The 72,089-nt window shown below is 46.0% G+C and overlaps 1 protein-coding gene across 1 annotated transcript; it reads left to right on the forward strand.

Moving 5' to 3' along the window:
- The first annotated feature begins 13,446 nt into the window (after nucleotides 1-13,446).
- Nucleotides 13,447-49,808, forward strand: LOC138782970 (cyclin-I-like). The gene is made up of 7 exons (XM_069957017.1): nucleotides 13,447-13,772; nucleotides 19,083-19,239; nucleotides 31,548-31,682; nucleotides 40,196-40,270; nucleotides 42,560-42,700; nucleotides 43,231-43,461; nucleotides 48,149-49,808. Exons 2-7 carry the CDS (start codon nucleotides 19,126-19,128, stop codon nucleotides 48,602-48,604), a joined length of 1,152 nt encoding a protein of 383 aa, XP_069813118.1. The 5' UTR covers nucleotides 13,447-13,772; nucleotides 19,083-19,125; the 3' UTR covers nucleotides 48,605-49,808.
- Nucleotides 49,809-72,089: the final 22,281 nt, after the last annotated feature.

The raw sequence follows: 72,089 nt of genomic DNA on the forward strand, positions 1-72,089 counted from the left end.
TCTCCACCCATCGATGGTCCGTTCTTCAGCATCATATTGGAGCATCACAGCATTCCCTTTCTTTAAAACCGTTGAGTACCACGAGATGGGAGAGCCGTATAGACGCGGTGAAGGCTGTCCGCAACTAAATTGTAAAAATCAGCGATGCACTTACTGAAATTACAGAAGACGGCACTCTACAAGGAACTGCTCTTGCTAAAACAACTGCAGAAGTTAAGGGCATCCAGAAGAATATTTGTAACTTTTCTTTTTTGTGTGGACTAGTTATGTGGTTTGACATTTTATTTGAAATGAACATTTCAAGTAAAAAACTTCAAGAAATTGAGTTAGATGTTTCTGGGGCAGTGGAACAATTGGAAAAAACAAAATTATACTTGCAGAGTTACCGCTCAGAAGAACCGTTTGAAAATGTTCTGAAAAGTGCACAGAGCTTAGCGCAAGACCTGGAAATTGAAGCAGACTTTCCACCTGTGCAGGCACATAGAATGCGTCGCAAAAAGACCCGTTTATCTGCCAAAGCAAAATGTGCACCATCTTTCCAAACACTTACATTGCTAACAGAATTCTCCTTTCACTGCCAGTGACTGTTGCTAGTGGTGAGCGCAGTTTCTCTAAGTTGAAGCTTATCAAAACATACCTACGCTCAACCATGACACAACAGCGACTTGTTGGGTTAGCAACAACTTTAATTGAACATGAACTTGCCTATAAATTGGATCTCAAAAGGTTTGCAAAGCACCCATCATGTAAATTACTTTGTTACCATAGTTATGTTTTTGGTTGGGTTCCATTTCAGTTTTGAATATTTATCAAGTTCCAAGGGAAACATTGATCTGCAGTTTAACGAGTTGTGGAGAAGATTTTCTACTACACCAGTAAGTTTGAAACTGTTTTTATACAGTGTTACACTGCTTAAATGTATACTATACTGAATAATATCTAGTATTTCCTTAAAAGTAGGGTCTTCATACACATTAGAAAGTTAGAAGAGTTCACAAATTTTGGCAGGACTCTAAAACTTTTTTAATGTGTATGGAGAACCATTTCTTGACAGAAGATGGTGAGGGAAAGATGGATCACGTATACCGAATACCTCATTATCTTGTTTCCACTAGAATTTACCTTAAAGGTGTTAGTCTTTCTACACGCCCCTATCTTGTGTCTTATTACAACTCTGCTCCGTTTATTTAATTGAATATGAGTCACAATACTGAATAGCACAGTTTGTGAAAGAAAACTATGGTTTTCTAACCCTGGGTAACACTGATTGTTAGCCATTTTGTCTTTGAGGTACCTGTTTACCACACATAAGTATTGGGATTTGGCCTATGCAGACGTTAAAAGGGACTGGCATTGTGTAATGAATTACTTTATTTATGGATTCTAGTGAATTTTGCTACTTTTTTTTTTCTTTTACAGAGTGTTTTAGGAGCTTGGTTGGAGACCTTGATGTAATTTGACATCAAGAAGGTGTTGAATTCTTTTCATTGCTGTTCTGTTGATCTGTCATCTGAAGAGAGTACAAGCTGATTGCTGGAGGTACAAGCAGGAGGGCCATTTGTAATATGCTTAGGCCCCGTTCCCACTGAGCAAAGGTAACGGAATTCCGCGACGGAATTGTCCGCCGCGGAATGCCATTAGCGTCCCGCTCATAATGGGAGTCTATGAACATGTTCATTCTTCAGCGCGTACAGAGCAGGAGCGCGCGCCTCCCATAGACTCCCATTATGAGCGGGAGGCTAACGGCATTCCGCGGTGGACAATTCCGTCGCGGAATTCCGCTACCTTTGCTCAGTGGGAACGGGGCCTGACTGTCCAGACAAGAGAATTCATTTTAATTAGAAGTTAGAACCTCTAAGGCTGCATGCACCCATCGGTTTTTTCTATCCGTTTAAACGGATAAGTATAGGTTTTAACCTAGATTTTATTGTTGTGGCCTTGTTGATCTTCCATTCTAAGAGAGGACAGTAAGTAGTATTCTTGATACCTTGTAATTTGCTACAGTGGTGGTTATACCAGTTTTGTGTTTTATGACATATTGTCAACAGTAAAGAACAGCTACAAACAGTCTCTCCATCTTTGGAGGGTCTGTGGTGCATTACACAGAGCATTCACGAATAGACGCTAAGTAGTACCTAACTTTCCCTATGGTTGCTGCTGCAGACAAATAGAACACATGCTCCCAGGCTTCCCCAAAAGCTACAGCCGATTGTTGGGGATGCAAGAAGAAGGGCACTTTGTAATATGCTTACAATGATAAAACCTCCTGAAAAGGATAAGAGAATCCCTTTGGAATTGGAAGTTAGTGCCTTAAAGAATCTGCAGTTAGTGCCTTAAAGAAAAGCTGAATAAAACCACCAATATGTGAAAAAGTATGCAAAACCTACCACCACGCACAATCAGACAAAAAATGCACACACACACACACACACTATGAAAGCAAGTAAGAAAAAGTGCAAAAGAAAGAAAGTGAAAGAGAAAGAGATGTGTGGTGCAAAAATAAGTATATCATGATGAGACAAATAAATTAATACACTAATTGTGTGATATATGAGGGCTGGCATGCATAATAGTACTGCCCACTGGTGAAAAAAGAGGGGATATGTGCTATGAATAAGTGTATTGTGATAAGGTAGGTGAATTGACTAAGTCCATAATACCTGAGAATAACCTAAATAATACTATCAACTCACATTTGTGTACAAAAGTGTACTAATAGAGAAAAAAAAAAAAAGACCATCAATAAAAGCGATAATAGATCTACCATGTTCTCTCCATCCACAATCCTATGACCCAGATTCTAGTCTACTCACCTAGAAATCCAGTGAATTGAAGTTCCTCATTTAATCCATTCGGGGTAACTGTACTGAGGTTGTACACTCACCGGCCACTTTATTAGGTACACCTGTCCAACTGCACGTTACCACTTAATTTCTAATCAGCCAATCACATGGCGGCAACTCAGTGCATTTAGGCATGTAGACATGGTCAAGACAATCTCCTGCAGTTCAAACCGAGCATCAGTATGGGGAAGAAAGGTGATTTGAGGGCCTTTGAACGTGGCATGGTTGTTGGTGCCAGAAGGGCTGGTCTGAGTATTTCAGAAACTGCTGATCTACTGGGATTTTCACGCACAACCATCTCTAGGGTTTACAGAGAATGGTCCGAAAAAGAAAAAACATCCAGTGAGCGGCAGGGGGCGGAAATGCCTAGTTGATGCCAGAGGTCAGAGGAGAATGGGCAGACTGGTTCCAGCTGATAGAAAGGCAACAGTGACTCAAATAGCCAACCATTACAACCAAGGTAGGCAGAAGAGCATCTCTGAACGCACAGTACGGCCAACTTTGAGGCAGATGGGCTACAGCAGCAGAAGACCACACCGGGTGCCACTCCGCTCAGCTAAGAACAGGAAACTGAGGCTACAATATGCACAAGCTCATCGAAATTGGACAGTAGAAGATTGGAAAAACGTTGCCTGGTCTGATGAGTCTCGATTTCTGCTGCGACATTCGGATGGTAGGGTCAGAATTTGACGTCAACAACATGAAAGCATGGATCCATCCTGCCTTGTATCAACGGTTCAGGCTGGTGGTGGTGTCATGGTGTGGGGAATATTTTCTTGGCACTCTTTGGGCCCCTTGGTACCAATTGAGCATCGTTGCAACGCCACAGCCTACCTGAGTATTGTTGCTGACCATGTCCATCCCTTTATGACCACAATGGACCAAACATCTGATGGCTACTTTCAGCAGGATAATGCGCCATGTCATAAAGCTAGAATCATCTCAGACTGGTTTCTTGAACATGACAATGAGGTCACTGTACTCCAATGGCCTCCACAGTCACCAGATCTCAATCCAATAGAGCATCTTTGGGATGTGGTGGAACGGGAGATTGGCATCATGGATGTGCAGCCGACAAATCTGCGGCAACTGTGTGATGTCATCATGTCACTATGGACCAAAATCTCTGAGGAAGCTTCCGGCACCTTGTTGTATCTATGCCACCAAGAATTGAGGCAGTTCTGAAGGCAAAAGGGGGTCCAACCCGTTACTAGCATGGTGTACCTAATAAAGTGGCCGGTGAGTGTATATGCCACATCAAATCCACAGCAGATTATAGTTATAGGATTATTTTTAGGTGCTGATGGTGGGTTCACATGTTTAGAGGAGTAGTGGGGACACGGCTAAATGAAGCAGAATTTGCTACAGCGCGTATTTTACACGGCTATCCATGATATATAGGAAAGGATATGGTATGTGGGCTGCTGGGGTTTGATTGCCAGGGCTGATTTTAAGTCCCAGTTTGGCCCTGGCGTATTCATCTTATTAAGATGATGTCATTTGCTAAATTATTATATCCCTTACAAATGATCCCCTTACTACTAAAACATAAGGATATTTCCCGACTCAGATCAGCCTTTACCAAATTTATTTGGAGGTCAAAATGACCAGGAATAGCATATGATACTCTCAGCCTCCCCAGACATAAAGGTGGTGCCCAATTACCTAATATCAGATTCTATCATTTGGCCTCCATTTTCAGACACATCAGAGACTGGATTAACGGTACTTCTTTCTTTTCTAATTATTCCTTGGAGTCTGCTCTTTCTTCTCCTTGGCCTTTGGCTTCGCTTCTTCACTTCTCTATTTCAGAACTACCCTCACATTTAAAACACAATGTTATTATCGCTGATACCGTGGCCACATGGAAAGCTTTAAGAAAATTGTATAAACTCCCATTTAGTTATTCTAAGTTTTTCCCATTATGGGACAATCCCCTTTTTCTACATGGTAACATCAATCCTGACTATATGGTATGGAAACAAAAACAAATCACTCACTTAAGTAACTTACTGGACTCAGATAAGGGAGAGTTGTTATCTTGGGAAAAATTTAGAGACATGTATGATATCCCTCCCCATCACCAGGTTTTATTTGAACAACTGTGTTCTTTTGCAATTAATAGAGTTAAATCTTGTGCGAAGGCAGAAAAAACGAATGATTTTGATTTTCTATGCTCCAATTCTTCTCCCACCTTATCTCTTTCACAAATATACCGTAGGATATGTGTTGATTCCTTACACAAATCTCCTCCCCTTTTCTCCGGAAATGGGCTGCAGAAATACAAACAGATCATTTGGAACACAAATTGCTAAATAGCATCCGATATGTTACTGCAGCCGCTCCCAGTGTAAGATGGAGGGAAATCCTTTACGCCAAGCCCTCCTCTCCCTGCTCTAACCCTCACCTCCTTTGAAGTACACTCTATCCGTATCTATTCCCCCTCTAACCTCCAAGTGGCCGTCATCTACCGACCACCAGGCTCCGCAACCACCTTCCTTGACCAGTTCAACACTTGGCTGTTGCATTTCCTTTCAACAGATATTCCCACCATCATCATGGGCGACTTCAACATCCCCATCGACACAACCAAATCACCCGCCTCTAAACTCCTATCACTAGCCTCCTCCTTTGGCCTTACACAGTGGTCCTCCATGGCAACTCACAAAAAGGGCCACACACTGGACCTCATCTTCTCCCGCCTCTGTCCCATATTTGATCTCACCAGCACATCTCTCCACATCTCTGACCACAACCTCCTAACTTTCTCGTTTCTCCTCTCTTCATCTGCCCCCCCAGGCCAGAAACTTGCCCACCCTCGCAGGAACCTCAGAAACCTCAACACTCAAACACTCTGACTCCCTTCTGCCTCTCTCCACCATACACTCTCTGAACGACACTGACACAGCCGCAACCTTCTACAATTCCACAATAACCTCAGCCCTCGACTCTGTTGCCCCTCTCACGAAAAAGAGAACACGAAGCACGAACAGACAGCCCTGGCACACCGACCTAACCAAACAACTAAGGCGAGTGTCCAGAGCTGCTGAACGGCGCTGGAAGAAGACTGACTCTGAGGAACACTTCCAAACATACAGGAGAGCACTCCTTGAGTTCAAATCTGCCCTCACCTCTGCTAAACAGGACTACTTTTCTTCCCTCATATCTTCCTTATCTCATAACCCTAGGCAACTGTTTAACACCTTCAACTCTCTTCTCCGCCCCCCACTGCCACCCCCCACATCTCTCATCTCTGCTGAGGACTTCGCCACATTCTTCAAGCAGAAAATCGATGACATCAGAGGAAGCTTCAACTCACAGTCCCCTCAGCCCCCCCTAATGCCTGTCTACTGCCCGTCCCCACTTACTCACCTCTCCACCATCACAGAAGAACATCTCTCCAAACTACTCTCCACATCGCACCTCACCACCTGCGCACTTGACCCTATTCCATCCCACCTTATCCCCAACCTCTCCTCAGCACTTGTCCCAGCACTTACCCATCTCTTCAATCTATCACTAACTTCTGGCATCTTCCCATCTCCATATAAACATGCAACCATCACACCCATCCTCAAAAAGCCATCCCTTGACCCTACCTCCTTATCCAGCTACCGCCCCATCTCGCTTCTCCCCTTTGCCTCAAAACTCCTGGAACAACATGTCTACCATGAACTTTCCTCACATTTTTCATCCAACTCGTTTTTTGACTCCCTGCAATCCGGTTTCCGCTCCCACCACTCCACAGAAACTGCCCTCACCAAAGTGGCTAATGACCTGCTGACTGCCAAAACCTCGCGCCACTACTCTGTGCTCCTTCTCCTTGACCTATCTTCTGCCTTCGACACAGTTGACCATTTTCTCCTCTTACAAATCCTCTCATCCCTTGGTGTCACTAGCCTAGCTCTCTCCTGGATCTCCTCTTACCTCTCCAACCGCACTTTTAGTGTCTCCCACTCCCACACCACCTCCTCTCCTCGTCCCCTTACTGTTGGTGTTCCCCAAGGCTCTGTACTCGGGCCTCTTCTCTTCTCCATCTACACCTCTGGCCTGGGACATATCATAGAATCCCACGGCTTCAGGTACCATCTTTATGCCGATGACACTCAGATCTACCTCTCTGGTCCGGATGTCACCTCTTTGCTATCCAGGATTCCAGAGTGTCTATCGGCCATATCCTCCTTCTTCTCCTCCCGCTTTCTAAAACTCAACATGGACAAAACAGAACTTATCATCTTTCCCCCATCTCGCTCCACCCCGCCTTCTAATCTGTAAATCACTATCAATGGCTGTACTCTGTCCCCTGTCCCCCAAGTCCGCTGCCTTGGCGTCACCTTTGACTCTGCCCTGTCCTTTAAACGACATATTCAGGCCCTGACCACCTCCTGCCGCCTTCACCTCAAAAACATTTCCAGAATCCGCTCTTTCCTCACCCCTGACTCCACCAAACTGCTGGTCCATGCTCTCATTATCTCCCGCTTGGACTACTGTAACATCCTCCTCTCTGGCCTTCCAGCTAACTCCCTTGATCCCCTCCAGTCTATCCTTAACTCTGCTGCCCAACTAATCCACCTTTCCCCTCGCTTTGCCTCAGCCTCTCCCCTCTGCCAATCCCTCCACTGGCTCCCCATTGCCCAACGTATTGACTTTAAATTGTTGACCATGACATACAAGGCCATCCACAACCTGTCCCCTCCGTACATCTCTGACCTGATATCCCGCTACCGTCCCTCACGCAACCTTCGATCCTCCAGTGACCTCCGTCTCCGCTCCCCCCTTGTTCGTACCTCGCACAACCGCCTCCAAGACTTTGCCCGAGCCTCCCCCATACTCTGGAACTTGCTACCCCGACACATCCGTCTCTCATCCACCATCAAGTCCTTCAAAAGTAACCTGAAAACCCATCTCTTCAAACAAGGCTACAACCCACAATAACTCTGCATCACACTTGAATGGCTGCACTTTACCTCCTGTTTCTCTCCCTATACCCCATAGATTGTGAGCCCTCGCGGGCAGGGTCCTCTTCCCCCATGTACCAGTCTGTCTTTTGCCTTCATGTAATGTTTTCTGATCTTGTATTGTTCCTGCCTGTTGCCTATCTATTGTATAGCGCTCTGGAACTAAGGGCGCTTTATAAATAAATAATAATAATAATAATAATAATCCACTTCCGGCTACTCCATAAGGCAATTTACGCTTTTCACTTTTCTTACTCCACCATGCCAGATGATTTCTTGACATATTGTCCAAAATGTAAAGAACCTAGCGCAGATTTATTACACTGTGTTTGGTCTTGTTCTCAAATTCAGACCTACTGGCAATTAGTACAAACCTTTATTCAGAATACATGGAATGAATCCATACCTGTAACTCTACTCAGTTATGTTTTTCATGTTGTGGTGGTCGGGGATGGAGATCCCTCTGAAAAACCTATAGCCTCACAATGTATTCATCTTACTCTGTTATTGGCCTTAAAGGCTTACTAAACCACTGGATCTCTGACACTTCCCACTATTCCTGAGCTAACAACCTCGCTTATAGAAACTCTTCATTGGGAAATGCTGGATGCAATCCGCAACAAAGATGTTTCCACAAAAAATTTCATTAAAAAATGGAAATTTTTTCTCATAAAGGTTATGTGGCAGGAGGAGAGGGAAGCTGTTATGAAACACTTTTGTAATACTGTTTGGTATCAGACGGCGGAGGCGAGGGTCACCCTAGGAGTACTCAGAGTTCCTTAATTATATTAGAGATAGAGATTCTTTATCTACATTTCTTTCGATCCTGTAGAGCATTCATTTTTGTTCTTTTAGATTCTATTGTTCTTTATAGCAAAATTGTTTTCAAACTAACTATATTGCATCCTATTTATGTCTTCCTTTGATATGTAACTGTATTGTTATAGATAAAATTTGAAAAATCTAATAAAAATATTTGGAAAGAGTGCATTTGGATTACAAGCACGGTCCCGGAACAAATTATGCTTCTAATCCAAGGCACCACTGTGTATATAGAGGTGATCATACTGCAGGTTACTATGTACACAACACTGCGTGTCTTATTTATGTCACTAAATCCCCCCATTACATGGTAATGCTCCGGTAACCAAAGGGTTAACAGCCTCCCCTTTGTGTGCAGTGTAGCTGTTGTTGGAGCAGGTGATTTATCAACCATGGTGTAAAGTAAAACTGGCTCAGTCGCCCCTGGCAACCAATCAGATTCCCCCTTTCATTCCTCACAGACTTTTTGGAAAATGAAAGGTGGAATCTGATTGGTTGCTAGGGGCGACTGAGCCAGTTTTACTTTACATCATGTTTGATAAATCTCCCTATATACGCATATACACAGTGTTGTGATGCTGGTAGCAGTAGTGGGCGTCGCCCTGCACATGGCCTCCTGCTATTGGCTGGACAGACACACCTCCACCCCAGCTGACAGTACAATAGGCTCCTATGAGCTCAGTGTCTCTCTGCTGTGAGGGGTGTGTCTGCAGAAGCGGTGACAGATCACACATCACACCAGTCTGATCCCTCCGCCAGGGACTGAAAAATAGTCCTATTCCTGTATGAGGGACAAAACACTGTATATACACAGATTTACATTAGCTTTTTGTTTTACTCTAACATGTATGACGGAATCCCAAATATATTATTTATGAAGATATAAATAGGTGAAATCGTAAAAAAGAATGCAATATGGTAACGTTTGGGGGGTTCCTGTGTCTACGTTATGCACTATATGGTAACAGCGACATGATACTATTATTCTATAGGTCAGTCCGAACACAACCATATGCAGGTTACACAGATTCTCTAATGTTATAGATTTTTAATTAAATCCTTTTTTTTTGCAATTAATTATTAATAAAATGGGCTGTATGGGGTGTCATTTTTTCCGCCATGATCTCTAGTTTTTATTAATACCATATTTGTGGCACGCGGACGTTGTGATCACTTTTTATTATTATTTTTTTATATATACTGTAACAAAAAAATCGGTAATCCGCGCACTTTTTTCCCTCCTTTCGTTTACGCTGTTCGCTGTTAGGGATGATGATTGGTATATTTTAATAGATCGGTCAATTACGGACGCTACGGTATATTATATGTGTATTAATTTTTATATGTTTTATTTATATAATGGGAAAGGGGGTGATTTGAACTTTTATAGGGGGAGGGGCTGTGGGGTACTTATAAAGACATAGGCATAGCATTGATCAGTGTTATCGGCGCTCTGCTCATTAAGTTGTCCACAGGCAGGCTCAATCACCAGAGCGCCGATCGGACCGCACGGAGTCAGGTGAGAGACCTCCAGCGGTCTGTTACAACCATTGGGACCCCCACAGTCACACTGCGGGGGTCCCGATCGGTAAGTGACAAGCGACTCCCCCTGTCACACTTAAACGGTGCGGTCGCGCCGCAATCACGGTGTTTAAGGGGTTAATGACCCGCTGTAGAGCGATCGCTGCAGCCTGTCATCAACAGTGCTCACTGCAGTCGGCCCCCACCTCCTATGAAGTGCGCTCTGCTCCGGAGCCCAGTACGTACCAGTACGCCAAGGATGGTCTGGGGACAGTGACCCATGGCGTACCGGTACATCCTAGGTCGCCTAAAGGTTAAAGTTTGTGACAAATTTTGAGCAATCTGTTCTGTAAGGCGGGGGTGGGCTGCACCTCAGGGGGATTTATCAAACATGGTGTAAAGTCAAACTGGCTCAGTTGCCCCCGGCAACCAATCAGATTCCACCTTTCATTCCTCACAGACTCTTTGGAAAAATGAAAGGTGGAATCTGATTGGTTGCCGGGGGCGACTGAGACAATTCTGCTTCACACCAGCTTGATAAATCTCCCCCTATGTGTACATGTTATAGCGGAGCAGGGAATGAGGGGGAAGTAAGCGCTGAGATGACAGGTTGACGCTCACTTCCCTAGCGCATCGGGCCAAGTAATTCGGCTGTAGGCGGTCTGAAGAAATATAACTATAGCCATAGACTGTATCCAGGTTTTCCCAGACTCCCTACTTTTCAGCCATGGGTAATCAAATGCCGAACGGTAGGACTCCAGTTGATGGAGTTGTGTCATGTCTAGACGCCAGCCCACTTTGATGGTACAAGCAGTGGCGGATTAAGTGTACCCTGGGCCCCGGGCTGTCCACCCAACCTGCCCCCCCCCAGCTCAATCCGCCCACATTATAATCCACTAGTGACCCCCCCCCCCCCCAGTGCTGTTCCCAATTAACACTGCCTGCCTCCCCTCCATGCTGGCCCAAATAAACATAGTGTTTGGTCCCTTGCTGCACAGAGGATTTCAGGAGAGGAGGGGGCTGATCTTATAGGGGAGGTCACAGCATCCCAGCAGCACAGAGGATGTCAGGAGAGGGGGGGGCTGATCTTATAGGAGAGGTCACAGCAGCACAGAGAATGTCAGGTGAGAAGAGTGCTAATCCTATAGGAGAGGTCCCAGCAGCACAGAGGATGTCAGGAGATGAGGGTGCTTATCTATAGGGAAGGTCACAGCAGCACAGAGGATGTCAGGAGAGGAGGGTGCTGATCTTATAGGAGAGGTCACAGCAGCACAGGGGATGTCAGGAGAGGAGGGGGCTGATCTTATAGGAGAGGACACAGCAGCACAGAGGATGTCAGGAGAGGAGAGTGCTAATCCTATAGGAGAGGTCCCAGCAGCACAGAGGATGTCAGGAGAGGAGGGGGCTGATCTATAGTAGAGGTCCGAGCAGCACAGAGGAGGGTGCTAATTTTGTGGCAGAGCAGCACATCCTCATACATGCTGAGGCTGTATACACACTGCAGAGCAGCACATCCTTATACATGCTGAGGCTATATACACACTGCAGAGCAGCACATCCTTATACATGCTGAGGCTGTATACACACTGCAGAGCAGCACATCCTTATACATGCTGAGGCTATATACACACTGCAGAGCAGAATAGCCTTATACATGCTGAGGCTATATACACACTGCAGAGCAGCTCATCCTTATACATGCTGAGGCTATTTACACACTGCAGAGCAGCACATCCTTATACATGCTGAGGCTATATACACACTGCAGAGCAGAATAGCCTTATACATGCTGAGGCTATATACACACTGCAGAGCAGCACATCCTTATACATGCTGAGGCTGTATACACTGCAGAGCAGCACATCCTTATACATGCTGAGGCTATATACACACTGCAGAGCAGCACATCCTTATACATGCTGAGGCTATATACACACTGCAGAGCAGCACATCCTTATACATGCTGAGGCTATATACACACTGCAGAGCAGCTCATCCTTATACATGCTGAGGCTATATACACACTGCAGAGCAGCACATCCTTATACATGCTGAGGCTATATACACACTGCAGAGCAGAATAGCCTTATACATGCTGAGGCTATATACACACTGCAGAGCAGCTCATCCTTATACATGCTGAGGCTATATACACACTGCAGAGCAGCACATCCTTATACATGCTGAGGCTATATACACACTGCAGAGCAGCTCATCCTTATACATGCTGAGGCTATATACACACTGCAGAGCAGCTCATCCTTATACATGCTGAGGCTATATACACACTGCAGAGCAGCACATCAGATTACGTTCTCTCCGTAACCCCTCTCTATGTTGTATCAGTCTCCGCACATTACGTTCTCTCCGTAACCCCTCTATGTTGTATCAGTCTCCGCACATCACATTACGTTCTCTCCGTAACTCCCTCTCTATGTTGTATCAGTCTCCGCACATTACGTTCTCTCCGTAACCCCTCTATGTTGTATCAGTCACCGCACATCACATTACGTTCTCTCCGTAACTCCCTCTCTATGTTGTATCAGTCTCCGCACATTACGTTCTCTCCGTAACCCCTCTCTATGTTGTATCAGTCTCCGCACATTACGTTCTCTCCGTAACCCCTCTATGTTGTATCAGTCTCCGCACATCACATTACGTTCTCTCCGTAACTCCCTCTCTATGTTGTATCAGTCTCCGCACATTACGTTCTCTCCGTAACCCCTCTATGTTGTATCAGTCTCCGCACATCACATTACGTTCTCTCCGTAACTCCCTCTCTATGTTGTATCAGTCTCCGCACATTACGTTCTCTCCGTAACCCCTCTATGTTGTATCAGTCTCCGCACATTACGTTCTCTCCGTATTCCCCTCTCTATGTAGTATCAGTCTCCGCACATCACATTACGTTCTCTCCGTAACTCCCTCTCTATGTTGTATCAGTCTCCGCACATTACGTTCTCTCCGTAACCCCTCTCTATGTTGTATCAGTCTCCGCACATTACGTTCTCTCCGTATTCCCCTCTCTATGTTGTATCAGTCTCCGCACATTACGTTCTCTCCGTATCCCCCTCTCTATGTTGTATCAGTCACCGCACATCACATTACGTTCTCTCCGTAACCCCTCTATGTTGTATCAGTCACCGCACATTACGTTCTCTCCGTAACCCTCTCTCTATGTTGTATCAGTCACCGCACTGCCGTGTCCCTCTGCATTCCCGTATGTAGCTCCCTCCGCCTGTCATGTTTATAAGAGCAGGCCCCGCCCCCTTGTCGGCTCTCTCACACTAGCCATATTCTTCCTCCTCCGTCCGGTCCTTCTTTCCCTCCCCACCCCCTTAGGAAGTAAAGTAGTCCTCCCTTCCTCTTTCTTCCTTTTCCCCCTCATTCTTCTGCTTTTCTCCCCATCCACCTCCTCTCCCCCCTGTAAGAAGAAGGATCAGCGGGTGACTGGGAGAGGCAGGAACCATGAGCCCCCGCAGCTCCCAGCAGCCAGGAGGACACCCCCTCATCTAGATACATGGAGGGCAGGATTTTATAAACAAATACATTGTTTTTTTATTTGTATTTTTTAATGGACCGGATGATCTCCAAATGCAACAGTGAAAGCTACAGCTTTGCAGGGGAGGTGAGTCCGTGTGAACAGAGAGCTGTCAGTCGATGCGTTTTCTATTGTTCTTTGCGTTTTCTATTGCAGGATTGAGTTGCACCCTGCGTTATTATGTCATTTCTGCCTCTTATGTATGGAGCAGATTGTAAGCTCCTGGGGTTCAGTCAGTGACGTCATCCTGATGTCATACAATCCATGGAGCCCCCTCCCCTCCCCCTATAATTGCTCCATACAAATACATGATCTTTTGGTGCGTTTACAAGTACGATTATCGTTCGAATTCGATCGTTATCGCGCAAATTCGCAGGATAATCGTTACGTGTAAACGCAGCATTACTATATTCTACTTTATTATTTATAACCAATAGTTTCTAGCTCTAGGAAAGCTGGGTGATTACCGCCATAGCCGCCATTACAGCGTCATCTCTTCTTCTGCACAGCTGGATGTTTTGGACTTATGGTGCGTTTACACGTAACGATTATCGTACGAATTTGCGCGATAATGATCGAATTCGAACGATAATCGTACGTGTAAACGCAGCGAACGATCATACGACCAACGATACATCGCGCATTTTGATCTTTCAACATGTTATCAAATCGCCGTTCATCGTTCGCAAAAAAATTCGCAAATCGTTCCGTGTGAACAGTCGTTCGCCGATTTAACCAATGCGTGAGATAGGCTTAAGCGTTCGCAAAACGATCGCACAACAAATTTTCCGTATAATATATCGTACCGTCTAAACGCTGCTCGTTATGAAAAAAAAAACGTTACTCCGACATCGTTAATCGTACGATTGGGCCAATTATCGTTACGTGTAAACGCAGCATTAGGGCCCTATTACACGGGCGGTTACGATGCGAAAAATCTTTATACCGTTTGAAATTAAACGATAATCGTTCTGTGTAATTGCAGGAATCGACCAGAAAATCGTTCCTGTGTTGTTGATCGTTGATTTAGATCTGAACCTAAAATCATCGTTAATCGTTCGCTGTAATTCCACATCCGTTCGCTCAAGTTCTGCGTTTTTTCTCTAATTGTTCAGTGTAATTGCGCATTGTTCAATGTTTTTCTGGGATCAGAAGGAATAAACGATCATAGTAACAATAGTAACTAACGATTATCGTTCTGTGACTCCCGGCTGGCGATGAGTAGATCTGTGGGGTCTGTTCGGCAACGTTATCTGCACCCAAACCCTCGCCATCTGATTCCCCACAGCGGCAGAAGTTGGATGCCGCCCTAGGGAGTCCTGGAAAATATGTATACCGCCATAAGCTGTAGCCATGTTTTCCTGACGAGTGTTTGGGTTCAGATAGCGTTGCCATTTTGACCGATCGGCTCATCACTAGTAGCGGTGGCTGTAGGAGCTGGATGAAGCCCTAAGGCCGTTGGCTGTAGCCATGTTTTTCTGGCAGTCCTAGGGCGGCATCAGGAACAGTTTGGCAGCAGTATATGTCAGCACTTTGCGGTATATGTCAGCATACTATTTTGGCAGGTTGCTGCTGTATACTGGCCATCTGTGGGCGAATCTTAATGTGAACATGCCCTTCTGAGAGGAACTTGATGGGGCTTGAGAACATACAGTATATACAAATGGCACAACCAATTTCATATAACTTCCAGCTCATTTTTCAATATAGATTGGGTCTGCGTGCGTCACTATATCGGGAGCCTTATAGTGGAGGTACTAGGAGAGGTTTATGATGCACAGGAAATTTATATCTCATTAGTTCCTATAGAGAAGTCCACCTTAAAGGGGTACTCCACTGAATTTTTTTTTAGGGAATCAGGTTCAGGGTGCGTTCACACGTAACGGATCTGCAGCAGATTTCTGCCCTGTATTACTATGGCAGACAAACTCACATCTGAATGCACATCCCACTGCGAGTTTGTCAGCAGCCCGCCCAGTTAACCCCCCCACTACCAGAGCGTATACTTCACCTTTTCCCCACTCCGGCTTGCTTCAGGGTTCCAGGCGTCCTCACATCCCACTCAGCCAATCAGTGCGCTGCGGTGGGGCAGCGCACTGATTGGTCGAGCGGGATGTGTCGGGAACCCCCGAAGCAAGCTGGAGCCGGGAGCAGGTGAAGTATACGCTCTGGCAGTGGGGGGGTTAACTGACAAACTCCATCCCGCTGCAAGTGTGTCTGCCATTATAGTACAGAGCAAGGATCCGCAGTGGATTTCTTGCTGCAAATTTGCAGCGAGAAATCCGCTGCAGATCCGTTATGTGTGAACGCACCCTCAAAAGGGAAACTCCAGAAAAGAAAATTCTTTCAAATCAACTGGTGCCAAAAAGTTATATAGATTTGTAATTAACTTCTATTAAAAACTCTCCAGTCTTCCAGTACTTATCAGCTGCTGTATGTCCTGCAGGAAGTGGTGTATTCTCTCCAGTCTGACACAGTGCTCTCTGCTGCCACCTCTGTCCATGTCAGGAACTGTCCAGAGCAGGAGAGGTTTTCTATGGGGATTTGCTGCTGCTCTGGACAGTTCCTGACATGGACAGAGGTGGCAGCAGAGAGCACTGTCAGACTGGAGAGAATACACCACTTCCTGCAGGACATACAGCAGCTGATAAGTACTGGAAGACTGGAGATTTTTAAATAGAAGTAAATTACAAATCTATATAACTTTCTAGGACCAGTTGATTTGATTTGAGTACCCCTTTAAGAAATTAAAACACTCCCCTAACTTGCAATACTTGAATTAGTGTATTTAAAAAAGTAATTTACTCTGTTTGTAGATTTCGATATGTACTGTGTAGATGTATACCAAACATTTGGATTTGTCTGTCTATTAAAGTGGTACTCCCAACATCAGAAGTTTTTTGGCCAAAAACCTTTCCATTTATGTCCGTGTCTTCTGTATGGTTTTAGTTACCTGAATGGGGATAAACAGCAACAGAGCATAGAGAGGTGCCATTATATACCCAGTACTGGCATAGTCTGTGGCTGAACAGGTATTTACAATCTGTGCCCACCCTTAAAGGGGCAAAAAAAATACCCAAATACACAGCCTACAGCAAGGGCAAAGGAGTAAAAAAATGCCCTGAAAAAACGCTAAACCAAAAGACGGGTATTGCATCTTGTATTCCTCCACTGACTTTCAGCCAATATCTGGCCACACAGTTTTGAGCCAAAAAAGTCATGTACCAATCTTGCTGTTTTTTTTTTAATGCCTAGTTTGAGTCCATCCTTAAAATTCTTGCATTTGCCACCATCAACCTGTTCTGCCAAGGCCGTTCCTCACTTCACCCTGAAAGACCATGTGACCATGAGGAGGCATATAGGAAATTCTTGGTGTACCTGTTTATGAAGGCGGTTATACACCTTAGAAATTCCCCATAGATTTGGGCCATGTACAACGATTGCCACAGTATTTCATAAGACGAGCTGGTGTAACCTCTGACTGATACCTGTTACTTGACTATGTAACCTCAGGGCCCTATTACACGGGACGATTATCGTGCAAAAAATCATAACATTTTTGATATTTAAACGATAATCGTTCTGTGTAATAGCGGGCAACAATCAAAAAATCGTTCACATGTCGTTGATCGTTGATTTAGATCTGAACCTAAAATTATTGCTAATCGTCCGCTGTAATTCCACGTTCGTTCGCATTTTTTCACTAGTCGTTCAGTGTAATTGCACATTGTCCATTGATTTGCTGCGATCAGATGGAGGAACCGATCATAGTAACGATTGCAATAACAATTGTATCTTAACGAATATCGCTCTGTGTAATATGGTTTCAGGTTAACGATAAACAATCTTGTTTGCAATTGTTTATCGTTAGTCATTAATCGTTAAAAATCACTCCGTGTAATAGGACCCTTAGGGTCCCACACCACGGGCCGATGGGGGCCCGATCAATAATGTAAACAAGTGCCGATCTGCTAGATGGGCGCTCGTTTAGTGGGCCTATTCCATGGCTCAATAAGTGTTTAGCAAGGGCTGCAGGGACATCGTTACCGATGTCCTTGCAGCCCTTGTTAAACACCATACATTACCTACACATGTTGCAGGGCTTCTCCTGCGCTCCTCTTCCTCCCTATCCCGCGCACAGCAGCAGCAGCTTGGGTGCAGCCTGTCTGAGCTGACAGACCGCTCAGCCAATCACTGGCTGCGGCGGTCCCAGCCATCGATTGGCTGAATGGTCTGTCAGCCAACAGGCCGCGCCAAAGCTGCTGCTGCGCACAGGATCGGGAGGAAGAGGAGCGCAGGAGAAGCCCTGCAACATGTGTAGGTAATGTATGGTGCTGCTGAAATGGTCAATCGCCGCCGTGTATCGCTATTCCACGCAGCGATGCGCGGTGGGTGCCCGATGATTTTAGGTTACACCCTAAATAAACGATCAGCCAATTACATGACCATCAACTGATCGTTGTCTTTATTCCACAGAGCGATAATCGGACAAATCGGGCTCATTTGGCTGATTATCGCTCTGTGGAATCGGCCCCTTAGGCTACTGTACATTCACATGTTCCATAGCAATTACGGACAAATTTAGGGCCCATTGATTTCACTTGGGCTGTTCAGTAATCCGTAATACACATTACGGATGCAATACAGACTATTTTTGTGGATTGCGGACGATTGCAGACATCACATACAGTCCTGAAAAACTACTGAGCATGTGAATGGCCTGAAGGCTGAAGCCGTCACTGGCGGGTGGCGATAGGGGTCAGCTGTGATGTGAGAGCGCTGTCGCTACGGCTTACCCCTCCCTTCCCTATAGACATCACAGGATGGCTTGACTTTGCCGAATGCTCCTGTGTGTGGGCAGGACAGATGGCGGGCCGGAGATCATTCTGCCGTCAGTGTACGGCCATGGTTAGACTAAAATACAGGCTAATTATCAGCCAGATCAATAGTAGAATGTGTATGGGATTGTCCTGTGAACCACCAATAAACTAACATTTATATGATAAAAATGTATGGCATTTAAAGGAGTACTCCGGGCTGGGGGGGAGGTGGATGAGGGCAACGACATCCCCTTACCACTGACTGGCTGAGCGGACTTAAAACGTCACGTCTCAAGCCTGCGTCAGAAACCAGGAAGTGGCCGGGCAGCACGGACTGGAGCGGCGCAATCTGGGACCTGGCGCTGGAACCGGGGAGGTAAAGGGACGTTGTTGCTCCCTGGCCATAGGAGATAAAGCCCCCCAGCCCGGAGTACCCCAATAATAAGATGTGGTGATTCCCTTTCTATCACATTAGTGAATGTATATCTTGCTATAATTACAGACACCTGGTTTGTGCAATCTGCTTTTTGTGATGTTTGTACATTGCTAAACCAATCCTCTGTCTTCTCTTTTGCAGGTAGCTGTATCTGGTTGGGTGGCAGGCGTATCCACGGGGTACCATGAAGTACTCTGGGCCCCTGGAGAGCCAGAGACTGTCCTTTCTGTTAGAGAGGGCAGTCTCTAGAGAAGCCCAGATGTGGAAGGTGTACGTGTGTAAGACTCCAGCCAATCAGGTAGATATTGGATATGTCACTTACGTATGTTATTTATAATTAATTGTCTGATTTATAATTAATTGTCTGTAGATAAATAAAAAAAAAACAAAAACCTTTAACTCACCTGGGGCCCGTTCCTGGCCTCCGCGCACCTCCTGTACCGTTCGCGGCACAGGCAGTGTGACATACACTACCTGTACCGGGGCCGGAGATCTCCGAACCTCTCCCGGGTAGCCGAGCGTCTCATCTGAGAGGCTCGGAGAAGCTTGGTTGCCGGGAGAGCTTCGGGAGAATGAGAGAGACTTACGGCGCCTCTCTCATTTTCCCAAAGCTCTCCCGGCAGCCGAGCGTCTCCGAGCCTCTCCGATGAGACGCTCTACTGCCCGGGAGAGGTTCGACGATCTCCGTCCCTGGCGCAGGTAGTGTACGTCGCACTGCCTGGGCCGCAAACGGTACGGGAGGTGCGCGGAGGCCAGGAATGGGGCCCCAGGTGAGTTAAAGGTGTTTTTTTGTTTTGTTTTTTATAGTTGTCGCCCCATACGGTGGGGATGGGGCCATTTTTGAGCCCCCAACCGTATGGGGCGACTATGCCCCGGTGTATAAGACGACCCCCGACTTTAACCCAGATTTTTTTGGGGTTAAAAAGTAGTCTTATACACCGGAAAATACGGTACTTTCTGACTATATAGTTTGTTTGTTTTTTTCTTTAATTTATTTATTTATTTATTTTTTTGTACATTGTAATGGGGCTGCCATCTTGCCTGAGCTGTTTTGCAGAATTTAGTGACATGTATAACTCATGGACATAGACGACAATAGACAGAGTCTGTCTTGGGGTGACAGTGAAACCTTAATAAGCGTGATCTGGGACCTGTGAAGAGGTCATTCCACAGGGAGATGCTATTGTCTCCTCTATCTACTGGGGTTACATGTTGCTTCAATGCTGTACAGCTTAGTTTTGGCCCTAGTCGTAGCAATGAAAACTGCAAGATTTCAGAATAATTGACAATTAAAAACAATCACCCAGCGTCCACCTGTTGTCCTGCGGACGTTTCGGAGGATAAGCTCCTCCTTCCTCATGCACAAGGACGTAACGGGTGGGACGGTCAATTAGAAACAATGTCACAACTCCTTTAAAGGGGTACTCCGGCCCTGTAGTATAATCTGTGTACGGCTGGGGAGGGGTTTGAAATAGAAGCCGGCAGTGACTTACCTCCCCAGCCATTCAGGCTGAGGCGGGACTCCGCTACGACCGCTGAATGGTAGAGCTGCCTTGAGATGTCACGTCTCAAGCCGCAGCTCTAACCAGGAAGTGGCCGTGGGACGGGGGTACGGGGTGGCGCAATCCGGGAGCCGCCGCTGGACCCAGGGAGGTAAGTCACCGCCGGCTTTTATTCAACCCCCTCCCCGGCCGTACACAGATTATACTGCAGGGCCGGAGTACCTCCTTTAAATCCTCCTTCTGCTTGTTCTATGTTCATAAAAAGGAAAGGCTAAAATGCTGTGACAGGACTGAGCTTCCACCTGCCAGAACAGAAGACATCCGCTTGTTTGTTTTCTTCTTCTTCTTCGTCACAGCTTCAGAACCCCTCGCACTCACGTACTTCCAGTGACCACATTTTTTGATCTAGCGCCATTTCTCAAGAAGTGGTCGAGTGCTGCTACTGCGGCCCGCACCGAGGACAGTGTGTACGGTTGTGTCTGTAGAATGCCTTGTTCTATTATTTTTATGTCCCTAGGCATTCTTTGTAGTAATAATCTATATTATGTTCTTATGGGAAGCTTTCACTCGCTTGGGCACAATTATGGCGTAGATTGTCTTAATCCCAGTCATTAAATAAATGGCGTGTCTACAGAGGTTTTATTGTTGTATATACAGGTAGCACAGGACAGAAGTATTTGGAGGGCAGGTCGGTGCCTGTGCGCTCCTCAGCCTGGCTTCCATCTATGGAATTAGGAGCTTGACTATAGAAAAGATTTTTTTTTGGTTCTGTTCATACTGAATGTTCTGTTTGATCGGGTTCTCCTTGCCCCTGGCGGGCAGTGCGGCATAAGCAGGCACCCTATCCTGCCTGTTAGAGAAAAGAGGGTAAGAGCATCGCTACTAAGTCATACAACATCCATCATTTCGACAGATATTCTGCTCCTCCACAGTAAGAAGCGATCTGTACAGATCGCCCCTTAGGGTCCTATTCCATGGGCCGATGGGGGCCCGATCAATAATGTAAACGAGCGCCGATCTGCTAGATGGGCGCTTGTTTACTGGGCCTATTACATGGCCGATAATCATTTAGCGAGGGCTGCAGGGACACTGTTACCGATGTCCGATAGCGTTATTATTATTATTATTCACTAAATAACACACATTACAAAGTCATACAGCTTTGTAATGTATGTTATGTTAGTGAATGGCCCCCTTCCCTGTGTTTCCCCCCCCCCCACGCTAGACCTGGAAGTGTGATGCACTATACTCACCTGATTCGTATCGACCCCCGTCTGCCATCTTGGGACAATGATGTCATCTTCGGGAACCGAACCGCTCCATCCGTCCCTCATGCCGGCCGCCCTCTGCCGCGTCATCAGCAGCTCAGCCGCGATTGGCTGAGCACAGTTATGCTCAGCCAATCGCGGCTGAGCAGCTAATGACGGCATGAGGGACGGATGGAGCGGTTCGGACGGCCTCCCGAAGATGACATCATTGTCCCAAAATGGCGTTGTGTCGCAGCTGTGTCAGTAAACTAGTGCGAAGATTTAAACTAGGGATAAGCAAATTCACGGTACGAGCAAAGCACTTCACTAGAGTCGGCTTGACAGCTGCCCTTGAACTCTGCGACGCTCCATGTTGTTTCCCAGTACTGGATCCAGGCACCCGGAGCGGCACAGCATGGGGTTCAAAGGCAGCCGACTGACAAGCCGAGCGAAGGGCTTCACTAGTACCGTAAATCTGCTCATCCCTACCTTAGACAGTTTTGGAGCTCCAGGCTTCATTATGAATGATGATTCTGGGAGTTCTGAATTCTGGTCCGTAGCACATCATCCGTGTGAATGCCCCCCAACATCTGGCAACAGCAGGAATATGCCATTTGTGTTTATCGTTATTCCTTTTCCCGGTATCTCATGCTGGCCTCAGGATCGCTCAGGCTGGATTCTTCATTACAGTTAACCTCTAAGCTTCTAGTAGGGCTGAGCCCTGGATTTATTTGGATCCCTTCCTGACAGGTATATGATATATTAACTACAGATAGAGAATGCATGAGCCAGTAATTTCACTGCAGCTTGGCCATCTCTTCTGTACTGGTACTGCAGCCGTCTCACTGAAATGATACCGCAATACTGTGTGAACATTGTCTAATAATAATATAAGGGGGGGGGGGTAATTCTGATCAGCTGCACTTGAAGAATATTCTTTTAACTTTAACCCCTCAGGTGATGTTTTGAGGATTTCCTTAAGGCCCTTTTATTGGGTAGGAGCATTGCTAGAAACCTTCCTTCAGCCAATAATCAGCCCGTGTAAAAGTGATAGTGATCAGTCGAGGAGCGGGAAAACGCCCAATCTAAATTTATAGTTATTAGCCGCACATCTTCCTGTGAACATTGGGGATGTGTGGCCCACTTTTTCTATCCTTTAGTAACATTGTACATCAAACCTTCTATAGAATTTAATAGAAGGTAATTCTAAGCTTACAGCATTGATTTTGTGTCGTGCACATTGGTCACGTCTGGACTGGCTGGAAGCTGCTCTGCCTTTCGTTTTGCAGTTTGTAGGTCATTCATACTCCTTTAGCGTTTAAACGGGAGCCAGACACCTGATTTTTCCCACGTTGATCACTGGATCATGTGAGGTTTTAAAGTTGAATCACGGGTCAGTATTTTCAGCCCATGTTTGAAGTAGACTTAAAGGTCGCAGGGTCAGCGTGCTAAGTATACACGACTGCTTTGCCTAGTATGTGATTCTCTGCGTCTAAAACGACACAACATTTGTGGTATACATTGGTAGGATGGAATGCCAGTGTATACCACAGCGTAACATAATAGTCACTCTATTCCGTCTGTAAGTGTATACAGTTTTTTCTGCGAGACTCAAAAGTGCAGCCGCCTGCACAACAAAAATAGACTGATCATAGTCACTGTTAGGTTGAACGAAAATGTATTTACAAAAAAAAAGTTAAAAACTTTATTACAAAAATACAAAAAAAAAATCATTAACAAACCAAAAACTGCAGAATGAAAAACCAGTACATTTCAAATGTTGATGATGTGAACTTAACCAATTTAAATAAATGGGCCATTCCATCCAAACTGAACCTTTCATAACACCTAGTTAAACCTAGTAAATCTGCAATTTAAAAACTAGAGTTATAAATATACATTGAGTCTTAATGTAGATGTATAAATTTTGTGGTTAAATTGAATTTTTTTAAAATTAGCTGTTAAAAAAAAAAAAAATGTTTAACTAGGTGTTACGAAAGGTTCAGTTTGGATGGAATGACCCAAATAGCTGAAATCTGCAGCATGAAATACAGATTAAGGGCTTATTCCCACATTGCAAACCCCGTATATACGGACGATGTGCAGCAGAACAGATTATCGGAACTCCTGGCATGATCTGTTCTGCTACACACTGTCTGTATATACGGCGTTTGCACAGAATGTGGGAATAAGGCCTAAGTATGTGTAAACGCAGCCTAAGGCTGGGTTCACACTATGTATATTTCAGGCTGTATTTGGTCCTCATTTCAGGTCCTCATAGCAACCAAAACCAGGAGTGGATTGAAAGGCTCTGTTCACATAATGTTGAAATTGAGTGGATGGCCGCCATATAACAGTAAATAACGGCCATTATTTCAATATAACAGCCGTTGTTTTAAAATAACAGCAAATATTTGACATTAAATGATGGCCATCCACTCAATTACAACATTATGTGAACATAGCCTTTCTGTGTTTTCAATCCACTCCTTGTTTTGGTTGCTATACAGCCTCAAATATACAGCCTCAAATATACGTAGTGTGAACCCAGCCTTAAAGTGTAACTGTGGTTATAACTTTTAAAATCTAAATCAACAGTAGATTTGCAATATACATTCATTATTTTTTTTTGTTATCTTGTAATACAAAGCTGAACTTTCCAGAAATGAAGGTCCAGTCTCCTGAAGGCGGCTATATAACAGCTATACTTACTGTATACAGGTCCAGTCTCCTGACGGCAGCTATATACCAGCTATACTTACTGTATCCAGGTCCAGTCTCCTGAAGGCTGCTATATAATAGCTATACTTACTGTATCCAGGTCCAGTCTCCTGAAGGCAGCTATATACCAGCTATACTTACTGTATCCAGGTCCAGTCTCCTGAAGGCAGCTATATACCAGCTATACTTACTGTATCCAGGTCCAGTCTCCTGAAGGCAGCTATAACAGCTATACTTACTGTATCCAGGTCCAGTCTCCTAAAGGCAGCTATAACAGCTATACTTACTGTATCCAGGTCCAGTCTCCTGAAGGCTGCTATATAACAGCTATACTTACCGTATCCAGGTCCAGTCTCCTGAAGGCAGCTATATAACAGCTATACTTACCGTATTCAGGTCCAGTCTCCTGAAGGCTGCTATATAACAGCTATACTTACTGTATCCAGGTCCAGTCTCCTGAAGGCTGCCATACAGTATAACAGCTATACTTACTGTATTCAGGTCCAGTCTCCAGAAGGCAGCTATATAACAGCTATACTTACTGTATCCAGGTCCAGTCTCCTAAAGGCAGCTATAACAGCTATACTTACTGTATCCAGGTCCAGTCTCCTGAAGGCAGCTATATAACAGCTATACTTACTGTATCTAGGTCCAGTCTCCTGAAGGCAGCTATATAACAGCTATACTTACTGTATCCAGGTCCAGTCTCCTGAAGGCAGCTATATAACAGTTATACTTACTGTATCCAGGTCCAGTCTCCTGAAGGCTGCTATATAACAGCTATACTTACTGTATCCAGGTCCAGTCTCCTGAAGGCTGCTATATACCAGCTATACCTACTGTATCCAGGTCCAGTCTCCTGAAGGCAGATTTTCTGACTAGCTGGTTGAAAAAGCAGACTAAACATAGGAATTCCAGCCAGTACAGAGAGTCACGGCTCCATATGTCCATCAGTCACATGACTGCCTTCTCTCTGTGAGCGCTCAGCCTGGAATACACTGGACTTCCTGTTTTCTGACTCTGAGAAAAAAGTGTCAGAAAACAGGAAGCTCTGTGTTTTCCATGATAACAACAAAAACAAAAAATTGTATATTGCAAACTTGCTTTATATCACATCTACTGTTGATTTACATTTTGAAAGTTATAATGACAGGGACACTTTAAGGCTGTATTAGTCGGCCTGACATGTAAGTGAACGCACATATCTGCCTATTACATGGCTCAATAATGGTGTGAGCAGGGCTGCACGGGCATTGTTGCTTTTAAGTGGTAAAATAATAAAGCTATTTTATACTTTCCTCTCCACGCTCCCTCTGGTGTCCTCCTAGCTAGGGAACCAGCAGTGACGCATCATCTGAAATCTGCCTTTGGCTGTATCCATGTTTTCCAGGACTTTCTAGGGCGGCATCAAACTTCTGCAGCCGTGGGGAATCAGATGCTGAGCGTTTAGGTTCAGAGAATGTTGCTGAACCTGAACAGTCTGACAGGTCCGCTCAACACTAGTCCTAGCCAACAAGAGAATATAGTATAACTACAGTGCAATACAGAGATTCTCTCTAAGGGTAGCTTCACACGTACCGACTCGCAGCATTAATAACACTCCGAGTCGGCTAGGTCCTGGCAGATCACTTTCACTACATACACACAGCGGTCTGAACGACCGCTGCGTGTATGTAATTCTGCTGGCCGCTTAACCCTTTCAGGTCCTGCTCCGCTCTGTATACATTACCTGTCCTCGCTGCACGGGGTCCTGGCGTACTGCTCTCCCGCCTGGTCAATTAGTGGCTGTGGCAGGGCAACACACTGATTGGCTGGGCGGGAGAGCAGTACGCCGGGACCCTGTGCAGCAAGGACAGGTAATGTATACAGAGCGGGAGCCGGGCGGCAGCTGAAGGGGTTAAGCGGGTTAAGCCAGGACCAATCACGTTAAAAATGGCTATTCAGCTCAGGAAGGGTGCTGATAAATCACTCAGTACACTTCCCATACATAACCTTATATCCTCCATCCCTGCAAATCAAAACTTATAACCTTAGTTTTATAGATTGGCGCGCCGTATGGTAGTCATATGGGCGGTGGGAATGTAGTCACGGTCCTCTGGGCGTGATTCAGACTCCAGTGAAGCTGAGGCGTCCTCTAGTGTCCGGCAGTGCGCAGACATTCTCATGATGAGAACGTCGGCGCGCTTCCGGAGGACGTCACAGCTTCACTGGAGTTTGAATCACGCCCAGAGGGACGTGATTACATCGCCGGACCCCCCAGGGGACCGTGACTACCTTCCCACAGCCCACCACCCAGATGACTACTTAGGGCGGATTACCATACAGTGCGCCAATCTATAGAAGTAAAGCCCCTATTCCACGTGGTGACATAGAGGAGCAAACAAGCGAATACGCCGATAATCGTTCCGTCGAGTAGGGCCTTAAGATTATAAGTTTTTATTTGCGGGGATGGGGGATATAAGGACGTGTATGGGGAGTGTACTGAGTGATTTATCACTTCCTGAGCTGAATTGCCATTTTTAACGTGATTGGTTCCCTTTAATAACTAGATCATAGCGTTTGCAGCAGTAACTTTACTGCCGTTATAAAGAAGGTGTTTTCCTTTATTTGTTGTGGTTTTGTACCTTGTACAGTATAATGGAATACCAAGGCTTGCTGACCTTTGCCTGGAGACAGGAGACATGAGTATACAACTACTGTATGCGGACAACATAAACTGTGCTGTAGTCCTTATAGATAAGCAGCATGAATGATAAGGCTAATGCATGACGTCTCGCCTCCATTCACACTGCTGAGAGTTCACCAAACAGTCCCACCCTGAGGGTATTGTTAGTGGGTCATGAAATGCAAACAGAGGCCATCAATTCTGATTTTATATGAAATACTCCATGTGTCCCAGTAGGTCTTGAGAAGTTGGGCCTTGTTAAAGGGGAACTCAGATTTTTATTTTTTTTTTCAAATCAGCAGTTACCAGAAAGTTATATAGATTTGGAAATTGTCTGTTTTAAAATCTACAGCCTTCCAGTACTTATCAGCTGCTGTATGTCCTACAGGAAGTGGTGTATTCTCTCCAGTATGAGACAGTGCTCTCTGCTGCCACCTCTGTCCATGCCAGGAACTGTCCAGAGCCGCAGCAAATCCTCATAGAAAACCTCTCCTGCTCTGGACAGTTCCTGACATGGACAGAAGTGGCAGCAGAGAGCACTGTGTCAGTCTGGAAAGAATACACATTTTCCTGCAGGACATACAGCAGCTGATAAGTACTGTAAGACTGGAGATTTTTAAATCTGTATAACTTTCTGGTACCAGTTGATTTGAAAAGAATTATTTTTCACTGGAGTGCCCCTTTCATTTATTATCTTCTTGTCCAGTTGGCCAATTTTGGTGTGCACCAGGAAGTAAAAACATTGGCAGCACAGGATATAGATATATACAGTAGATGGACTAATACAAATGCTTCTAATACAGCCCGTCAGAAATGGAAAGCAATACATGTTGGCTCACTCTGACCAATTGTGAGGGATATCACTGTATATGTCATATATAGATAAAAAGAAAAAAATCTATATTTTATAGTAAGGTGTATATATATATACATTGGTCAGCAAGCTAACATGTTATGGGGTCACTCGGCTATATTAGGGCCCTGAGAGGAATAGAACTTTCTCTACAGTGCCACCTGCTGGAGGTAGGACTGTAAGACTTATTGAGCTACAGTATGTTGCATGTGACTTTCCCATGAAACACAGTCCCTGGCTGCAGCTTATCTCTCCTAGAACATTGAACGGGGAGAATATCCTTTTGTTTGACCTCAGATAAAGGGAAAGGGAATGTAAACATTAGCTTATCTAGTCAAAACCGCACACAGACGCCATGTGACCCACAAACATTCAGAGTTGTTGCATAGTCAAAGCTTCATGGATGGCAACAGAAGATTAGAGGCACAAGATACAAGCTTGGCGTTGTGTGGCCGCTCAGTGGAGCTCTGTGGGCAACGGTGAACTAACATTACTGATGCCATCCAGCCCATAGTCTGCCCCCTTGTTGGCCGTGATATATTATAATGGGGCACGTATAGAAAGCTGTTCACACTTAGGCCCCTCTGTGGCCTGCAAATGTGGACATAACAATGGTCTATTCATTTCTATGGCCTAATACACACACCCATGAGTGTTATGGATCCATGATGCAAAATAAAAAAAAAAAATATGGCCAACCCATTATAAGAGTCATAAATGAGTGGGATATTGAATAAAAGGGCCTCTTAATATGGTGGTTTTGGTCTCCTTACAGCAGCCACCCCTTGGCTAGGTCCTTTTCCAAAGGGATATCTGACTTGTCCTGTGTGGCTCCCGGCTCCCTGACGTCCTGCTCGGCCAATCAGTGGTTGGGACAGTGGGGTCAGTGAGCTGGGAGCAGGTGTAGATTCAGTATGTCGGGCGCAGGTTCGGCCACCTGGCCGGCAGGATTCACTAAGAGGCGTGCGTCTCTTAGTGAATCCTGCCGGGGAAAAGGGGGTGGGGCCTAATATAAGACTGGCATACATGTACGCTGGTCTTCATAAATCCCCCCACTGGTACGTTTGACGCTACTGTTAGCAGAGAATCCCGGCATGGAGGTAGGTACAGCTGGGTTGGGTAACCCACCTCCTATGGGAAGGACTGATGTCACATTCCCAAGTGTAGAACATGGTATTGTCCTGTCACCATGGAAACCTCCGGAACATCCGAGGCCGCCATCTCTTCCTGTACAGTCTGGGCACACCGCTATGTGTGTCTCCCTCACTCTCATACTATGTCATATGCCGCCATGATTTTATTCTCTTAGGTTAGTAAATCCTGTTGTGGCCGCTCAGTCCCGGGACATGGCTGCTATTGTGCACATGGAAATGCTTCCTCAGTCCCTGCTGCAGGTGTATTACCAGGACAAGCACATAGGGGGCTGTCAGAATGTTGTTCATTGCGGGGGAAGATTTATCAACAATGGTGTAAAGTAAAACTGGCTCAGTCGCCCCTAGCAACCAATCAGATTCCACCTCTCATTCCTCACAGACTCTTTGGAAAATGAAAGGTGGAATCTGATTGGTTGCTAGGGGCGACTGAGCCAGTTTTACTTTATACCATGTTTAATAGATCTCCTGCATAGAATTAATAGAGACCTGGGCATGACTAAGTACAATGTACACAACCTATGGACAGTCTCACAAGTGAGCAGTGTGGTAGAAGCACCATGAACCCATAATATGAATGGACAATGCTTTACCTAGTACAATAAAGTTCCAGTTGTTTAACCCCTTAAAGGGGTAGTGCGGCGGTAAGCAATTATTCACTAAATAACACACATTACAAAGTTATATAACTTTGTAATGTACAGTATGTTATGTTAGTGAATGGCCCCTTTCCCCATGTTTCCCCCCACCCACGCTAGAGCCGGAAGTGTAGTCCTCTATACTCACCTGATTCGTGTCGACGCCCGTCCGCCATCTTGTGACAATGATGTAATCTTCGGGCGGCCGGCCAAACCGCTCCGACCGTCCCTCGTGCCGGCCGCCCTCTGCCACGTCATCAGCTACTCAGCCGCGATTGGCTGAGCACAGTTATGTTTACTTTTTTTCTTACTGTATCTAAAAGTTCCCCTGGGGGACTTGTATATACACAGCACTGATCTCTCATAGATATCAATGCTGTGTATATACACAGCAAAGATCCATTAGATCGGTCATACATGTATTGCCGAGCCGGGATCAGCGTTATTGCGACGCTGAGTCCTGGCCCGGCCAGAAGCACGGATCTCCCCTCTGCGATCGCATCACGGGGGGAGATCCGTCCCACTAGACACCAGGAGCCTCTAAATGCAGCGGTCAGCTGTGTGACAGCTGCATTTAGATGCTTAAAGGGGTTGTCCGGCGATAAAAAATTATTCACAGAATAACACACATTACAAAGTTATACAACTTTGTAATGTATGTTATGTCTGTGAATGGCCCCCTTCCCCGTGTTTCCCCCCACCCACGCTAGACCCGGAAGTGTGGTGCATTATACTCACCGCATCTCGTGTCGTCCACGGTCTCCGATCGTCAGCAGTGACGTCTTCTTCGGGAGGCCGGCGGATCTTCCTGAGTGCCGGCCGCCCTCTGCAGCGTCATCCGAAGCTCAGCCGCGATTGGCTGAGCATAACTGTGCTCAGCCAATCGCGGCTGATGACGCGGCAGAGGGCGGCCGGCACTCGGGAAGATCCGCTGGCCTCCCGAAGAAGACGTCACTGCTGAGGATCGGAGACCGTGGTCGGCACGTGACAGGTAATGTATAGCGCACCACACTTCCGGGTACACGGGTGGGGGTGGTGGGACACGGGGAAGGGGGCCATTCACAGACATAACATACATTACAAAGTTGTATAACTTTGTAATGTGTGTTATTCTGTGAATAATTTTTTATCGCCGGACAACCCCTTTAATTAGCCGGCACGGCAACGGGCTAGTAGAGGCGCTCCCCGAAGAGTTAAAGAGGCGTTCCTGGGCTCCTAAAGTTCAACAAGCTGGGACACCTCCTCCCTCCCTTTCCCATCCCTGACCCTGCTTCCAGGTGTCAGTCAAGCAGGGAGGGAGGAGACATTCCAGCCTGTAACTATTCAGGAGCTTGGAAAAGCCTCTGACTCCTTGTACCTGAAAATAAAAACATTTCTCTACATCCTGGAAGCACAGACAGATATATGAAAGGTACCATGTGTCTCTTTGTCCTTACAGCGTCACATATTTGCTGATTGTACAGTTTTATACACATGAAATGACTGCCGTTTAGCGTTTTCTCCCGAGTCTATGTCTAATTCAATGAGTAGAGAAGAATAGGTTAGTCTCAAGGTTCCTCTATGGCCCCCAACGTCCCTGGCAGCTCCTGCAAGCATAAGATTGGCAAAATGAAATGTAACGTCGCCCACCCCACCCGCCTCTAGCTGACAATCAGAAGGTCTCCTGAACACATAGATGAGGTGTATTTCTTATTGCCACCATTTTGGGGTACATATATTTTTACAGATTATATGTGCTGCTACTGGAACCTGTATGATAAATAAGCCAATGTATAAGTCGGCTGTTTCTGCATTCATTCATTCATTCTACTTTATATTATTTATTATAGGATGCAGCTATTTCTCCCCAACAGCGGGAAGAGGTGATCCACTGGTTGGCCGAACTGAAGCACCAGTTTCATGTTTACCCAGAATCCCTTGCTCTGGCTATAAGTATTTTGGATCGCTTTCTGGCCTCTGTAAAGGTGAGACTGGTTTTTACCTGACGTTATTAATAATCTTTAGTTGGATGTACACCATCAATACCAATTGTTTGGACGTTTATCGATCTCGCTTTCACCCTGAGGAATAGGCGAGGAATTAAATGGGAAAGTTTTCTGCGTAAAATTCGAATTTGAGCAAAATCCACCCACAGGCCCCGTTCACACAGAGCAATGCAGCGGAGCTCTCCACCACAGAATCCCGCCGTGCTCAGTGTCCTGCTGTGAGTGAATGAGAGGGCGCACGCGCGTCCGCTTCCTCCCTTCTCCGCCCAAAGAAATGACATGTCACCCCTTCGAGCGGAGAGCGGCGGCAGCAGAGAAGCATGCACCATCGCATTCGCTTAGTGTGAATGGGGCCAAAGAATTGACATGTCAATTCTTCAGGCAGAAAATTCTGCTTGGAAATCTTGCAGTGTGAACGACAGAGCGGAAATTCCACTGAACACAATGGGAAATTGCTTTGTTCATATTTTATGGGAGGAATTTCAAGAGGAAATTAAGAGCGAATTTCTCTTCAATTCCTCGCCTATTCTGCAGTGTGCACACACCCATACACACTAACGCTTGGCATAGTGGATTATTCCTATGGGGACGGGTAAGCTGCTGACAGACTGCTCTGATTCTCCCTGGATAAAGGGGCAGTGATTTTCCATCACGTCTGACCTCTATCTCCATCGACATCATCTGTTGGTGGTTGTTCGGGAGAGCCCCATACACCTTTGATAGCCGAACCCGCTGTGAGTGGTGGCTATGGCTGACTAAAGGCTTAGTTATATGCGGACCTTTAGTGTAGTGTCTCATGAGAAGACCAAAGATAGATGTCATCCACTACTTCTTCAGTGTTTTCTCCTGTTGCTTTATTGTTTTCCGAATAATTATGTAAACTTTATGCTGAGCTTTTTTTACTCACATATATTATATGATCATACATAGACTGTCATGTCATTTACATTTTTGTCCACATTTTTCTTACCTGACCTTAGGTCTTGACAAAATGTATTTAATTGACATTTGGCCATACTGCCCTATTCTTTGTATATTAAGCTGAGTAAGTGAGCATCTAGTAAAGGTAAGCTAGCAAAACAGTGGGGAGGTCTAAGAAAACTAGGGTCAAATAAATAAATATCCTTGGACTGAGCTTCACAGAATATATAACGTGAATAAGCTGTGGTTTATATGAATGTGAGTTGGCATATACACTCGCTATACTTGGTCACACCCAGGATAGAACATAGAGACACTCTCTCACAAAACTAGAGAAGCTCTGTCTCTCACTGATCTGCCTGAACTTAAACGGGTACTTAAGCTATTTTTTTTCTCCAAAACTGCTGTGAGAAAGTAAATCAGTAAATCATTTCCAAATCACTTCCAGTACTTAGCAGCTGCTGTATGTCCTGCAGAAAGTGGTGTATTCTTTCCAGTCTGACACAGTGCTCTCTGCTGCCACCTCAGTCCATGTCAGGAACTGTCTAGAGCAGCAGCAAATGCCCATAGAAATCCTCTCCTGCTCTGGACAGTTCCTGACATGGACAGAGGTGGCAGCAGAGAGCATTGTGTCAGACTGGAGAGAATACACCACTTCATGCAGGACATACAGCATCTGATAAGTACTGGGAGACTGGAGATTTTTAAATAGAAGTAATGTACAAATCTATATACATTTTTGACACCAGTTGGTTAAAAAGTTTTTTTTTTTTAGCTGGAGTAAAGGTTTATTATAATTCCAACTAAGCCACAGATATTGGAGAAGAACTTGATCAAAATGACTGAGCCTTTGTTGCAGTAACCTAATGTTCTGTCCCCACATGCGGCGAGTGAAGGTTTCTCTGACTAGTGGGCCTGACTGGAGAATTCCTACCTTGTATTCCAGCATATGAGGCAGACAGGAACCAGAATAAGCGTCGGGTAGAGTAGGAAATTGAGCAGAACGTAGTTTAATAACTTCACATACAGCTTAGTCACAGATGCAGTATAGTTATTATATTGTGCTGTTGCTGCTTTCCTAGAAGATACCTTGCTGACACTTGTAATTTCTGGTCAGAAGATTATGACTCTGATAAGCCCAAGCAAGCACTACTTCTCCAGTCAGAAGCAGGATGAAGAATGCCTGCTACAGGAAGTGACGTGGAGACTGGGCTATAAGACACACCCACTAAGGGACAAACCAAAAAATGTGAAAATGGAGGGGAGTCTAAACTCTTGGCCAGCAGATGGCAGCACAACAAGAATACATGTAATGAATACAACAAGGAATGAATGTAAACAATGCAGTTATAAAACATCTGAATAACATACAGATAAGTGAGGAGAACAGCACACTCCCCGTCTGAAATTCCCTTAGGGGGATTTCACTATAAACTAATTTCTATGAAATATAGTGCAAAACCTGAAACAAAACATGTTAATATGCAATATAAACAGTGAGATAATCCTGTTTCATAACTGAGGAATAAAGTTCTTTAAAAGAAAGTTCAGTCCTGTTCATCCGCCAGGAACATCCTCAACAGGCAATATCAGGATCAGTTCGTTGATAGGCCTTGCAAACGTTTTGGTCTCACCCTTCCTGGAGATCTTCAACTCCACCTTCCGGATCTTGCCATCCTTGCTGGGAAGAACTTTTGTAACTAGTCCCATAGGCCAGTCCATCCTTTCGGTTTGTTGTTCCTTCATCAATACGAGGTCTCCTTTTTTCAAGTTTGGTTTTTGGTGTTGCCATTTTCTTCTTCCTTGAAGAATCACAAGATACTCCTTTCGCCATCTGTTCCAGAAGTAATCCGCTAAGTTTTGTTCACGTTTCCACTGTTTTTGGTAGATGTTTCCATGAGTGTACTCTCTACTTGGCGTCAGTTGATTCCCAGTTTTCTGGGTGAGAAGAGTAGCTGGAGTCAGTATAGCTGGTGCTTCAGGATCCATTGATACTGGAACAAGGGGTCTTGAGTTGATGATGGCGGAAACCTCAGCGAGAAGAGTAACCAGAGTCTCATGTGTGAGTCTTGAAGAATTCACATCCATAAGCATAGAGTTCAAGATGCTGCGGGAGATCCCGATCATCCTTTCCCAGGCGCCTCCCATGTGGGAACTATGAGGAGGATTGAAAATCCAGGTGCAACCCTTCTCTGCCAGCTGATCTTGGATGGGCTTGGTGCCAATATTCAGTTCTTTCCCCTTGCTGGCAGTAAGTGAGGCTTTGACATAGCATCTTGGGATGTGGATCTGAACCAAAGCATACAAAGATTGCTTCCAGGCTTCCCACTTTTGCTCCTTATCAGAAGGAAGGGGGGCATCCCAATCCTTAATGGTTTCAGAAAGCTGTCTCAGTAGGGATTTACCTTGTATGGTGATGGGCGCTACAAATCCCAGTGGATCGTATAGGCTGTTCACAACTGACAGGACACCACGTTTTGTAAAGGGTTTGTCTGCACGACTTACTTGAAAGCCAAAGGAGTCGGCGGCCAGATCCCACCTCAGGCCTAAGCTTCTTTGCACTGGTGGATCGTCTTGTCCCAGGTTTATGTCCTTGAATCCAGGAGCATGATCATCCGACTCGAAGGCTCTCATGAAAGCCAGGCTGTTTGAAGCGATTTTGTGTAGCCGTAGTTTGGCTTGGTACAGCATGTTTTGAGTCCTTTTAAGTAAATCAATTGCCTCTTCTTCAGTAGGTAATGATTTGAGTCCATCATCTACGTAGAAGTCCTTTTCTACAAAGTCTCTGGCATCCTTTCCATACTGGGACTCTCCCTCTTTGGCGGTTCTGCGAAGGCCATAAGTCGCTACAGCAGGTGAAGGGCTGTTCCCAAATACATGTACCCTCATGCGGTACTCCATCATCTCCTTGGTGGTGTCATTGTCCTTGTACCACAGAAATCTGAGGAAGTTCCTGTGGTCCTCTCTGACTATGAAGCAGTGGAACATCTGTTCAATGTCAGCGGTGATGGCAATAGGCTCTTTTCTGAACCTCATCAAGACTCCGACAAGGTTATTTGTCAGATTGGGACCTGCGAGAAGGACGTCATTAAGAGACACACCTTGATGTTTGGCGCTTGAGTCAAATACAACCCTAATTTGATTAGGTTTTCTGGGATGGTATACTCCGAATGAAGGTAAGTACCAGCACTCCTCGTTCTTCTTCAAAGATGGAGCTGGTTCTGCATGGTTGTTCCGGAATATTCTTTCCATAAACGTGACAACGTGTTCTCTCATTTCAGGCTTGCTGTTTAGGGAACGCTGAAGAGAGTTAAATCTTTGCAAAGCTTGTTCCCGGTTGTTTGGGAGTCTTACCCTGGAAGCTCTGAACGGTAGTGGAGAAACCCAGTGATTGGTTTCCTCCTTAGAGAATTCACTGTCCATTATCTTGACAAAGTCTCTGTCCTCTACTGACAAGGCTACTTTATCGTCATCCTTCGTTGTGAGGAACACTGATCTCCCCAAGTTGTCAGCATAGGGGGAGGGAATGACGTCAGGCAGCTGTATGAGGTCTGGCGGTTTCTCTTTGACTTTATAGTGATGAGGGCACGGCTTGATGCAAGATGTGCGTCCGTCCCTGTGCACGTAAGTCTTAAAGGAGTCAATTCCTGATTGATCCAAGCATACATTTCCAATGATTACCCATCCCAAGTCCAGTCTCTGGGCGTATGGGGCATAGTCAGGACCGTTACACTGCTGACGCACTTTGTGTACCCTTAGATTGTCTCTGCCAAGCAGGAGTAGAATTTCAGGGTCCATATCCAAGGGTGGGATAACACTGGTCAGGTGCCTTAGGTGTGGTTGGTGAAATGCAGCTTCTGGGGTAGGAATCTCATCCCTGTGATCAGGTATTTGGTCACATTCAATCAGTGTAGGTAAGGGTATCTCTGTGTCTCCATTGATGGGAGAAGCGATGAATCCCTGTGCTCTTCTGCCACAAGTCTCTATGCTGCCTGAGCAGGTGTTTAAGGTATAGGGTTTTGTGGGTCCCTCGATCCCAAAGGCTTCAAAGAATTTAGGTCCGGCTAGGGACCGGTTGCTCTGGTCATCAATGATTGCATACATTTTTAGAGCCTTTTTTGGTTGTCCTTCTGGGTAAACCTTGATCAGACATATTCTGGCACAACATTTGTCCCTTTGGCTCTCCCCACATACCTCCGAGCATGAACAGGAAACATCAGTAGTAGAGTTAGCACTATTCTGAGGCTCCCCGCCATGGCTTGTAGTGGGAATACTGGTAACTGCAGCCGATGAATCGCTGGTGAGTGGGGTTAGGTGCATAACCGTGACATGTCTGTCGCTGTGACACTCCTCACACTTAATGGCAGATTTACAGTCCTTAGCCATATGCTCCAATGAGGCGCAGCATCTGAAACATACTCCTAGCTCAGTGAGGATTTTCTTGCGTTCCTGTATGGGTTTGGACCTGAAGCCTCTGCATTTGTTTAGTGAGTGAGGTTTTTTATGAATGGGACATTCACGATTAAAGGACTTGTCTCTTGATGAGTTAGTTTGGTGTTTACCCGTGGATGCTGCAGGTGGTGGCAGGTTAGTCTTTCTAACACTCGCACAGTTCATAAAGTCTCTGTGTTTCTGTGTGACACCTTCATACCTTGATGATGATGCAGCTGGAATGTTGAGCTCCAGGAAGTCAAGACTGGGGTCATTCCTCATCTGGGCTTGTTCGTCGATGAACCTGCAGAAGTGGATGAATGGTGGAAAGGTGACATCATGTGCTCTCTTATATCTTGAGACTGATGTTGCCCACTTCTCCTGCAAACTGTATGGCAGCTTTGTGACGATTGGGTTTACCCCATGGGCGGTATCCAGATAGCATAGTCCAGATAGACGAGGATCTCTTTTAGCAAGTTCCAGTTCCATGAGCAGATCACTCAAGTCCTGAAGCTTGTGGACTTCCTTCAGATTAATCTTTGGGATGTTCTGCAGTCTCTTGAATAGGGCTTTCTCTATTGCTTCGGCACTGCCAAAGGTACGTTCAAGTCTCTGCCAGGCAGCGGCAAGACCTGCTTCAGCTTGTCCCACATAGACAGTCCTTAAGCTCTTGATACGATTTGTAGAGCCAGGGCCCAGCCATTTGACCATGAGATCAAGCTCCTGCTCTGCGGTAAGGTTGAGGTTGGCGATGGCAGCTTTGAAGGTTGCTTTCCAGGCTCTGTAGCTCTCTGCGCGGTCGTCAAATTTGGAGAGACTGGTGTTGATCAGCTCCCTGCTAACCATGTACCTTGCGAACTCAGATATATCTGTTTTCTCACTTCTTGTTGCCGTGTCGACTCGTTGTACCCCTTGGGCGTATGGGTTGGTTGGCGTGAAAGGGTGAGATGTTCCAGGGTAGAATGATGTTGCTGCAGGGTTGAGCTGTGGTTTAGCCTCTATAAGTTCTGACGACCGCTGCTTGTGCTGTGCGACTACGCCAGAAAACACTCGGTAACCATCTTCCTGTGATAGTTGTCCTTGAGAAGGCACATCTGGGTGACGATCATCAGTTTGTGCGGGTGCTATAGGTGGCACCGTAGCTGCAGGTAGAGCTGACTTGGAGATTTCAGTGTTGTCAGCTTGAATGGTGCTAGAAATAGGGGGGGCTGCAGGTAACTGATTCAGCACATAGTCATTGGTGCGATCGACAGGATTGTCTGTTTCTTGTGGCAAGCAAACTGGATCGAGACCTTGGCTCATTGCTTGCTCAAGTACTTTTACTTTGGCCAATGCAATTTCCTCTTCCATCTCTGTTTGAAGGATCTTTATCTGAGCCTCTGCTTCTGCACTCTCTTTTTTAGCCTTAGCTTCGGCCATTACTTCCTTTTCTCTGAAGGCACGCCTTATTTTGGATTGCTCTGCATCTATGCGGGCCTCTAGTATCCTGTCGCTCAGGACTGAGCTTCTTGAGCACGAGGATCTGTATGACCGTGATGAACGTTTAGATGAATTTGATCTGTGCGATCTAGTCTCTTGTAGATGAGAGATACGGAGCTCCGCTTTATCTTTAGCATTCTGCACCATGGCGTCTCTTTCTATTTCTGATGATTCTGCCTTGATCAGCTCTGTTAAGGCTTCATCAATATTAGAGGCTTTTAAGAAGGTGATATACTTTGCAAACAGTCTCTTATATCTTTCATGCTCTGTATTCAGCCGTGCGACAGCATCTTGTAGACTCTCGGCGTCACCCTTGAAGGATTGAAAACTTGCCATGAGGGAGGTAACTCGTTTCCATCTCTCTTCCAGGTCATCACAGAGCTCATTTTTTGCAGTATGATAATTCTCAATTACTTTTAGTGTCGGTTTGAGAGAGCGTCTTGGTCGGACAACTTGGTCTGTTGGAAGTGTGAGTTCTGCTTCCTGCTGTTCCAAATCATCACTATCAGCTTGTCTTTGCTGTGTTTTATCACTGGGGAGTTGCTCGGGATGCTTTTCGGCCATTTTGATTTAAAGTGTACTGTCTCTTTAAGAAAATTATCTTTGGAATTGGGGTCTGAAAATCGCAGCACAGCTTCTTTAGGACACCCCGATATGATTCCCAGCGTTATTTGAGTGATTTGTGGGGTTTTCAAGTCTGGGTGGCCAGACCAACGGGAGGTAGTATGCAGCAAGTCTCTTAGGAGGGGTATGGTCTGAGGGAGCTTCACACACAAACTGTTCTTCTACTGAGTGATGAAAGGTTCATGTAAGATATGAGAAACAGCTTGGGATGCTTTGTGGAAGACTTCTATGCAGGTGTAGAATACAGCAGACACACACTGTGCTTGTCCTGAGGCCTGTCTAGACGTGCTGTCTCAGATTAGCTGACCATGTGCTTGTTGCTATGGAGACCTCTGACTGGTCTGAGTTACAGGCAATTTCTAGCTGTGATTTTGGGCTTTTTAAGTGAATCTTCTGACTGTTCTGTCCCCACATGCGGCGAGTGAAGGTTTATCTGACTAGTGGGCCTGACTGGAGATTCCTACCTTGTATTCCAGCATATGAGGCAGACAGGAACCAGAATAAGCGTCAGGTAGAGTAGGAAATTGAGCAGAACGTAGTTTAATAACTTCACATACAGCTTAGTCACAGATGCAGTATAGTTATTATATTGTGCTGTTGCTGCTTTCCTAGAAGATACCTTGCTGACACTTGTAATTTCTGGTCAGAAGATTATGACTCTGATAAGCCCAAGCAAGCACTACTTCTCCAGTCAGAAGCAGGATGAAGAATGCCTGCTACAGGAAGTGACGTGGAGACTGGGCTATAAGACACACCCACTAAGGGACGAACCAAAAAATGCGAAAATGGAGGGGAGTCTAAACTCTTAGCCAGCAGATGGCAGCACAGCAAGAATACATGTAATGAATACAACAAGGAATGAATGTAAACGATGCAGTTATAAAAACATCTGAATAACATACAGATAAGTGAGGAGAACAGCACACCTAACTCCTAGAAAGGTTATGGTTTATGGGGGCTCAACCAAAATTCAACTTAAAAAAGTTAGAACGACTGATCTAGGAGAATAACTTTTTATTATTATTATTCATTGGCAGGCCCATCCAAAATACCTGAGGTGCATTGCAATCAGCTGCTTCTACCTTGCTACCAAAACCATTGAGGAGGATGAAGTAAGTAGTTGCGCTTCTTTTCTAATTTCATCTGCATTTTGAGTAAGCTGTAGCTGTCATGTAATAGGAAATATAGTGTATTTACTACTTTCTTTTAAGTTTTAAGATTTGGTCTGTTTGCCGAGGACAACAGGATTTAGGTGCAGTGATCTCTGACAGCCTTGGGCCCATTCACACTAAGCAAAACAGGCTCAAATTCTAAGCAGAACCCGCCTCATAGACTCCGCTCAGGATTTCTGCCTGTTTTACTCAGTGTGAACAGGCCCTCCAAAATGAATCACCAGGCGGTAAGGAAAGTAAATCCTATATATATATATAATGGTATGCTGGGCCGTATATATATAATGATATGCTGGTCCGTATATATACATATATATTATGGTATGCTGGGCTGTATATATATAATGGTATGCTGGGCCGTATATATATAATGGTATGCTGGGCTGTATATATATATAATGGTATGCTGGGCCGTATATATATATATATATATATATATATATATATATATATATATATATATATATACATATACATATATATTATGGTATGCTGGGCTGTATATATATATAATGGTATGCTGGGCCGTATATGTATGTATATATATATATATATATATATATATATATATATATATATTATGGTATGCTGGGCCGTATATATATTATGGTATGCTGGGCCGTATATATATAATGGTATGCTGGGCTGTATATATATATTATGGTATGCTGGGCTGTATATATATATTATGGTATGCTGGGCCGTATATATATAATGGTATGCTGGGCCGTATATATATAATGGTATGCTGGGCCGTATATATATATATACATAAATATTATGGTATGCTGGGCCGTATATATATAATGGTATGCTGGGCTGTATATATATATATATATACATATATATTATGGTATGCTGGGCCGTATATATATATATATACATATATATTATGGTATGCTGGGCCGTATATATATATATATACATATATATTATGGTATGCTGGGCCGTATATATATAATGGTATGCTGGGCTGTATATATATAATGGTATGCTGGGCTGTATAGCTAGAGGTATAACCAGTAGGAAGAGGGAGACTGTAATCCCGCTGTATAGAGCTCTAGTGAGACTACATCTGGTATACGGCGCCGACACTGAGATCCCGGTGGCACTGTCCATTTTTCAAATAGCCGCCCAGTTCCCACCATCTGCACCAGTTTCTTCATACAAATAGAGCCGCTCTATGCAGTGGAGGCGGGCCCGGCACCCCCAGTACACAGATATCCCCTCCCCCCTGTGACAGAAGAAGGTGCATCACCAGGAGGAGGGGATGAGGGTACACCAGGCCCACCTCCTGTGCATAGAGCCGCCCTATTTGCCTGTAAAGAAACCAGCGCAGATGGCAGGAACTGGGTAGCCATTTTAAAAATGGACCGCACCACCAGGATCTCCGCACCAGTGCCAACCAAACCAAAAATGTAATTGATGTAAGTGGTACATTCGCTTTAAGGATCTAAATCTGTCTAGTCAGTAGGAAAGGGGGGACATGATCGAAACCTTTAAATATGTTAAATGACTAAATAAAGTTCAGGAGGGAAGTGTTTTTAATAAAAAAAAAAACTGAACACAAAAACAAGAGGACACAGTGAGAGGTTATCTGGGGGAAAGATCAGAAGCAACATGAGAAAATAATACTTTACCGAAAGAGTGGTAGATGCTTGGAACAAACTTCCAGCAGATGTGGTAGGTACATTTACAATAACGGAATGTAACCTGCCTGGTATATACATATATATATCCTAAGATAATAAAAAGAGAAATACTTAAAGAGCCGACTAGATGGACCCAGTGGTCTTCTTCTGCCAACAAGCTTCTATGTTTCTATGTTAGATACTAGTATGTGTCAGTTGTCGCTTAGTTTACACCTAATGCCTTCTGGAGCACAATAGAATTATTATAAGATTATCAGCATGTTGCTGATCTCTGTGACACATTCAACTAAATGCCCTTGAAGGACAGATCAACCAGAAACGACATGGCCCATGGGAATGGGGGAACATGGGTAACCTTTGCTCCGTCAGTGGACACCCCTTTCCCAGTCCTTTGTCAGTATCGACCAGCGATTGAATGTGTATGGGGTGTCCTGAAGCCAGATGTCTCTTCCCGCTGATAGATCGCCAGTCAGAAGAGACTGCTTGTTCAGCTGACAATTTTTTAATCTGTGTTTCCTGTTGATTTATTTCTCTAGAATTGTGTATTCAGTTTGTGACTTTTTTTTTCCTCCTGTAGCGGATTCCCGCCCTCAAGGTCTTGACTCAAGGAAGTTCCTGCGGCTGCTCTCCAGCTGAGGTTCTCAGGATGGAGAGGATTATTCTGGACAAACTGAACTGGGACCTTCATACGGCTACCCCTTTGGATTTCCTTCACATTGTAAATATAATCTGTTTTAGGTCAAGTTTTGGAAAGCCCTTACTATAAGGCTCCGTTCACACAGAGCAAACCTGGCTAAATTCTCCGCCGCGGACTCCGTACAGCTTCTTTGTCATAATGAGAGTCTATGGGAGGCTCGTACCTCCTCTCTCCATGCTGAAGAATGGACATGCAGAGAGAGAGGAGGCATGCGAGCCTCCCATAGACTGTCATTATCACAGGGAGGCTTCTCTGCCGCGGAATTCCGCCAGGTTTGCTCCAATGCACCCTAAGCAGACCCTAAGAGGGATTTTCCAGGTTTCATTGTTAAAAGACTGGATCAGAGGGGATCAGCAGAATTTATGGGCTTGTACTTTTCTGCACGTAGCTGAGCACTCCTACAGCAAGACTGGGAGAGAAATGCTTTACTGTGTACTTCTCCTTGTTCCTAGTGATTGGTGACCCTGACCATTGAAAACTTTTTACATGTCAAAAGTTTTAGATTAACAAGACCCTGTAAAGTTCCCATCTCTTCTTTTCTCTATCACCAGTTCCATGCCATGCTGCTGACTGCCAGCCCACAACTGCTAGACAATGTGCCTGAGGTGAACCCATCCCAGCACGTAGCTCTGCTGACTCGCCAGCTCCTGCAGTGCATAGCCTGTCACCAGCTTCTGCAGTTCAAGGGTTCCATGCTGGCACTGGCTATTCTCAGCTTAGACATTGAAAAGCTGCTTCCTGATTGGCTTGCTCTTACTATTAAACTGCTTCAATCTGCACAGGTGAGCAGTGTTTTCTGAGGTTTACACCTTGATTTTACACCAATATTTCTGAACTGTGCTGATTAATTTCTTAATATATTTTTTAATAATATGAAATTATATAATACATAAGGCCTTACTCAGTAAAAGCCTGTGGCCACCACACTTGATGAGTGAGCACTGAGAGGAGAAAAGGCAACCCTGCACGACACATCATCCTGCAATCTTCCCAGAGTAGCACTGAGCTTTCTGACCTCTGAATTCAGTGTTTTATGTGCCCAGACAGTCTCCAAACTGCATGTGCTATTTGTCTCCTCTTCTTGCTCACTCATCCCCCTCGGTCCCTCCCATCCATAGATTATAATGGATTCAGCAAATCTGTCTTTACTTTGCTCTTCTGTAAAGGCTCTATTCTACGGAACGATTATCGTCTGTATTCGGCCGATATCGGCGGTTATGGGCGGTAATCGTCCCGTGGAATAGAATGATCAGCTGACATTGTTCATGTCGGCTGATCGTTGAAGTCGTTTGTCTTTCAACATGGTGAAAGACAAACGACTTATATAGCAATGATCTCGTGCCTTCGCTCAGTGGAATAGGAGCGGCAGCAGCAGACCACCGCTATATGCTATGGGCTGCCTGGACGATCAGCGATCACCTGGGCAGCCCCCCCTGCAGCTCCCCTGAGCCCTCCTCGGACTCAAGTGCTCGCTGTAGCTGCGTGGAATAGCGGCGGCAGTGAGTGGGGAACGAGGAGCAAATGCTCACAGCGCTCGTTTGCTCCTCATTGTTGGCCCGTGGAATAGGGCTTTTTATGTAGAGGACTCTCTGATAATGAGCAGATAAGAAGTGAAGGGGGAGGCTGGAATACTGTTTTATGAGTACAGAAAGAGGCTTTTTTTTGCCTTATAAAACCTATTAGGGTGCCTTCACACGTACCGGATCCACAGCAGATTTCACACTACGAGTTGGCAGCGAAATCCACTGCGGATCCTGGTATAGTGAAGTTCTATGGGGTGACATACCTGCAGCGGAATTTTCATTCCACTGCGGGTATGTGACCCGGCCCGGAGCATACATTAGCTTCTCAGCTCCCCATCAGCCAATCGGTGCTGCCGTAGACTGATTGGCTGATGAGCAGCGAGGGGAGCCGGGAGCTTCACACAGCCGCGGCGCTGAGCAGCTAATGTATGCTCCGGGCAGGACCTGCGGGGGTTTAATGGGGCCTGGTCACATATCCGAAATGAAAATTTGCTACAAATTTGCATTGTGAAATCCGCTGCGGATCTGGTACGTGTGAAGCTACCCTTACAGAGTTTCTTAAAATCACTTGTACTATTGATTTTTGCAAAAATATTATAAATGACAGCTTCACCTTTAAAGAGACCCTGTAAACGGGTTTGGGCACCCTACCCTGCTGATAGTTTCCTTTTAAGTAGCAATTATTGGGGAATCTTGAGTGCTTGTATCTCTCGTACCCTGTCAGGTCATAAGAACTGTAACTGGTAAACTACTCAAAATCTTACAGTATTTATTAGTAGTTTTGTATTTATATAAACACTTACCAACAACTCCACCAGGGCTGTACGGGTACGACAATGGACTGTCAACTCCTATATACTGTATTATATATCATCAGTCCATAGAATCTAAAATATAATGCACTATACCCAATGAGCAAACATCCAAAGTGAACAAACCACATATATATGAATATTAACCCCTTAGTGACCTCCGTAATGGCTTTTTATGGCAGTCACTACTGGGCTTTTTTCTGTCCCTGTCGGCTTTTTATGGCAGGGACAGATTAAATGGTACCGGCGCAGCATGACAGCTGATTTCCTGCTGCAACTACCCGGAGCAGTAATTTACCGCTCTGGGTAGTTTTAACCCATTATATGCCGCTATCAAGTCATGACAGCGGCATGTAATGGGTTTCGGTCAGGTGCGGTACTATACTCACCTGATCGCAAGTCCCGCTGTGAGGTCCAGGCCCCCGGGATTGCCAGGGTGAAGCCTCTACACAGCCATACAAGAGTCATGGCTGTGTAGATTGCCTGTCAGTTCATTGCTGACATAGGCAATACACTGCACTACAGAAGTAGTGCAGTGTATTATAACAGTGATCAAAAGGAATGTACACTAGTGTAAAAGTGAAATAAAAAAGGTTGCACAAAAACACACACAAAAATCCCCCCAGCCCCTCCCCCACCCCTAATAAAAATGCATTATATTCCCTATACATAATAAAACCCTAAAAAACATAAAACCTATATATGTTTGGTTAACGAACCAATCTATAAAACCATTTAAATAATTATATCGCGCGGCACACACTGTCAAAGAAAACAGAAAAAAAGCACCAGAATTGGTGTATTTCATCAATCCGCTTCCAAAAATACGTCATAAAAAAAGATCAAAATGTCATATACATGTAATACCAGGTGTCAATAAAAACTACACATCTTTCTGCAAAAAATGAGCCCAAAGCCAGCTCTGTCGTGCGAAAGATTAGAATGTTATGGATCTTGCAATGTGGCGACAGTTTTTATCCTTTTTTTCAGGAAGATAGTTTCTATTGTACCAAATTGGTAATAATAAAAATAAAACTATGCAAATTTGGTATCACCATAACGGTAGTAACCCAGAGAATACAATAATTATGATATTTTTACCGCATGCTGAATAGTGCATGTTTGATATGTAAAAAAAACTGGAAAAATTATCATTTTCCCAATTTTTATGATATAGTGACTGTATTTTGCCCCTAATATAAGGTGCAATATGTCCCGAAAAAAATCTCAGAATCACTAGCATACATTAAAGGTGTTCTCCGGGCAAAATGTAATTTTAAATATGTTATTACATAAAGAAAGTTATACAAATTCCTAATATACACTTATAATGGGAAATGCACATATGGTGCTATTTTCCCTCAATTTAGTAGATCAGGCAGGCTCACTTCCTGTAAAAAAACGTGACGTCATGTCTCAAGTTTATCCACCAGCAGGGGGCGCATGTAGAAGTATAGAAATGGAATAGACGTCTATTCTCCCTCCCTGTGCTGGTAATGTCCCTCTGTCCTATCTCCCTCCCGGTCCTATTACAGCTGCTGCATAGTAACATAGTAAATAAGGTTGAAAGAAGACTAGAGTCCATCAGGTTCAACCTAGGGAAACCAGAATAATCCCTGAATCAACGTATCACCAGAAATCTAATGCCCATAACTTGTAATATTATATTTTTCAAGAAAAGCATCCAGGCCTCCCTTAAACTTTTATAATGAATCGGCCATGACAACCTCATGTGGCAGAGAGTTCCACAGTCTTACCGCTCGTACAGTAAAGAACCCGCGTCGATGCTGATGATCAAATCTTCTTTCCTCTAGACGTAGAGGATGCCCCCTTGTCATGGTTACAGACCTAGGAGTGAAAAGATCACTACAAAGATCTCTGTACTGTCCATTCATATATTTGTACATTGTGATCAGATCGCCCCTAAGACGTCTTTTTTCTAGCGTAAATAACCCCAAGCGTGCTAACCTGTCCTGGTCCTGTAACCCACCCATTCCCTTAATGACCTTTGTTGCCCTCCTCTGCACCCGCTCTAGGTCAGCTGTGTCCTTCTTATATACCGGTGCCCAAAACTGTACACAGTATTCCATGTGTGGTCTGACCAGTGATTTATAAAGAGGCAAAACTATGTTCTCATCTTTAGCATCTCGGCCTCTTTTGATGCATCCCATTATTTTATTAGCCTTGGCAGCCGCTGCCTGGCACTGATCACTAAAGTTAAGTTTACTGTCCACCAATACCCCCAGGTCCTTTTTGGAAGTAGTTTTACCCAGTGTTTTATTATTTAGCACATAACTGTATTTATTATTTCTACGGCCCAAGTGCATAACCTTACATTTATCCACATTAAACTTCATTTGCCATTTCACCGCCCAAGCCTCCAGCTTCTCCAAATCCCTCTGTAATATGATGTTATCCTCCTCTGTACTGATTACTTTACCCAGTTTAGTATCATCTGCAAAAATGGAGATTCTGCTCTGTAGCCCCTCAACAAGATCATTAATAAAAATATTAAAAAGAAGTGGACCCAACACTGACCCCTGTGGTACCCCACTAGTAACTGTGACCCAACACTGACCCCTGTGGTACCCCACTAGTAACTGTGACCCAACACTGACCCCTGTGGTACCCCACTAGTAACTAAAACCCAATCTGAATATGTTTCATCAATGGCCACCCTCTGTTTTCTATCACACAACCAGTTACTTACCCATTTGCATACGTTTTCCCCAAGTCCCAGCATCTTCATTTTGTAGACCAACCTTTCATGCGGCACAGTATCAAATGCCTTTGAAAAGTCCAGATACACAACATCCACAGCCTCCCCCAGCTCCCGACGGGGTGAGTGCTCCTGCACCGCCCCCCCCAACTTGCCGCCCCTAATCTGAGCCAGCCGAGGTGGGGCTTATTTTTGGAGAAACAAGGTAGGAATTGTTGTTTTGCAGCAGCTGAAGTGCCCTACAGGTGCATAGGAGCAGGTTTTTATGTATGATAATAGTTTTCCTTTAGGCATGGACTATAGACCAGGGCCTAACAATGATTTTTATGTATGTCATGTGTATGGTAGTCCTCTGACTGAATTGTAAAGATGTGGTGAGTTGTATTACTGATTCTATCTGTACTCCTTCTCCTAGATGGATAGCACCCAGCTGTTCCTATGTCGGGAAGAAGCATCACGGCACCTTTCTCCTCTGAAGGCTTCCTTGCCTCCCAACGCTGTATACGTCTACAGTCCCCTCAAGCGGATACTGGTGACCTGCAACAGAGGAGAGTACCAATTCCGTCCCTCCCCTGTCCCAGGCCCTAGCGTCCACCACAAGGGCAAAAGCACCCCAGGATCTCTTATGAAGGGAGCAAGTTACTTCTACCAGCGTTTGTCAGCTCCTGTAGCCTGCAAGCAGGCCTCCACTAAGAGAAAAGTGGAGCAAATGGAAGTCGATGACTTCTATGATGGGATCAAAAGGCTGTATAATGAAGATGGCACTGTGGAGGTTGGGGGCATGGAGATTGCTGCATGTAATAGTGGTCTATCCAGGCAAGAGGGCAGCATATCCCCTTGCCCCCAGTTGCAAGCAGTGTCTGTCATGTAACATCAGCACTTAAATATTGCAAAACCACATGCTAGATTAGATTCCCCTTGACACCTTCAGCTGTGGTGGGTTATACTGTCAGCGCAGTGCATTGCTGCTCCCCCCGAGCAGGAACCACACTAACAGCTATAAAGTGTAGTCAAAGGCCATGCCCTACGGCTCTGGGCAGAGGTCTACAAACCCTGCCTGATCTCATGCTGCTGATTCTTGTTCCATTTTAAATAAAAGCTTAAAAAAATATATAAATGAAAAGAATAGAAAAAAAAAATTACCAAAACAACCGAAAAAAAATTTGACAAAAAAATTAGCAGAATTGTTTAACCTTCTAGTGTTGTCAGTTCCGTTGTGTTCTGCGGGTATATATACTGTATTTTGTGCACCTTGACATTTCCCCCTGCTTATCCCATCTTATCTTGTGTTCTAGACTTGTCCTTTACTAGAGGCTCTCATCTTCACCTCCGCTTCACCCCCCTTCTTCATTTTCATCTTGTGCTGTTGCTTTTCTTGTGAAAACTGACCTTACACTAAAAAGATATTCGTTCTTCTCAAGCTACCAGACAAACTAACCAGCTAGGAAATGACTGATCCTATTGTTAGTCCCTGACTGCTTCCGCATTATGTGGGTATATACATACATATATATGTGACACCTACTACACAGGATAATTGGTGTTTCATTCGCCCTAGAGATAGCGTCCTTGCTTTCATTGTAAGCATTGGGCCCTGCAGTCCTCTGCTTGTGGTGAGCCGACGATGTGTATTCTTGCAGTTTATGTGGCATGATTTCCCTCGCAGGTCTGCACCAACCAGATCATTGTCCAACACTTCAAAGATTAGGAACAGTGTATATATATATATATATATATATATATATATATACACACACAAAGAATAGCTTTAATTTGTTGTTGTGTTCAGAATGCATCATGATACAACCATGCCTGGTTTGAAGAGATGTTGTTCGCATATTTTGCACTTATTTTCCCCCTGGGACAGTGTTCTATAGAGTTCATTAACTTGAGGAAAGATGAAATAGTTAGCAATACCTTTTCTATGTCCCAGCATGCATATTTATTCTTTCTGTAAAACTGTCTTTCACAACAACCTACTTTAGAGATCACTGCTTCATCTGGAGAGGCACGGCCGACGGAATCTAACTCCCATGTACGTTTTTCCTGGTTGCAATAAACTAAATTGCCCTAAATTGTCTCCTCTGGTTTGTTATCCGTGGGTGAGGGAGTTTCATTGCCTTAACGCAGTGAAGGACGGCTGGATGGTAATTAAGGGTGCATTCACATGTAACGGATACGCTGCGGATCCCTGCCCTGTACACTCAATGGCAGACAAACTCGCAGCGGGATGCACATCCCGCTGTATGTCTGCAGCCCACCCCGTTAACCCCCCGGCCGCTGGAGCGTATACATCACCTGCTCCCCGCTCCGGCTTGCTTTGGGGCTCCCGGCGCGTCCCACTCTGCTAATTAGTGCGCTGCCCCGCCACAGCGCACTGATTGGCCCCGAAGCAAGCCAGAGCAGGGACCCGGTGATGTATACGTTCCAGCGGCCGGGGTGTTAACGGGGCGGGCTGCAGACATACAGTGGGATGTGCATCCCGCTGCGAGTTTGTCTGCCATTGAGTGTACAGGGCAGGGATCCGCAGCGAGAAATCTGCTGCGGATTCGTTACGTGTGAATGCACCCTAAAGGAGAACTCCAGCCAAAATTTATTTTTTAATATGTTATTACATAAGCAAGGTTACACAAATTCCCAATGTTCACTAATTATGCCAGGTTCTGCACGGCACAGGAGAGGGATAAAGGACCTTATGATCACATGACCCAAAGGTCCTGAATACTTCTATGTGAAGATCAGCCCGGACTACAGGAGGAGGAGGAGGAGGAGGAGGAGGAGGGGGGGAGGAGGAGGAGGGGGGGAGGGGGGAAGCCTGGGAGCTGTAAGTGCTGTGTATGTGTGTCAGTGAGTGTACATATATGTCTGTGTATATATGTATGTCAGTATGTGTATGTATCTGTGGCTATATGTGTGTGTGTGTCAGCAATGTCTGTAACACTGGTGTATATGCAGTGTCGGACTGGGTACCTTGGGCCCACCAGGGAAACTGATTCTAGGGGCCCACCCTACATACAAAGACACAACCAGCGCCAAACCTTTAACATTAGTACAGCGACTTTGCATAAACCCGTGTATGTTACCAACGATGCATGCACATTGCCAGTCACATATGCAATCGTTTAGTGGCACCATATGCAAACAGCATAGAATGTTTAGAATGTTTTTTTTTTTTTAAAGGGAATTTCTCGTCTGCAGAAATTCAGTTCACTGCTGTGTGCTGCATGTTAGCAGGTGAGAACACCCCTTTAAAGAGGATGTACCACCAGGTACATCCTCTTGAATTTAACACACCGATAGAACGGCGCCGTCCTGAACCGCGGCCCGGTTCCTGTGTATGGCGCCATTCTATCCAGCGGTACCAGGCCGTGCTGAAGCACTAGAGGTCAACCGGCCCGCCCCCAGTGGGTGGGAATTCCCTGCCCTCTATGAAGAGGCTCCAAATCAAATCATCCGCTGCAGATCCAGTGTGTGTTAAGGCACCCTTAGAACATTTTTGTCATGTGAACAGGAGGACCTAATGCACAAAAAGCATGACATCATATATACACCCACCCCACACACACACACACACATATATATATACGCACACACATCACACATGTGTATAACATACAGTGCATGCCATTATATACATTAGTGATGTCACGAAACCAGATTTTTGAGTTTAATACCAATACCAACTTTTTTATTTTGATACTTGATACCATTTCGGTACTTAGCATATAACCCCCATAATAATTCAATATAATGCTGCCCCCCCCCCCCCCGACTGCAGATATAATGCTCCCCAATTTTAAGACTGTTCAAAATTGCTGTATTCTGATTGCCATAACTTTTTTAATCTTTCAACCTGTAGGGCTGTCAGAGTTATTTTTGTGCACCATGGTCTGCAGCTTTTCGGTACCATGTTTGCATGTACAGTGGTGCCTTGGATTACGAGCATAATTCGTTCCAGGACCGCGCTTGTATTCCAAATCCACTCTTTTATACCAAAGCAAATTTTCCCATAAGAAATCATAGAAATGCAGACAATTGGTTCCACATCCCTAAAATAATGATTTATTATTCTGAATAACATGTAAAACAGATGAAACAAACATTCAGAAACAGCAGAATATGTGATATGATAAGTTTCTGTACAGTAATGGAGAGAATGGGAAACTCAAGGGCGGACAGAGACTACAGGGAGCATGATGGAATGAGCAGGGAGATGTGGGCACATACATGCAGCGCTCTCTGTCCGGGGAGAGAGGGGTTACAGCTATGGAGAGATTACCTCCACAGTCCTGTCCCCTGATGTAAGCCCCAGTCTGAGGTGGATCTGCTATGATTGGAAGGTGAGGGAGACTTCCTGGGTCAGAGTACAGTGCTGTAGACCCCACTATGCAGACCATGCCCCTCCCCCACTCCCCCTCCCACCCAGTACAGGGAGCTCTTACACCAAGTCACAATTTTGAAAAACTGTGAGCTCTTAAACCAAAACGCTCCTAAACCAAGTTACTCTTAAACCAAGGTACCACTGCATTACTTGTTTTTTTTTTTTGTTTTTTTTGCAAACACTGTATACCATGCGAGTTTAGGAAGGTGATAATTTAATAGTGCAATTACACATGCGATGATGCCAATTTTTCCCCTTTTTTTGTTTTTATTAAAGTAGTTAGAGTTAGTAGTAGTATGGCTCACACACACAGTATAGTATGTTGGGGGTAGCAGTAGTATGGTGGACACACAGTATAGTATGTTGGGGGTAGCAGTAGTATGGCTGACACACAGTATAGTATGTTGGGGGTAGCAGTAGTATGGTGGACACACAGTATAGTATGTTGGGGGTAGCAGTAGTATGGCTCACACACACAGTATAGTATGTTGGGGGTAGCTGTAGTATGGCTGACACACAGTATAGTATGTTGGGGGTAGCAGTAGTATGGCTGACACACAGTATAGTATGTTGGGGGTAGCAGTAGTATGGCTGACACACACACACACACACAGTATAGTATGTTGGGGGTAGCAGTAGTATAGCTGACACACAGTATAGTATGTTGGGGTAGCAGTAGTATGGCGGTCACACAGTATAGTATGTTGGGGGTATCAGTAGTATGGCTGACACACAGTATAGTATGTTGGGGGTAGCAGTAGTATGGCGGTCACACAGTATAGTATGTTGGGGGTATCAGTAGTATAGCTTACACACACAGTATAGTATGTTGGGGGTATCAGTAGTATAGCTGACACACAGTATAGTATGTTGGGGATATCAGTAGTATAGCTGACACACAGTATAGTATGTTGGGGGTAGCAGTAGTATGGCTGACACACAGTATAGTATGTTGGGGGTAGCAGTAGTATGGCGGTCACACAGTATAGTATGTTGGGGGTAGCAGTAGTATGGCTGACACACACAGTATAGTATGTTGGGGGTAGCAGTAGTATGGCTGACACACAGTATAGTATGTTGGGGGTAGCAGTAGTATGGCGGTCACACAGTATAGTATGTTGGGGGTAGCAGTAGTATGGCTGACACACACAGTATAGTATGTTGGGGGTAGCAGTAGTATGGCTGACACACACAGTATAGTATGTTGGGGGTAGCAGTAGTATGGCTGACACACACAGTATAGTATGTTGGGGGTAGCAGTAGTATGGCTGACACACACAGTATAGTATGTTGGGGGTAGCAGTAGTATGGCTGACACACACAGTATAGTATGTTGGGGGTAGCTGTAGTATGGCTGACACACACAGTATAGTATGTTGGGGGTAGCTGTAGTATGGCTGACACACACAGTATAGTATGTTGGGGGTAGCTGTAGTATGGCTGACACACACAGTATAGTATGTTGGGGGTAGCAGTAGTATGGCGGACACACAGTATAGTATGTTGGGGGTAGCTGTAGTATGGCTGACACACACAGTATAGTATGTTGGGGGTAGCAGTAGTATGGCTGACACACACAGTATAGTATGTTGGGGGTAGCAGTAGTATGGCGGACACACAGTATAGTATGTTGGGGGTAGCTGTAGTATGGCTGACACACACAGTATAGTATGTTGGGGGTAGCTGTAGTATGGCTGACACACACAGTATAGTATGTTGGGGGTAGCAGTAGTATGGCGGTCACACAGTATAGTATGTTGGGGGTAGCAGTAGTATGGCTGACACACAGTATAGTATGTTGGGGGTAGCAGTAGTATGGCGGACACACAGTATAGTATGTTGGGGGTAGCAGTAGTATGGCTGACACACAGTATAGTATGTTGGGGGTAGCAGTAGTATGGCTGACACACACAGTATAGTATGTTGGGGGTAGCAGTAGTATGGCTGACACACACAGTATAGTATGTTGGGGGTAGCAGTAGTATGGCGGACACACAGTATAGTATGTTGGGGGTAGCAGTAGTATGGCTGACACACACAGTATAGTATGTTGGGGGTAGCAGTAGTATGGCTGACACACACAGTATAGTATGTTGGGGGTAGCTGTAGTATAGCTGACACACACAGTATAGTATGTTGGGGGTAGCAGTAGTATGGCGGTCACACAGTATAGTATGTTGGGGGTAGCAGTAGTATGGCTGACACACAGTATAGTATGTTGGGGGTAGCAGTAGTATGGCGGACACACAGTATAGTATGTTGGGGGTAGCAGTAGTATGGCGGACACACAGTATAGTATGTTGGGGGTAGCAGTAGTATGGCTGACACACAGTATAGTATGTTGGGGGTAGCAGTAGTATGGCTGACACACACAGTATAGTATGTTGGGGGTAGCAGTAGTATGGCTGACACACACAGTATAGTATGTTGGGGGTAGCAGTAGTATGGCGGACACACACAGTATAGTATGTTGGGGGTAGCAGTAGTATGGCGGACACACAGTATAGTATGTTGGGGGTAGCAGTAGTATGGCTGACACACACAGTATAGTATGTTGGGGGTAGCTGTAGTATAGCTGACACATAGTATAGTATGTTGGGGGTAGCAGTAGTATGGCTGACACACACAGTATAGTATGTTGGGGGTAGCAGTAGTATGGCGGACACACAGTATAGTATGTTGGGGGTAGCAGTAGTATGGCTGACACACACAGTATAGTATGTTGGGGGTAGCTGTAGTATAGCTGACACACACAGTATAGTATGTTGGGGGTAGCTGTAGTATAGCTGACACACACACAGTATAGTATTATGGGGGTAGTACTTGTAGTTGTATGGCTAACACATAGCACTAGCATTGTATATTGAGGATAGTAGTTGTATTGCTGACACATAGCTATACAACTACTATCCCCAATATACTATACTAGTGCAATGTCAGCCATACAACTACTATCCCCAATATACTATACTAGTGCTATGTTAGCCATACAACTACTATCCCCAATATGCTATACTAGTGCTATGTTAGCCATACAACTACTATCCCCAATATGCTATACTAGTGCAATGTCAGCCATACAACTACTATCCCCAATATGCTATACTAGTGCTATGTTAGCCATACAACTACTATCCCCAATATACTATACTAGTGCAATGTCAGCCATACAACTACTATCCCCAATATGCTATACTAGTGCTATGTTAGCCATACAACTACTATCCCCAATATGCTATACTAGTGCTATGTCAGCCATACAACTACTATCCCCAATATACTATACTAGTGCTATGTGAGCCATACAACTACTATCCCCAATATACTATACTAGTGCTGACACAGCTATACAACTACTATCCCCAATATACTATACTAGTGCTGTGTCAGCCATACAACTACTATCCCCAATATACTATACTAGTGCTGACACAGCTAAACAACTACATGCTGACACATAGGACTAGTATAGTATATTGAGGGTAGTAGTTGTATTGCTGACACATAGGACTAGTATAGTATATTGGGAAAAGTATTAGCTGTAGTGGAGAGAACCTTCACCTCCCAGTTCAGCCCTTACACATTTACACACCATCCTACATAATGTTGACATAACACACATATTTGCACACTCACCCTTCATGAAGAGCAGGACAGGTGTGCAGGAGATGTATGTGGAGGGATCAGAGAGCTGCATGGTGTGTGCAGACAATCCCTACTGCCCTCCCCTTCTGTCCCGACCGGAGAGCTGGATACTGGAGGCCTGTCTGCTCTGGGGGAGCTCCACATGCAGAGACATCACCCAGCAGGAGGCCTTCTGTTACAGGCCACCTGTCATAGCTGCTGCAGGGGGCCCTCTCCCCTCCGGCTGTGTCCCCACTGAGCAGCCAGAGAGGAGGAGGTGGGGGAGGGGCCGGGAGAGGAGAGAGACACCGCGCTCCACATTACACTGCTGCCTGTCACCATGGTCACTGCCCGGCCCATACACCTCATACATATACATATACAGAGGCAGTGACCAGGTGACAGGCCTCTGCAGCTGCAGGGAGAAATGTACGGCATATGGGGCCTTGAGCAAATAAACGGGAAGCCTCCTGTTAAGGGGCCCACCAATAGGGAGGAAGGGGGAGGGGCCCACCGGGGGTTTCCCCGGCTCCCCGGTGGCCCAGTCCGAGGCTGTGTATATGTGTGTGTTTGTGTGTATCAGTAGTGTCTCAAGTGATTGACAGGTTTGCTCCCAAAGATGTTCTGCAGCAGCTTCTATTAATGTTGGGCTCTAATAAAAGAACCCACCATTAATATCTGCTGCATTTTCTTTTATTTCTGGTTGAGTATTTCTTATTACACTGAGATGATTTCCCTGTGTACAGTCTATTCATGGTGTATACATCTGCACTAGTGTAATCACATTACAGCGTATATATGTGTGTGTATGTCAGTGGCGTATCTGTATATATGTTATTGGTGCCTCTGTGTGTGTGTGTATATGTGCGTCATTGTCTGTGTTTGGCAGGGGGGGGGGGGGCAGGGGAGCGTAAAGGATTTATGGGGCCCCGTACAGTTTTTTGCTATGGGGCCCCATGAATCCTAGCTACGCCCCTGGATCAGACAGGGTTCAAGTAAAAAAAAAACAAAAAAAAAAACGTGAGGTCACAACCCAGTCTATACCTGAATGGTCCAGCAAGGGGGTGCAGTATATGTAGAACTTACATTCCAAAAATGATAACAGGGCCCTTCCTGCCACACCGTCAGGAGCAGTTGTGCAACTATTTGCCCCCCCCCCACACACACACACACACACCTCCTCGGGGCGCCCTATCGCACCGGGACCATCAACCCTGCAGCAGAGTGAACCTTCTTGACCCCCTGGCTGTAGGTGAGACATTGCGGAGTGGGTTTGGATGAAGTTTAGTACTTGACCCTCCTCCTCTTCACTTCTCTATATTTATCTTTGTATTTTGTTTATAGTAATTGTTACTTAGGTGTGCAAATTGCGCATGCGCATAACATTATACCATACTTATATACCCCATTTTGGTCTGTATACACACATAGGGTGGGTTCGCACTACGGAATTCTTGCGGATAAACTGCAGTGTTTCCGCTGGCTCCATAGACTCCATTCTATGGGCCGGCGTATTCCCGTATCCGATGACCTGTCACTTCTTTTGGCGGATAGCGGAATACGCCGGCCCATAGAATGGTGTCTATGGAGCCGGCTGAAACGCGCGCGGTTAGTCGATGGAATTCCACGGAGTTTATCCGCAAGAATTCCATAGTGTTAACCCACCCATAGGTAGCACGTTTGACCTTAGGATCTATATACTATACTCAATAATGCGATCGCATAATGTTGGGAAATGGTTATTATTATTTTCTGTAATTTATGTTTTTGTTTTGCTTTCATGGCCACATCAGCAGTTGTGACTAAACTTATCATTTCTTTCCATGTATGATTTGTGCATTACAATGGGACACACCGGTATGTTTATTGTTGTTTAGTGACTCTCATATTTTGGGAGGGTATATGTATGCTTGTTACAAGGATTAGTTTCAATATACATCACATGGCCTGTCATGTGGTGTTGTGACGTCAGCGGCACTTGGGAGTCACTGGATAAGGGGTTAACACCCGTTTATGGAGATGCTGGTCACATGACATCGGAGGAGACTGGGGAGGGAAGAGATCAGCGGCCGGTCACCAGCGCTCCAGGGATCCACCCTTGCGGCTGTTCTGGCTCCTGCCACAAGTCAGCCTGGTGGGTTAACGTCTATGTCTGTGGTGCCTGCTGTCTGGTCCCCTGTGTTGTTCGGTGTGAGTGGTGGTGTGATTGCTGAGGGTCAGAGTATGGCGGGGGGCAGTTTGTTGGTATGGGTGACCTAGTGTCACAGTTTTCGACTGGCATAAGAGAGTTGGTGAAGCAGGGCGCAGGTGGGGGGGGGGGGGGGGCCAAGCGTCGGCAGTGACATCGTGGTTGGGTGGTGCAGTCCCATTTCTGGTTGCAGGTGGAGCCTCAGCGTCTATGAGGGGGGGTTGTTTACGGCAGGGGGTGGTAGTGCGAGCGCGGCAAGCAGTGAGGCGGCCATGTGCTTGGGGGATGCGGCCCGCGGTTAGATATGTTTGCTTTGAAGGGCCGTTGGGGGCCCATCTGCAGCACAAAGTGCGCAAGAAGTTCTGGCGGGACGAGTATGAGGAGATCTTCTCCCTCTTGCCTTTGGAGAAGTTTAACTTCGACAAAGGCAAGCCAGACTACAGTAAAAAGGAGGACGATAACGGCGGTATTGGCTAATACCACAAATTTTCTCCAACTGGCTCCAAGCATTTGCTATTCTAGCTAGTGTGGTAGGGGAAAAGGCCCAGGCCCCGCAGAACTATTCTGCCTTTTCTGTTACCTTGACTCCATAGGCAAGGCCAATCGGGTCTATGGCGGCACAGCATGGCTCAGATATGACGAGCAGTTCCGGAAGCGCAAGGTGGCTAGGCCATCCTTGCGCTGGGACCACAAGGATATCGCCTTGTGGATACAGCTTATGACAGCGCTGCGGACTCCATCGCAGCCATTTTGCGCGGGAGGGGGGGGGGGGGAGATCGACAACATCTGCTAGAACCTTGGCAACCCAGCACCCAGATGTTGCTGGCAGTTTAATGAGGGGCACTGTAGGTTCAAGAACGGCGCATGGCGGCCGTTTCCAGAACCGCCTTGGCCTCACCTGAGGGTCTGTCCTTTGGGCTTGGTTCCAAAGCGGGAACCTAATAAGTTTCTGTTAATCCACCATTTGTCCTATCCGGCAGGAGGATCAGTGAATGGCGGGATCGATCAGGAGCTTTGCTCTGTCTCGTACTTGTCATTTGATAGGGCAGTGGATTGGGTTTGGCGAAGGCCAAGACGGACATTGAGGCTGCCTTTCGGCTGTTAACCATGCATCTTGACAGTTTTCATCTGTAGGGTTGCATGTGGGAGGGCAATTATTACATGGACTCCTGCCTGCCCATGGGGTGCTCAATCTCCTGCTTGCATTTTAAGACTTTTAGCACCTTCGTGGGTAGTCCGGAGGGAGTCGGAGTCACAGTCACTTTTGCACTAGACGATTCTGGATGATTTTATGTGCATCGGCCCGGCTGGTTCTTTGATTTGTTCCGTTTTGTTGCATTCAGTAGATCAGGTGGCCTGCAAGTTCGGTATCCCATTGGCACCAAATAAGAAGGAGGGCCCGGCAACGCTTATACGTTTCCTGGGTATTGAGCTTGACTCGATCACCGTCGCATTTTGTTTGGTTGTCGGTGGCCCATCACTACATCGGTGTGGATGAAGGATTGGCTTGAGAATGTGGAATTGTTTACGGATGCATCGGGAGCTATGGGCTACGGGGCGTACCTCAAGGGTGTATGACTTGCGGGGGAGTGGCCTGTGGATTGGAAAGAGGGAGGTTTGATTCGGAACCTGGCCTTATTGGAATTGTTTCCAATTGTGACGGAATTGGAGGTTTGGGCGACTCCGTTCAGAAACAAGCGTGTTCATTTTGCTGTGATAACTTGGCTGTGGTACAAGAGGTGAACAGTTTGTCAGCTTCTTACCCCCGGTGGTGAATTTTTTGTGACAGTTGGTGCTGAAAGGATTGGAATTTAATGCGTGGGTTTCTGCTCAGCATGTGCCTGGAGTAATTCCATTGCTGACTCCCTTTTCTCGTTTCCAGTGGGAGCGATTTCGGATGTTGGCCCCGACGGTGGAGCAACATGGGAAGCCGGTTCCCGCCCATCTGTGGGCAGTGGTCTCCGGATGGCTTTTTCATTGATGGAACGAGCGGTCGCAGGACCGATGTGGGCCGTGAGTCTGTGCAGCGTGAATGGACTAGTTTCTGCAGCTGCTTAGGAGTGGATAGACTTTATGGTGGTCGTTCCGGCTTTGTTGTGCTTTGTTGGAGTAGCATTTGAGGAAGGGGTGTCAGCATCGGGGTTAGTTAAGAAGTTAGCAGGTTTGGCATACTGGTTCAAGCTGTTTGGGGTTAGGGATGACACAAAGGAGTTTGCGGTACAACAAATCCAGAATAGCAAGGGATGGCAGGAGGTCAATATCTTTTGAACTGTTGGGTAAGTTAGTGGGGGTGTTGGGGAGTATTTGTGTTAATGGGTATGAGGTGGCGTTGTTCAGGGCAGCATTTGCACTGGCATTTTTTGGAGCATTAAGAATTGGAGAGCTGACAGGTCAGGGCCAATGTAAGTGGCCATAGCGCTGGATATGTCCTGCAGGAGTAGATATATTTGGCGAGCAGTCTTGTCACCTAGCAGCTGGGTCCCTTGACCGTATGTTGTACTGTATGGATAACGCCTTGTCATTATTCTCCTTTTTATGTTGTTTTATGTTTTGATGAGGACTCAACGTTCTTTGTTTGTTATTCTCATATAAAAATAAATAAAACTTTAAATATGAGAAAAAAAAAAAAAAAAAAAAAGAATTGGAGAGCTGGACAACCACACTTGTATGGCGAGTGGGGGCCTGCAGTTTGGTGAAGTAGCGGTGCGGGCTGATAACTTGTCTTGTTGGTTGCGTCGTTTGAAACGCATTGTCTTGTATGCGATTCTGGGGTCGAAAGCTTGTCCAGTTCGGTGTGTGCGACAGTTTTTGTCCGCTCGCCCCAACGGGACGGGTGGTTCATTTCTAATACGCCACGATGGGAGCTCATTGTCTTGGTTTCAGTATGTTGCTGTTTTTCACAAAGTACTGGACAGGCTAGGTCTTCCTGCCCGGGAGTTCGCCTTCCACTCCTTCCGCATTGGCGCTGCGACTGAGGCAGTCAGATGGGGTTTGGAGGAGCAAATGGGGCATCGAATTGGATGGTGGCAGTCTGAGAGGTTTAGATCATTTGTGTGGATGGAGTTGTTGTAAGTGGACATGCGTGGTTAGGTGTTGTTGCATGTTTCTGTATTTTGTTTTGAAGATGCCTGTTTGGTTTGGATTCTGGGCCATTCATACGTCCATCGGGGGACAGCCAGAGCAGAGGTTAGGCCCAAAGGCAGGCAGCTGGGTTTCCCCCAGAGCGAAGTGAGTGTTGGATGGATTGAAGTCCGGGCCTGTTGTGGAGCAGTGTCCAGCCAGAAATCCATTTCTATTCCAGACTGGACAGGTCACCGGATGTAATAGTGCTGCATGTTGGGGGAACGACCTGGGGGTGCGCTCGTTGCGGGATTTGATTAAGGACATTAAATTCAACCTGCTCCGCCTGTGGTCGTTGTCCCCTGGTTTAATTGTGCTGTGGCCAGAGATTGTAGTCTGCTTGGTATAGAGGCGATCACGGAGGGGAGATCACTTGTACTGAGCCAGCCGGGGCTCAGTGTCGCTCCAACGCTGTTCCCGACTCGGCAATCTATTCACATGGTCTGCTGCAGACCATTATAATAGAGCCACGATCTGATGGATCATTGCTCGATTATATACACAGGATTGATCTCTTGTTGGTTACAGGGCATGGAAGCGGGTAGGGGTTGCTACTGGTTACCGCTTAGGCAATGTTCATATTATGGTTCCATATGAACGGGGGAGGCAGTATTGAGGCAGATTTGCCCTCCTGTATTGAGTCGGCGCGGTGTGACATGGGAACATTTTTTTATATGCTGCCAGAAGTGCCATCCTTGCCCTTTTTTTGGGTATGTTAGTTATATATGTTATATATATTAAGAATTGGGGGTATTGGCAAAAAGATGTTATATGTTCTTGTTAGGTTATTTATCTTTAATAAAGAGGCTGCTGTAGCCATTTTTTCCAACCTAAACAGGTGTCGGTTTCAGTTATTGGTGGTTGGGCGAAATGGCGGGAAGGGTGTGTAAGTGGGTAAGTGAATACCTCTGTAATGGGGTACCGTAGGGGCTGGGGAGTTCAGGATCATAGAAGGCCGGTGTCTTTTTCTTTGTTGGAGGCGTTGTGTGGGCAGTTGGGTGTTATTTGTCTTTTAGAGGAGGTGGCAGTATTGTTTCTGGCGGTTGTCTTTTTGGTCTTTTTTGGGGCAATGCGGGTGGGGGGGTTGGTGAGTGCATCTGCTAGGGCTCCAGGTGTTGCGGGCGAAGGATGTGGTTTTGTTTATGGATAAAGTTGAATTTTGGCTGCGGTGGTCCAAGACGGGTAAGGAGGAGAAAGGGAGGCAAGTTGTTTTGTTTGAGGTGCCTGGGCCGCGGTGGTGTCAGTTTGCTTGTTTACCGGCGTATTGGGGGTTGGGAGGTTCTGGTGGCTGTCCGCTACTGACTCACAGGGACGGGTCTGTTTTGAAGCATTTTCAATTTGTGTCCGTCTTTCCTAAGTGTCTGCAGGTGCTGCGATTGAACCCTCTGGAGTATGAGGGGGCATTCTTTTTGGATTGCGGCAGCCACGGAGGCGGCCCAGTCCAGGTTTAGTAACGATGTAATTAGGAGAATTGGGCGATGGGAGTCCATCTGGTTTAAGTCTTATGTGCGGTTTCTGTTTACCGTCAGCTCTCTGTTTAGTGCAAGTGTTTTCCTTTGTTTTGCAGGAAGTGGTCCCTGTCTTGTATGGATCCTTGGGCACTCTTTGTGTTTTGGGGGGCGCACAAGTTTGTCCGATATGACAGAGCCGGATGTCCTTCTGTTCCACCTGGGGGGAGCAACAACCTGGGAGCTCGGCCTTTTCGCGAGTTCATTAAGGACATTAATGGAGAAGTCCAGCCAAAAGTATTTTTTGATATGTTATTACTTATGGAAAGTTAGACAAATTTCTAATATACACTAATTATGGGAAATGCACATAAAGTGCTATTTCCCTCAATTTAGTAGATCAGGCAGGCTTAAATTTTTCTAAAAACCAGTGACGTCACGTACCGAACCAGAGAAGGGCTGGGTGTAATTCCTATAAAGCGTCCAGCAGGGGCGCAGTGTATGGAGAAATTCCATAGTAAGAATAACTATCACAAGTGCCAGCAGCCCCATCCTATGTTGTCTAACTTTCCATAAGTAATAACATATCAAAAAATACTTTTGGCCGGAGTTGTCCTTTAAGTTCAACATGTTTTGCCTATGGTCGTGGTCCACTGCCCTGCCCCCCCGCCGGCTGGTAACTATTTATTGTGATCTAACTTGGTGGAGGATAGCCATGATTAAGGCTGCGGTGTAGCAGCCGAAACGCGTAGGCTTCAGTTGGGGGCATGCCGCACGTGTGTACGGTGACGGAGATACAATAAACAACGCACTTGATTCCACCTTGCCGGGAGCTGGACTCGTTTCTTTTCCGCACCTATGGTCGTTGTGTCTGAGGTTGGTGGTGGTGAGGTTGGACATTGTGCATTGTAAATCATAAAACACGATCTCGGGCCTTGGTGGACCGCATTAATAGGGCACGGATTAAAGTTAACAGGGCTGTGGCGCGGATCCTGGTGCTGAATGCAGGGATTGTGGTCTGTCATACTGAGTCCGGGGAGGGGGCTTTCAGGCAGCATGATGGCATTTAGCTCAACACTGTCAGGATTCATATGTGCTGCTTGGCTTTGTGTGAGGGGATGGAGCTGGCGTTAAGGATGTGGCGGACGCAAGTGCATAAGGGGATCATGCACTGCATTTATGGAAGGGGAGGGGGCCTGGGAGTGGGAAGGAAGCATGGGGGGGGGGGGGGGGGGGGGGGGTTAAAAAAAGGGAGGCAACCGCCAGGCTCTGGACTCTCTATTCATTTTATGGAAATGGTGGTGATTAGCATGTTGGATGGGCAGAAAGGCATTTTAAGGGGCCGGGCCCATGGTAACCGGCTGGGGGTGCAACCTGTGTGTGGAGTTATCAATGAGTGGGACCGCCATTGGTTTTGGGGCTCTGAAGACCACCTCCTATAGGTATTTTCTGGGACCCATTGTATGGGGTGGGGGGTGATGAGGATTATTGTATTTATGAAATTTTTATGGTTATGTTAAATAATATACGCCTGCTGCGGCCGCTTAGAATCCAAGCTAGCATAGTGTCAATTAGAGATGAGCGAACCTGCCGGATTTCTGGTTCGTACGAACCAGGAATCTCGGCATCTGACTTCCGCTGTCTGCCGCCTCTGTGCAGCGGGTGGATACAGCCTATGCCAGTTTCCCAGGCATTCCTTGGGCTGTATCCACCCGCTGCACAGAGGCGGCAGACAGCGGGAGTCAGATGCCGAGATTGCTGGTTCGCTCATCTCTAGTGTCAATTTATTGGGGGAACCTGAAGGGAATCGACAGCACCCAGTCATGAGTTCTTTCACTTTTATACCAATGGTTGATTTCTGAATAAAACATTTTCCACATTCTGAACACAAAAATGGCTTCTCTGCAGTGTGACTGCTATGATATGTAAGATGTGATTTCTATATAATCTTTTCCACATTCCAGACATAAAAATTTCCCATATTTGGAACATGATAATGGCTTCTCTCTTGTGTGACTTTTCTGATGTTTAACAAAATGTGATTTCTGAGGGGAATTATTCTCCACATTCTGGACACGAAAATGGCTTTTTTTTTTATATATTTTTTTTTACTTATAACAATGGTTAACGGGGGGAGGGGGGAACTTCCAATCACGTGACCTTCATCACATGATCGCTTTGTCAAAGAACGACCCCCCCCTGAACTTCCGAAACACACAGACAGTGACACCTTTTACCGCCAGGCTTTCCTCCTCAAAGTCCCCTGATTACTGTGATGCCATCCTGGGGCCATTTATACTGAGGATGCAGTCAGTCGACCGACCTGTATGAGGAGCCGCAGGTAAGAGCTGTTCTGTGATGCCCCAGAGCAGTATAGCGTGTATCTCTTCCCTTACTGAGCTGTTCTGTCCTCAGGAGGACTCCGAGCGCATCCTCCTCCTCCGCTACATATGCGACACCTCCAACTGCGGACCAATCATTACCGCCCTTACGCTGGAGTCTCAAGAGTAAGTAGTGTGAGAACTGTGATTTATAACTGACACTTCCACCTCACATCAGCCATACGGCTATATACCTTCCTGCTGCACGGGCAACGTATATAAACAGTCCAGATAGTGAAGGGGATTTAATGTGAGCAGGGACGTTTCAATATGATTGGCCCTGCACACATTACTTTCCTTATATGCAGTCCCGCAGCTGCCTGTCATTAACCCCTAAAATGCACAGCGTTTAAGGTAGTCAGTGACAGGAAAAGCACCTGGGACCTCTAGGTTGAAAGATGTCCGCTCTGCGACTGCTCAAGGTACGTCAACCGATTTTGAAAAATAGGGGGCACAGTCTCCCATAGGAATCAATAGGGGAAAAGCAAGTTGGCATTATCTTGTTAGTAAATTGCACCCCAATCTAATGAGCCCTCCCCCAAGTCTCTCTGATCCTTTCCTGTGTAAATATGGGGGCACAGAGTTACTCTTTTTTCCCAATAGCGGTTTACCGATTTGGAGCAGTCCCGGAGCAAATATATTTCGACATAGGGAAACAGTAGGTAGAAGATAAGTACACCATTTTTTCTGCGTTCCCTAGAAGATTGATTTCTCTAAGTATAAACTATACCCTTACTGCACAATGCATAGTTGCGAACAGTCCCGATTTTGCCGGGACTGTCCCGGGAAGCCGCGCCCCTATGCCTCAGCGGCACCACCAGGGCCACATCTACCATGAGGGGAGTGAGCACTTTGCCACTGGCTGCAACAACTGGGCCCTGTCATGTAAGTGAATGACTTCCCTCAAATTAGGAAGCCTAGCGGCTCAGTGGATGCTGCTGCATGTGGTCCTGTGAGCAGAGGGGCAGCGGCCTCCCTACTGTGCTACTGTACTGTATGTGCTCTCCTCTCTCCTGTGCGCCTAAAGTTGTAGACACCGTACTGCCAATGACTATATCCATGATTTCCACATAGCCTTAGGGCTTTATCTAAGTTCAGCAGCCACCGCTAATCAAATGCAGAAAGTTTGGATTCGGATGGACTCGAGCATGCTCCAGGTTGGCTCATCTCTAATTAGCACGGATCACGCGGCGGTCGGTGGCAGGTGGTCCGCACAGCGCATCTGCCCACCAGTCTGCTTGAGCCCTAGTCTCAGAGACCGGATCGCAGAGTAGGGGGAGGTGGAGCTAAGCCGTCAGAGCGGCGGCCCGGACCGTCAGTTAATTGCGCGCGCTTCCCCCCACCCCTTCCACCTCCTCCTTCCCGCGTGCCGCAGCCTTCCAGGTCTGCTACTCGGTTACCAGCAAGTGGTGCCTCTTGGTCCCCACTACTTTGCTACTTTCTTCACCCCTCAGCAGCATGGAGAATCAGCCCGGTTCTGCTAGCTCCAGCTCCCAGGACCCACATGACACTGCTCCCAACCAGACACATGATAGTAGCATGCAGCAGTTGAGCAGGCTTAGATTAACCCCCCAGTGCTGCACTGCCTGCTCCTGCCTCTGGTTATGGCATTATGACTTTGCCTGCCTTGCCAGCCCCTGCTGCTAGTAATGCTGTGGCTGTTTTACCTGCTAAACACAGTACCATTGCCTCAGTTGCACCTCCTGCCCCCCCCCACACACTGCCGTTAACCCTTCAGTGTCAATGGCATCCATGATCCATGCCTTCACAGATGATCATGCTGGCTAGCATGGACCAGGCCTCCTCCATTGAGAGGCTGCCTGTTGCTTATGCCACACATGTGGAGAATATTACCGCTAGAAGATGCAGGTACTCGTCTTCAAGCTCATCTTGCGGTTCTTACAGGCGTAGGCGCCGCAGAACATCTCTACATCATCGCCACCACTCCGGCCGCTATTCCAGGGAGTCTAGAAAGAGTGACCGTTCACAGAGGTCCGTTCTTCAAGCGTAACTGTCATTTTTTTTTTTATTGCAGAAATCAGTAGTATAAGCGATTTTAAGAAACTCTGTAATAGGTTTTATCAGCCAAAAAAGCCTCCTTCTGTACTCAGGAAGCAATCTCCCTGCCTCCCCCCCTGACTTCTTATCTGTGCATTATCAGGCAAACACTTCTTCATAACAGAGAAGCCAGTGAAGGCGGGCTCTGCTCTCTCCATTGTAAGCCTATGAAGGGGGGAGGGGCTGAGGGAGCAGGAAGAGGTGACATGGAGGTCAGCTGTTTGTAGACTTTCTGGGCACCTGAACTGCAGGATTCTGGGGTCAGAAAGGTCAGTGCTTATCTATGAACTTACTGAGAGAGGATTGCAGGGTGTTGTGCTGTGCAGGACTGCTCCGTGCTCAGTCACTCCTAACAGCCCCTCCCCTCTCCATAGCCACATAATGGAGACAGAAATCCTGCTTCTTCTGCAGTGAGGGGGGAGGCTGGGAGATTGCTTTTTCAGTCCAGAAGGAAACTCTTTTGGTTTATAAAACCTATTACAGAGTTTCTTTAAATTGCTTGAACTGTTGATATTTAATGTTTTCAAAAAAATGGCCCTGAAATGACAGTTACGCTTTCAAGGTGGTGTTCCCCTTCCTCTTCCAACTCATCTTCCGGCAGCACATTGTTGGACAGGCAGTTACGCAGACATGGCAAGAGGCAGGAGCCTAGGAGGTTGACCAGTAAGTCAATTCACAGGTCCAGTCGGGCCACTGTGGTGGACCTTCCTTCATCCCAGCAACCTGCTCCTGTAATTCCAGCTCCAGTTCCAGACAATCCTAGTGATCCATCAATGGGAGTAGAAGTACCAGGTTCTTCTGCTGGCATGTCTGCTACATCTGGTGAGTTTGACTTTACCAAGGCATGGGGTACAGCAGAAAATAGAGAGGAAATTGTGCTGGCCCTTAAAGAGGATGTACCACCAGGTACATCCTCTTTAACCTGAACCCAGGGATCGAACGGCACCGGCCGGTTCAGGTGCATAGAATGGCGCCGTGCGCGGGAACCTGGCCTCGGTCCGAAAAACGGACTGCGGCACCGGCTTCCCCGTGACGGCGCCGTTCGATCCCTGGGTTCAGGTTAAGGCCTTGCTTGAGAAATTGAAACAGGGCCCAATAGAGCAATCCATGCCTCCGGAAAAACCCAGTAAAGCGGGAATTTACAGGGAGGCCTTTTTCTGTGCCATTAACCCACTAGAGGCGCACTTGAGTCAAGACGTTAGGGAAAAAATATGGAGTAACCAATACATAGATATTTGGTCATAGGTAACAGTTACCAGAATACAGAAGATAGGGAGAGGCGTTTGCCCACAGAAAGATCCTTTGAACGTAGACCCCGGGTAGCTAAGACTATTAACAATTGGCTCCAGGCATTTGCAGTTCTAGAATGCATGATGGGTGAAAAACACCCTAAGCGCTGCTCCGAGCTCTTCATTTACCAGGATTCGGTATACTCCGCCTATAAATCGTATGGGGGTAGTGCGTGGTGGAAATACAATGAAGAATTTCGGCGACGCCTAGCACTACAGACAGATAATGGGTGGGGGGTTAAGGCAACAGACGTATGGATAAGGCTTATGATGTCACAAAAATACCCCCCTTTCAGACAGGGGCCGCTATCTCAAATACCAATCCAGGGGCAGTGGCCATCAGGAGACCTGGTAGGTGTTGGCTATATAATGAAGGACATTGCAGATTCTTTGGACTTCAAGCATGAGTGTTCCACGTATGGGGGCCCTCATGCAGCAGGTAGATGCCAGCGAATCATCAAGCCAGGCAGACAGGTACCGGCAGCCGAAGGACAGAACTCCGGTGAACGTGGATGCAATGCGTCAATGGTTAATCAGGTATTCCAACAGACAGGCTGCAGAAATGTTATTGGATGGTTTCACAAATTTTTTTTTTATGCCTTTTAACTTATCCTTATTCCCTACATGGTCAGACAACCACAAGTCGGCAAAACAGCACCCAATGGTATTGATAGAATAAAATGATCAAGAGGTGTCATCGGGCAGGATGGAAGGCCCCTTTAACTCCCAATGCCTATCCTTAGGATATCCCCCCTAGGAATTGTCTCTAAAAAAAACCCCAGTAAATTTAGATTAATTCACCACCTATCACATCCTAAGGGCAGTTCAGTCCATGATGGGATCTTAAAAAAGATTCTACTGTATTATATGTTTCTTTTGATAGGGCAGTGACCTTATTAAGGGCTGCTGGCCCAGGGGCCCTTCTAGCAAAATCTGATATCCAATCCGCGTTCAGACTCCTCCAAGTCCACGCTGAATGTTACCATTTGCTAGGCCTGCAATTGGATGGCGCAACATATTTTGACACCTGTTGGGCTGCTCCAAATCATGCCACTACTTCGAGCTGTTTAGCACATTCCTTGAATAGGTGGTGCGATATGATGCAGGCAGCAACGCCATTATACACTAGATGACTAGATCTAGATGACTTTTTGTTGCCCATGGTGATGGTAATATTTGCCAATTTTTGCTTTCTACGATTTTATTTTTCATGAAAAAATTTGGGGTTCCCATTGCAGCTGTCAAACCAGAGGGTCCGACAACATCCATCTCTTTTTTAGGCATAGAATTGGACTCCGTCCACATGGTCTTTAGGCTCCCGCCGGATAAGTTAACCGAACTACCAAAGTTCCCTGGTAAATGAGTTCATGGCTGTGAAAAAGGTCACCCTCCAACAGATGCAGTCCCTATTAGGTCTCCTGGTGTTTACATGCAGAATAATGCCGATGGGCCGAGTTTTTTTCCAGACGACTGTCATTGGCCACAAAAGGAGTTCGCCTTCCTGGGTATTACATCCACCTTACTAAGCCTTTAAAGGCTGACCTCTCGGTCTGGAAAGAATTCCTCGGCAACTATAACGGTTGCACATGCGTACAGCCCAAGGAAGCGACAAATAAGGAGCTCTCCCTATTCACTGATGCAGCAGGATCCTGTGGTTTTGGGGCCATTCTGGGGCCCTTATTGGTGCTCAGCTCCTTGGCCCCCGAAATGGCAGGTAATTTGACACTTCTAGAATTGTTCCCTATCATTGTCGCTTTAGAACTGTAGGGTGGACAATTAGCCAACCACCAAGTTTGCTTTTGGACTGATAACTGGAGCGTAGTTTACTGTATTAGTAGATTGTCTTCATCTTCACTCCCGGTACTATCATTGTTACATTATTTGGTTTTAAAATGTTTACAGTATAACATCTTCCGGTCCCAACATGCCCCTGGTACATGTAACTGCATTGCTGACGCTTTATCACGTTTCAGTTGGCAGGAGTTCCATGTGCTTTGTCCAGATGCGGTGCCGGAGGGTGCAGTCTGCCCACCCCATCTGTGGGAATTAGTTATGCAAGACTTCTTCCCCTGATTCAAGCTTCAGTATCTCCGGCTACATGGGACGGATATGGTAAGGCGTGGAGTGAATGGTTGACATTGGTAGGAGATCATGCACTTGATACCAATGACCAGGCCAGGTTATCAATTACCATATCCTATGTCCTGTGGCTTAGACAACAAGGTTGTTCTAGTGCAATGGCCAAGCGCAAGTTAGCAGGCATCAGTTTTCATTTTAAATTGCAGGGAAGGTTGGCGTAAAGAACACAATAGCAAAAATACCAGACACCCTATTTCCCATGCTTTACTCGGTAGGATCCTGAACTATCCCTGGAGCAAATGGCAAAAGGGATACATGTGAGTGCATTCGGCTGCCTATAATGAGGTTGGTAGTTAGAATGGTTTAGTCTGGTCTCCCCTTAAGGGAGTTTAGTTGGTTTCACCTATAAGATTAATTTTGCAGGTAAGATTTAGCAGTGGCGGTTGCTGGGCAGAATTCGGTAAGTATAAGGCCCATTGGCCTGAAGACCCATATGACGTCATCAACCAGCTGGATAAAAGAAGTGAACGACTACGACCGTTAGAGCAGTTTAGTTAAGAAGAAGAAGATTGACCTATTGCTGTGAGCTGTTTATTTCTACTGCGCAATGGAGGACCTTTATTACAAAGTCCTCTCCAGAGCATCCGGCATTGGCGGTGAAGACTGGCTTAAACAATGCCTTTCACTTACCACCGAGGAGGAGGAAACCGCGGCAGCAGGATCTAATGGGACCAACCCGGGTGTCCCGGGATCCGGTGGTGACTTGATGGCGGTTGGAGAGATCGATGTTTCCACCCCATTTCCTCTGCTGATATCGGGAACAGGAAGATCCGGTCAGATGTCAGGATGTGGCGTTGGGGACTGTCGAGGTGGAGCTATGAGCGGTGCTGGGGTCTGAGCTGGAGGCGGTCCGGTGGGTGGAGTGGGAGGCGGTGACAGCTTCATTATTCGTCATCGATCTGGAGGACGTCTGAGGGGAAAGAAAAAGATGGCATCACCGATCGAATCAGCCAGCAAGCGCCATGGAGGGCAGAGCAAAAAGACGAAGTTGCCTACTGCGAAGAAATCCGACCTGATAGCGACGACGGCTGACAAGGGAGCCGAGAGGGCACAGAATTCGGGTGAGTGTGGCGCACTAAGCGCCCCCCCGGGGATGCCAGTCATTGGGTTGAATGCTGGGCAGCCGATTGTTATTGATAGAAATTTATTATCTGGTGTCGCCACATTGCTGAGAATGCTGGGCAGAAATGGTGAGAATGTTGATCATGGTGTTGCAAATGCTAATTTATTGTCTCCCACTACTAACATGGTTGTGGATTCCTTTGGCTCTGTATGGGTTAACAGTCCAGTTAATAACGACATGCCTGTGTTGGACCTTTGCAGCCTAGATGGGACTCAGGCCGAGCAGACCGTCCCTATTGTGAAGCCAGGTATTCCTGACATATGTTTGAAGGAGGTGTTACCATGTGATGTATCCCCTCTCAGTTTCCATTTGACACAGGCCATTAAGGATAAAATATGGAAATTGGAATTCGTTGATTTATTCACATTGTTGCCACATTATAAGGAACGTAAAGATGATAAAGACGACAATAAAAGGATTCTGGAGGGTGCTACAACTCCATCAATTTCTTCACTCCCTTCCGAACCCCTCTGGTTTTGCCCGTCCCCGCACACCATTTGAAATTCTCTGCCTGGGCTCCGGCCCCATTCATCACTCTCTCTCCCTCCTTGCTGGGCTCCCCGCCGTAAGACCCACCTCCTCCATTTCTTGCTGCCTGGGAGGGA

The sequence above is a fragment of the Dendropsophus ebraccatus genome, chromosome 2 (assembly GCF_027789765.1).
Source record: "Dendropsophus ebraccatus isolate aDenEbr1 chromosome 2, aDenEbr1.pat, whole genome shotgun sequence".
NCBI lineage: Eukaryota > Metazoa > Chordata > Amphibia > Anura > Hylidae > Dendropsophus > Dendropsophus ebraccatus.

Coding starts and splice junctions, on each gene's coding strand:
- LOC138782970 (XM_069957017.1), top strand. CDS start 19,126: ATGAAGTACTCTGGGCCCCTGGAGAGCCAGAGACTGTCCTTTCTGTTA. Junction 19,240..31,547: donor GTAAGACTCCAGCCAATCAG/GTAGATATTGGA, acceptor TATTTATTATAG/GATGCAGCTATTTCTCCCCA. Junction 31,683..40,195: donor GCTTTCTGGCCTCTGTAAAG/GTGAGACTGGTT, acceptor ATTCATTGGCAG/GCCCATCCAAAATACCTGAG.